This window comes from Manihot esculenta, chromosome 8, assembly GCF_001659605.2.
Source record: "Manihot esculenta cultivar AM560-2 chromosome 8, M.esculenta_v8, whole genome shotgun sequence".
NCBI lineage: Eukaryota > Viridiplantae > Streptophyta > Magnoliopsida > Malpighiales > Euphorbiaceae > Manihot > Manihot esculenta.
The window spans coordinates 4,799,089-4,871,177 of record NC_035168.2 but is presented as its reverse complement, the minus strand read 5'-3'; the positions used below and the strand labels follow the sequence as shown (position 1 = coordinate 4,871,177).

The 72,089-nt window shown below is 29.7% G+C and overlaps 5 protein-coding genes across 6 annotated transcripts in view; 2 read left to right on the top strand and 3 right to left on the bottom strand.

Moving 5' to 3' along the window:
* The first annotated feature begins 13,309 nt into the window (after window positions 1–13,309).
* LOC110620943 (zinc finger protein WIP2) lies at window positions 13,310–16,048 on the top strand. The gene is made up of 2 exons (XM_043958809.1): window positions 13,310–14,129; window positions 15,256–16,048. The coding sequence occupies exons 1-2, from the start codon at window positions 13,476–13,478 to the stop codon at window positions 15,691–15,693; spliced, it is 1,092 nt and encodes a 363-aa protein (XP_043814744.1). The 5' UTR covers window positions 13,310–13,475; the 3' UTR covers window positions 15,694–16,048.
* Window positions 16,049–35,667: 19,619 nt separating this feature from the next.
* Window positions 35,668–40,736, bottom strand: LOC110620979 (serine/threonine-protein kinase Nek6). Of its 2 annotated transcripts, none has more exons than XM_021764940.2 (14): window positions 40,713–40,736; window positions 40,139–40,264; window positions 39,710–39,776; window positions 38,898–38,963; window positions 38,725–38,771; window positions 38,317–38,362; window positions 38,152–38,232; window positions 38,027–38,069; window positions 37,875–37,924; window positions 37,596–37,677; window positions 37,472–37,521; window positions 37,285–37,358; window positions 37,066–37,117; window positions 35,668–36,982 (listed from the first exon to the last, which is right to left on the bottom strand). In XM_021764940.2, the coding sequence occupies exons 2-14, from the start codon at window positions 40,255–40,257 to the stop codon at window positions 35,804–35,806; spliced, it is 1,956 nt and encodes a 651-aa protein (XP_021620632.1). In that variant the 5' UTR covers window positions 40,258–40,264; window positions 40,713–40,736; the 3' UTR covers window positions 35,668–35,803. The 2 variants fall into 2 exon arrangements, with proteins under 2 accessions (XP_021620632.1, XP_021620631.1); XM_021764939.2 differs by lacking the exon at window positions 40,713–40,736 and adding an exon at window positions 40,421–40,689.
* A 10,926-nt stretch (window positions 40,737–51,662) lies between these two features.
* Window positions 51,663–55,748, top strand: LOC110621099 (pentatricopeptide repeat-containing protein At4g31850, chloroplastic). Its single transcript, XM_021765161.2, has one exon. The coding sequence runs from the start codon at window positions 52,081–52,083 to the stop codon at window positions 55,426–55,428; it is 3,348 nt and encodes a 1,115-aa protein (XP_021620853.1). The 5' UTR covers window positions 51,663–52,080; the 3' UTR covers window positions 55,429–55,748.
* Window positions 55,749–61,673: 5,925 nt separating this feature from the next.
* Window positions 61,674–64,436, bottom strand: LOC110620308. Its single transcript, XM_021763996.2, has 2 exons — window positions 64,011–64,436; window positions 61,674–62,101 (listed from the first exon to the last, which is right to left on the bottom strand). The coding sequence occupies exon 1, from the start codon at window positions 64,376–64,378 to the stop codon at window positions 64,025–64,027; it is 354 nt and encodes a 117-aa protein (XP_021619688.1). The 5' UTR covers window positions 64,379–64,436; the 3' UTR covers window positions 61,674–62,101; window positions 64,011–64,024.
* A 3,136-nt stretch (window positions 64,437–67,572) lies between these two features.
* Window positions 67,573–72,089, bottom strand: part of LOC110621204 (exo-poly-alpha-D-galacturonosidase) — a 6,534-nt gene continuing 2,017 nt past the window's right edge. Inside the window, exons 2-3 of the mRNA XM_021765371.2 lie at window positions 71,222–71,553; window positions 67,573–68,252 (exon numbers count right to left, since the gene is read on the bottom strand). Of these exons, the coding sequence (XP_021621063.1) occupies window positions 67,765–68,252; window positions 71,222–71,553 (820 nt within the window). The 3' untranslated portion in view covers window positions 67,573–67,764. The remainder of the gene's footprint in view (window positions 68,253–71,221; window positions 71,554–72,089) is intronic.

Below are 72,089 nucleotides of genomic sequence, written 5' to 3'. Positions count from 1 at the left end.
AGGTGATCTAACAAACAGATTAACTCAGGCATCTCTAGCTAGCTATGATTCTTACAGTGTTCATTGTCCTTAACCACTTAAATTGTGTTCTTGTTCAGAACATGCATATTGAAAATTGATGGCATACCTGCATCTGCAGGGAGTTCATTATTAGATAAGCCATTATAAGTAGGACCAGCTCTTGTATGACTTGATGAAGCTGAAAATTAATAAGGTCTGATACTGATCATGTCATTTCTTTATGTGAATAGTGCTTCTCAATTATTCTCTTCTTGCAATGTTCTTTTCTTGGTCCCTTGTTTTTTTGCACAATAGGGAAGTGTTCCCCATTATGCAATAGAGTGTAGCCCAAGCTCCTGCTGAAATTTTATATCACAGTATCTGGTTCTCGCCATGGCTGTCAATTTAGTTGGAGTTTGACTTGGACTGAAATTAATAGTTCTGGTTTAAGGGAAGAGACTGGAACTACACCAGCGAGATTTGTTTCTTAATAGTTTTGATTTCGACCGTTTCAATTCTTATTTTGGCTGGATTCCTTTAAAATTTTAAATAACTTTGATTTTTTCAAATTCGATTTATTTCAATCCTCTTTTATGAATGAATAATAAAATTTATATATATTTTCACATGAAAAAATTATAATATTTAATTTATTAAAATTATTTAATATTTTGTTAATATCTTTTAATAAATTGAATGATATTCTTAATTATTTTTAATAAATAAGATCATTATTTGAAATTTTATAAATTTTATTTAAAATTATTAATATTAATTGAGAAGTAAAGTAAATAACTTATTATTACATCATAAAAAATAATAAATTTTTTTGTTGTAGAAAGTTTATTTTATTTTTTAAAACTGAAATTATTATCTAATAATTTAATATTGTCAAAATTAAAATTTATTTTAATAAATTATGTCAAAATTTTAATTTTTAATATATATATATAAATAAAAATACAGATATATATATATATATATATATCTCAAAATTCAAATAATTTTTATTTTAAATTTATTTAAATAAAAAATTATTTCATTTTTTAAAATTATAAAATATCATCAACCTTCAAATTTAAATAAACTTAAAATTAATTTAAATAATAAAATCATCATCTATTTCTTTTTTTTTAATCGAAAATCTGATATCTTTTAAATTTATTTAGATACACTTATCACTAAACTACGTCTGCGAGTGCAATCATAATATTTTATATATATATACTTAAATAATTAATATAATTACTCAATGAATTAATTTTAAAATATTTCGTGGGGCACATGGAGTCATGGTGAATTATTCCATTCTTTTTCATAATTTCATTCTTTTCTATAAAGATAAATTTTATTAATGTGTTTTTTTTTTTTGAAATGGGAATCAGAGATTACGGGAGTAAAATCTGAGACCTCATTTATTCAGATGCACTTACCAGCAGACTATGCCTGTGAATGCAATTCTATTAATGTGTTTATTTAGTTATTCTGACTTATTCAAAATAATAGATATAATTCTTTTTTTTTTAAGCAAATCTACTGATTGTATTAATAAAATTCCATCAAATAAAGAGGGATATCATTCCAAACAGAGAGACAATTATGTCTAATAAATTCTCTAACCAAAGTATGAGCAGCTAAAGTAGCATTACGACGAATCCATCTAATAGTTCTAGAGTCTAACAAAGATTTATCATCATTCAAAATCAAACCCTGCATAAGATAATTTGACAAAAATACTCATCAAGTGTCTATCTAAACTCTTGCATAAGATAATTTAGCAAAGATGATCCTCCTTCTTTTTCATCTCTCGAGCATAAATCATTAAAGTCTCCCGAACAAAGTCACGGAAGAGAGTTTCTATGAGGTAAAACTCGAATAAAGTTCCAAGACTGACGTCGTCGTTGCGATTTCGGAAACCCATAATAACTAGTAAACCTCCATCCTAAGAGAACAGGAAAAATGTGTATTATTATGAATAACAGATGAATTTAAATACATACATATAACCCGTTTACATCCTACAAATAAGGGAGTTATACATATCTAAATACAACAGAAAGCTATTTCAAAACACTCGAAGAAGGTTTAGAATTATCCTTATCTATTATGCCTCCGCAAGATGGTGGTCGAGCTCCGACAACAATCTTGTTCTTGAATTTTATAAACTCTGTAATTGGCAATGGCTTAGTTAATAAATCAGCAATTTGTTCTTTAGAAGAAACATGGGTAACTCGTAGATGGCCAGCTTGAACCTTCTGTTTGACAAAGTGATAATCTAGTGCTATGTGTGGAGTGGAAAACCGGGTTGGCAGCCACATATGTCGCCCTCAGATTATCACAGTAGATCACTGGGTTATCCGGAATTCGAACTTTCAATTCAAGAAGCAGATTTTGTACCCAAATCAAGTTAGCTGTAGTTGTAGCTACTGACCTGTATTCAGCTTCCGTTGAAGATCTAGCAACGGATTTCTGTTTCTTCTATGACCAAGCGATGGGATTTCTCCCCAGAAAAATGACGTGAGCTCCTGTTGATGTTCGATCATCTCGGTCACCAGCCCAATCCGCATCTGAAAATGCATGTAGACTCAATGTGGATTGTTTACGCAAGATCAAACCATGATCAATTGTTCCAACTAAATAGTGAAGTAACCTCTTCACTGCTGCCCAGTGAGAGAGTTTATTGACAACAAAAGCAACATCCAGTCTAGTTAACAACAAGTATTGCAAACTTCCAATGATCGCCCTGTATTTGGAGACATCATCCAAAGCATTTGAATCATATTTACTTAATACCATAGATACGGATAATGGAGTGGCAGCAGATTTTGCTTCATGCATGTTTACTTTTTCCAAAAGCTCTCTAACATAATTCTATTGAGACAAAAACAGACCAGACTCAGTTCTTGTAACTTCCACTTCTAAGAAGTAATGCAAAGTGCCCAAGTCTTTGATAGAGAATTTTCCACCAAGTAACTATATAAGCTGCTCAATCAAAACAAAGTTTCTGCCAGTGACGATGATATTGTTGACATAAACAAGAATGTAGACACAGTGACCATTCTTGAATGACATAAACAAACAATTGTCGGATTTCGACTGTTCAAAACCAGCACTAATAAGAAATGATGTTAATTCAGAGTAACACACCCTTGGTGCCTGCTTAAGACCATACAATGACTTTTTCAATTGACAAATATAATGAGGAGCATCAGTGTCGACAAACCCAGGGGGTTGCTCTATAAAAACCTCTTCAGTCAATACACCATGCAGAAAAGCATTATTAACGTCAACTTGTCTCAAAGACCACCCATGAATAACAGCAAGAGATAGAATTATTCTTACAGTAGGATGTTTAGCAACCGGCGAAAAAGTTTGATCAAAATCGAAACTAGGGCGTTGAGTGAACCCTCTGGCTACTAAACGAGCTTTGTACCTCATCGGATTTCCTTGGGCATCAGTCTTGATTCGAAATAGCCACTTGCAACTCACAACATTTGCTACTTTATTTGGAGAAACCAACTTCCAAGTCTTCTGCTTCATTAATGTATTATATTCAGCCTCCATCGCCAATCTCCATTTGGGATCTTTTAGTGCCTGTGCCACTGTTTTAGGAACAAATAACATAGTTGGAGATTGAGAAATCATTGCCAAACACAACTTCTGAATAGGCTTTCGAATATTATTTTTTACTCCTGGTAATCATCAGGTGAATAGACTGATTTTGCACTTGAGAAACCAAATCCAACTGAGAGACATCCACAGTATCAGTATTATCAGATATTAAACCAGCAGAAAAATCCATACCCGTATCCGTTCTTGATCTGGATTCCGATGTGGCTCCTGGATTTGGCGTTGGTTGCAACTGAACCAGAGAAGGGGAAGCCATAGCAGCCACCGTCGATTCAGGCTCTCTGAGACTGTCAATTCCTACAATTGGTAAAACAAAATGGATGAGAGACTAAGTATTTGTGGTAGAAGAATTTGGGCGTTCTAGGTTTTGAGCAAGAGTACAAAAGGGGAACTCTGTTTCTACAAACTCCACATGACGAGAAAGATATAGTTTCGAAGTGAGTGGATCATAGCACTTATATGCACTCTGCGTGATTGAGTATCCTAAGAAAACACAAGGAACAGAGCATTTTTCAAGCTTATGGGAATGAAAGGGTCTAACCCAAGGGTAGCACAAACACCTGAAGACTTTTAATTTTACATAATTTGGTTCTTTCTTATGAAGACACCAGAAAGGAGAATTATTTTCAAGAATAGGAGTAGGCATCCTATTAATTAAGTAGACTGCCGTTTGAAAAGCATAGGACCAAAATGAAAGTGGCAAATTAGCTGAATGAAATAAGGTGAGTCCAGTCTCAACAATATGTCGGTGCCTACGTTCAGCAATTGCATTGTGTTCAGGGGTATAAGGCGGAGTGAGAAAATGCGAAATCTCATTATCTTGTAAAAAACTCTTTAAATGATGAAATTCCCCCCCCCCCATTGTCTGAATAGATTGAAATAATTTTCATGTCAAAATAATTCTCAATCATTTTCTTATAAACAGGAAAAATAGAAGGCACATCCGACTTTCATTTCAAGGGAAAGAACCAGACATATTTAGTATCGACAAAAATCAGGTAGTAACAGAACTCATCAACAGAAGTAATCGGGGAAGGACCCCAGACATCAGTGTAAATTAATTCCAATGGTTTTGAACTGGTCATTGTGGATTGAGAAAATGGAAGTTTGTGCATTTTGTTGCACTTACAGGAATCACAGAAAAAATTATTATTGACAACTGAAAATTGAAACTGCTTCAAAAGAAGTCGCAAAACAGGGGTGGAGGGATGGCCAAGCCGACGATGCCAGAGAGACTGTGAATGGGCAACAATATGATTCACACTTGGATTTCGCAGAACTGACAGATCAGGTGGCCATTCATAAATTCCATTAACGGGCTTCCCTTCTGCCAGCAGTGCTCCCGTGCTCAAATCCTTCACATTAAATAAGAATGGATTAAATGTAACTTCAACATTGTTAGCAGCACATAACTGATAAACAGAAACCAAATTATTATTTAAAGCAGGGACACATAACACATTATTCAGATGCAAAGGCTTTGAGTGTGACAAAAGTTGAACAGAACCAATATGTGTTATAGGGTAAGAACTACCATCACTAAGAAGAACATCGTCATTGCCATCATATTCAGAATGGATTGCCAAATTCTATAAGTCTTGAACAACATGTTGATTGGCGCCAGAATCCATGATCCACTTAGAATCAGTAGACTGCCCAGTTTGTGTCACATAATTAACCTGAGTTTTGTTTGCAACCTGCGATGCATCATTGTTAAACATCTAGGGCAGCAACTTTTTAAGTTTAAAGCACTACTTGGTGGTATGACCCGGTCGATCACAAAATTGACATTTGACTTTTGCTTTCGAAGTTGATCCTCCTCCAGAATTACCAGGCAATGAAACCGCAGTAGACATATTTGATCGAGTCCTAGTTGATTGAGACTGAGGCCGAGCAGATCCTGATTTGGCAGTATAGTTAACTGTAGTCGGCACAGCAACAAAACCTGATTCGTGAGCCAACTGACTTTCAAAATCAGTAAGTTTATCATGCAAAATATCAAAAGATACCTCTGTATCTCGAGCACGAATTGCAGCAGCAACTTCCTTATACTCGGGGGGTAACCCATGAAGAACATGAAGGACGACTTCATTCATAGAAATCAGGACACCGGCGGCAGCAAGAGTGGTGGTGATAGCTTTAACTTTCTGTAAAAACTCAGTGATAGTCATGGATCCCTTTTTAGTGGTGAACAGAGATTCCCTAAGACTCATAATCCGAGCCTGTGAAGTTTTTGCATACGTCTTTGCCAAGGTAAGCCAGACATCAGATGCAGATTTCTCACCAACTATAAAGGGAACAATATCCGAGGAAAGAGATGCTATTAGAGCACTTCGAATTAATTGGTCTTGACGAAACCAGATTGGATCTGATTCAATGGTTACATCACTTGGATTCTCAATATATTTAAGAAAATCATACCCCACCAACAGCGAATACCACTGTGTATGCCAGGATTAGTAATTCGTGGAGGTGAGTTTGATAGGTACTTGCGCTGCGGCATTAATAGAAATAAGTTGAGAACCAGAGGACACAGTAGGGGATTGCACAACCGAAACATACACATGACTCTTCCACATTAACGAAAGGCCTCCTTCTAATATTTGTCTATTGACTAAGAAGCAACCATCAAAATGTAAAAAATTACGAAAAAATTTCATACGAAAACTGAGAGCTTTTGTTTTCAACAAAAATAAAATGTCCGGCTTGTAACTAGTAACCAAATCCTTCAATGCATTAACTGTCCGAGAATTATCGAGTCCTCAACAGTTCCAACACAGGACGACCATTACTTCCGGCTATTCCGACCTTTGACGGGATGAGCCGCTTCATTGTTACCTTGTATTTCCTTCCAAACGAGCAGAAATCGATTGTATAACCAAGGGCCCCTATTTCTTATATTTTCAAAGTCAACATTATTAAAAAACCGAAACAGATATCTTTTTGCCTCTAATTCTATAATAGATATCCCTCTAAAAGATGTCATAAATCTGCCAAAAATGTCTACATATTTTGAAAATTGATTGGATTGTATGTGAGAAACATCCCCACCATACAGAAATCATAAGTAACGATCGGAATATCTCTGGAACTCTTAATAGGGACAACAACATTTTCTTTTTCATCGATAGTCAATTGACGCAGATTGTTTTTCATAGGAAAGGGGAAAGAAGAAATTAGATTTAAGAAAGAGAAGAAGACGAGAGTATCGAGTCACAAAAAAATCATAGAGGAAAACTTGGATCGAAAGTAACAACTTTTATAATAGATATAATTCTAAATTGCTTTTTACAATAAACTCTTTTTTTTCTAGGTTAGAAATAAATTTATGGGAAAATTACTTTGTAGTCCCTGAGGTTTAACGTAATTAACACTTCTGTCCCTCTATTTTGGTGACCCAACACTTAAGTCCCTCACTTTCTTTTCTGTCCAATTTCGTAGTCCTTCCGTCCAAAATAGCCGTTTGCGACACGTAAATTGACAAAATTAACCCTCTTCTTCTTCTTCTTCTTCTTCTTCCTCTTTCTGCAACTTCTTCTTCTTCTTTCTTCTTCTTCTTCTTCTTTTTTCTTCTTCTTCTTCTTCTTCTTCTTCTTTCTTCTTTCTTCTTTCTTCTTTCTTCTTTCTTCTTCTTCTGCAACTTCTTCTTCTTCCTTCTTCTGCAAGTTCTTCCTCTTCTTCTTCTTCTTCTTCTTCTTTCTTCTTTCTTTTTTCTTCTTTCTTCTTCTTCTTCTTCTTCTTCTTCTTCTTCTTCTTCTTCTTCTTCTTCTTCTTCTTCTTCTTTCTTCTTCTTCTTTCTTCTTCTTCTTCTTCTTTCTTCTTCTTTCTTCTTCTTCTTCTTCTTCTGGGATTTCACATGGAGAGAAGGGCATTTTTGGAAAAAATTATCACATCTCACCTTTGACTCTTTGACCAAACGGTTTAAATGGACGGAAGGACTACGAATTTGGACGGAAGAGAAAGTGAGGGACTTAAGTGTTGGGTCGCCAAAATAGAGGGACAGAAGTGTTAATTACGTTAAAACTCAGGGACTAAAAAGTAAATTTCCCTAAATTTATTGATATAGAGTTTGTATGAGCAAAAAATTATATCTCTTGATCTTTTCGGTGCTGCATGAATTTTTTTATTATATATTCATTTCTAGGATATAAAAAAAATAAAACATATAACTTTAAATAGAAAAGCTCAAAAACTCATAGTGAGACTGAACTAAGCAATGAAGTTCATCTTATATATATCAATATTTTATACAAAATTTTAAATTAAAACCTAAAATTATATAAGATTTTAAGCACAAAAAAGAAAAATCAATTTCAAACTATTTTATTCTAAAAGTGATCAAGAAACAGTAAAACACAAATAGAAAATAATACTTCTTGTCGGTTTGAAATAAACAGAAAAAATTAAAAAATAGAAATAAAACCACAAGTTTTGAAAATTCAATTATGTTTTATTTAAGTAGTATGAACAAATGGCTGAATTTAAGACATATAAAAAGAAAAAGAGAAAATATAATTGTAATTAAAAATAATATAAAAATATTATATTAAATTTACATTTTTATTTATATAATAATTTGAGTTAAATTTAGCGGTAATTATTATATCTTATATGATATAATAATGATATGCTATTATAAAAAATCTACATTATAAATATTATTAATTAATTAATTAATTAATTATTAATAAATAAATCATTTTTATATATTTACAAAAATATTTTGCAAATATTCAAAAATTTATTTTTATATTTATTTTATATTAATTTTATTATACAAATATAATTTTATAATAAACATATTAAAACATAATATTAAATAATTTATACTAATTTATATTACATATAAAAATGGACAAAAACTCGTAGAACAAAATCATCTAAAAATTTGTAATATAATATAATATATATCCATCTAATTTATATTCTTATTTTTAAAAATTTAATTTTATTATATCTTGTATATCCTTTAAAAAATTTTCTTACCTAACTAAAATTAATATAAAGAATAAATTATAACTATTTTAAAAAATAAAATTATCAACTGTTTACATAATAAAATATTATTATAAATAATTTAAAGATTTTAAAAAAATTAATCTTATTATTTCTTATATATCTTGTTGAAATTTTCTTTAACTAACTAAAATTAATATAAAAAATAAAATTATCATCTATTTTTAAAATTAAATTTAAAAAATAAAATTATCAACTATTTAAATAGTTAAATATTATTGTAAAATTTAAGTACTTAAAAGCATTATGGTAATCCTATTATTCCTCTCTTTTCACTTTTATATATAGCATAGATATGTATAGCAATTATTTAATATTATTTAAGTATTTTATATTTTATTAGATATTATTTCACTTAATTTGTAAAAAATGTTTATAAATTATTTAAAATTTATAAAAATTTAGAATTAACTAATTAATTACATGTTGATTAAATGTTTATACACGTCTAATAAATAGTTGATACTTTTGGCAAATAATGTATAAGTTCATTATTTAAATTTTATAAAAATTCCATAATTTAATGAAGATATTTATTTTATAAAAAAAATCCCATAATTTAAATTTTCTAATCCAACACAAGGTAAAGGGAAAAAGAAAGGAAAATATAAGAAAATAACGCATCAATTTCTTTGCTTGACTTTTGAGTGATGGATAAAGACAATTGATTCTATGATAGATGTGGGGATTTTGTTATAGAGAAACTTTTCAGGCATAGGGATAAGAAGAACATGATTCTGAACATGCATATATTGAACACCAATCAAATTGCATCAATATGGTTGATTTGGTCATGCCCATGAAAAAAAAATGCATGAGCTATTACATAGGAGTCTCTTAAGAGACAATTTAATTAATTATTCTTTGGCCTGAACTTGGGGATTTGTAATAACAAGGCAGATATGTTTGGAAATCTCAATACAAGACATAGACATTGAAACTCAAAACTGATGTTTTTGTAATATCTTACAATGTAAGCACACTCGTGCCATCTTGGAAATATAACCTAATTAAAAGTAGGAAGCATGGGATCTCTGGTCAACACAACCCACTCTTTTTTATTCTAAGTATTATTCATATATTCTGAATTATTATATATAATCCATTTTCCTTTGAAGATCTTCACACTGTGTTTGGGATGTAAGAAAATCCTGAAATTATAAAAGTTTTACATATATCTAGATGCTTATAGTGCTTCCCCCTCTGCATGTTCTCCTAGTACTGAATTTATGCATACATGTTGGATTTGCTTAGAGATTGGTGAGTCTCTTCTTCTTATTAATAAACAGTTGTATGTCGACAGTGATTGTGAATAGGTCTATGGTTAAAAACAGGTCTATAATTAAAAATTGACTTGTAAATCTAAAATTTTAGTTAGAACAATAAAGAGAAGAGTTGCTCAAGTGCATCATACCATGTGGGGACAAATCTTGGGATTCAACCTTCAAACAATTAATAGACATTGCACATGCATCTATCCTTTTCTTTGCTTTAAGAAAAAGGAGAGAAATTGATTTTTTTTTTTTTTAAAAAAAAAAAGAAATTTCTGTAAGTAGAGTACACAAGTGAATCAGAATGATGGGCAAAGCCTTGAATTAAGGTGAAGCCATTTGTTTCCTATGGCCACAAATTGCAGAGAGAATAACAATTCTGAGGCTGATTGTCCCTTTAGCCCACATTGTCATAAACCCTAACTCTATACCCAAAAATCAACTGACAAAATTGGGTCCACAATTTAGGGGTATAAAATTATATATGTACTTTGTTTCTTCTGTTAAATCTTACACTAGAGATTTGCTTCTTTCACATGCAAACCTTTGGATATGATATATATCTCTTGCCATTACAATTCATCATTAGGTTTACTTCTTTTTTCTTAGACTTTGCTTCACCAATATTATAATTTACACTTCAATTTTTCCTTCAGTTAATAACTGGATTTTTTTTTTAAAAAAAAAAAAAAGGAAAAGAAAATCCCTGGAAAGTGGAGAAGTAGCAGTGGAAATTAGAATGGGGATTGAGACAATTTCTTGGGCTCAACCCTAAGGCCGAGGCCGACCAGCGTACGCACACCAATGGAAATGTTGGGTTACCTTGAAACTAGTTTGCTTCTTGCTTCCAACTGTCTCTGCTTCTGTCTCTCTATTATCTCTTCAATTTGCTTGGGATGGGAGCCAATCTCTCTATTCCCATTTCTTTTGCTTTCTTTTCTATTTTTCTTCATTATTGATATTTATTTAATTTTTAATGCAACCCTACAACAAATTAATAACATCAATATAACATAATATATGTGAAAATTTTATTATTTAATTTCTAAAAAAATTTATTAATTAATTTTTTTTTATTTTAAAAAACATATTAAAATATCTCTATATTTTAAAAATTTATTAATTGATCTTTCAATTATTTTTTAAAATTAAATATTATAAAAAAATGTAAAATATTTTTAGTATAAAAAATAATTAATAGATTTTTTAAAAATTTAAGAAATTAATTAATAAATTTTTTTAAATTATAAGAACTAAATAGTAAAATAATCAAAATTAACCAACTAATAAACTTTTAAAAATGTTTGAGATATTTTAGTGTATTTGATGAATTTTTTATATTTTAAAAACTAAATAATAATCTTTTATATAATGTTTAACTTTATGCATTATAACGTTGCTAATTTATAAATTAATTATGCACGATATTAAACATTATATATGATACATTGATATTATTATAATATAATATTTAATATTATGCATAATAATATTGTAAATTAGTATTAAATTAAAATATTACTATAAATTTTGCTTAATAACACTCATAAACTTAATATGACGGTAAGTGTATCTGAATAAGTAAATCTGAGAGATTTCAAGTTCTACTCCTAATTCTCGATTTCTGTTTCTGTTTTGCTTAATAGTGCAATAAATTAGTTATTATGAAATTATTATTAAAAACTTTTAAATTATTGATTTTTATATATCATAAATATTTGCTGATATTTCTTATAATTTTAACTAAAAAAATTACTATTAATTATTATGTTTTTTAATTTTAAAAATGTATTAAAGTATTTTTAATATTTTGAAAAGTCTACTAATGTATTTTTTTGTTAATTTTTTTATTAAATATTTTACTATTTAATTTTTATAATTTTAAAAAATTTATTAATTAATTTTTTAAATTTTAAAAAAATTAAAATTTACTAATTAACTTCAATATCAGAAATATTTTAAATTTTTTTTATAATACTTAACAATGAAAAATAATGGATAAATTAATTAATAAATTTTTTAAAATATTATAAATATTTTAATGTACTTTTTAAAATTAAAAAATTATTAAAATTAAAAAATTATTAAATGAGAATAGTAATTTATATATATATATATATATATAGAAAAAGCATAGGTATAGGTGAGAAGAAAAGCAGTTAATAATGAGGAGATGAAAAACATGAGGTGGTTATTATTAGGTATAATTATGTAATATAGTTAATAGGAGTAATGATGATGGATCTTTCTTTACGTAGTTAATTGTCTGTCTGTGTTTAAATAGGGAGGAGAAGGTGGTGGTGGTGGCGGCATTGGTGGTGGAGGACGAAAGCCTCATGCAACGCACGCCCACCGACACGGCACATGTCCTATGACTAGGAGAGGAGAGGTGCCCGTGGTGTGGTGGTGGTCTGTCGTTTTTGTCTGTGATTTTGCTAGAGTATCCAACTTTAATAGCAGTCAATGAAGGTAGGCAAATTATCCCATTTCAATCATTGATTTTATATATACAAATAATTAATAAAAACTAAATCTTGTAAAAGTTTTCTAAATTTATTAAAATTGACAGATATTTTATTTTAATATTTGAAATTCTAAAACTAATAAAAATCTTAATATATTTTATAATTATTCCTATATAATATATAGCTTATTCGTTTAATTACAAAAAAAAAAAAAAAAAAAAAAGCATAGGGTGAAACATTATAAAAGCAGAATCCACCAAAGTGTTCAAATATGGTAAGCAGGAAGAATGAAATTTGAGGATGCAAGGGCATTTTGGTCACTGCATTCTATAAAGAATTAATGAAGGCAAAATTATTTTAATAATAGTTTTTTTTTTCAAGGGAAATCGTAGAATTAAAAGAAAATAACGTAAAATTTATTAGATTTATTCATATATATTCACCATCCGAATACTAGTAAATATTATTTTAAAAGTGACGGATGAATAAAATTTTTATATATAAAAATTATTTATTTAAATATAATATATGTAAAATTTTAAATTATTAAATTTATCTAATTTTAATTTAAAATCTTATTATTTAAAAAAAGGTACTTTTAAATTCATTTTCTGAATCCTTTTACGTTCTAAAATTATACTTGAGTTGAGATAGATTTAGTTGATGATTTATTTTGTACATAGATTCTGAAAATTTTTAAAAAGAAAAATTATTAAATTTCATTATTTGATATCACCCCATTTAAGGAAAATATATTTGAAAATTTTTTGGTATATATATTATATTTTCTTTTTTAATTTTATAAATTTCAATTTGTATTTTAAAAATAATTTTTTTTAATAAATATAAAGAGAACCTACACTATTCTCTTATACCCTTTTATTTGTTTGACAAGGTTTTTCTACAATTTTTCTTTCTTCCGGTCTCTTGCTTTTCTCTGCGTACTACCACTGATCTCTCTCTCTCTCTCTCTCCACTCTCCACAATCTCAACTCTCTTCAGTCATCTTGTACTCTCTCTCTCTCTCTCTCTCTCTATAAAAGCAAATCCACCAAGCTCAACTATTCCTCTAGCACAACTTTAATTTTCAACCATGGCTGACCCTTACTCAAATTTCTTCACTGGTTGGTTCAAGTTCAGTAATAATCCTCTTTATCACCAATACCCATCTCTGAATCCAACCCCAGCAACTGCTGCTGCTCAAGTTTCTTATTCTCCTCACCACTTGTACACAAATCCATTTAACCAGACTCAGGCTCCTTATTATAACTATCAAAACCCACCTCCTTCTCCTCCTCTCAGAGAAGCCCTACCCCTTTTGAGGTTGAGTCCAGAAAGGGATGGTGAGAGATACCAAGTACAAGAAGATGATGATGAAGATCAAGAACAAATGAGTTTCATGGCTGTGGATGTGGACAAAATCAACAATAATAAGGCCAAAGTAGATCATGAGAGCTTTCTTTCTTCTAGTGCTGCTGCTGGTGGTGACAATGAAGATGATGATACTGTTACTGTTGCACTGCATATAGGCTTGCCAAGCCCTAGTGCTGCAGAGATGGCATCTGTGTTGTCTTCTTCCTCGGAGGCTACTGACAAAGATGGTGATGGTGATGATTCCGGGTTCCCTTTTAGCAGGCTTAATAAGGGTCAGTATTGGATCCCTACTCCTACCCAGATTCTGATTGGTCCTACTCAGTTCTCATGTCCTGTTTGCTGCAAAACTTTCAACAGATACAACAACATGCAGGTGAGTTTCTTTGCAATCCACTGGTCCTTGCTCTAATATCTCCTTTCTGGCCTTTTTTTCCCTACCTTAATTTAAAGGAAGAAAAAAGAAGCCCATGATTTTCTTTCCAGATTTTAATCTTTTAGTACTGCTTCCATATGCTTGGATTCAAAGAGGGAAAATTTAGATTTTAGATGACTCTATGGCCATCAATTTCTGTTCTCTTCCTGTTCTTTCTCAAAACCATTATTTATATATATATATATATATATATATATATATATATATATATATATATATATATATATTTTTGTTTCTAGTTTCTTGAAATATTTTCTTTTGCATGGTTATGGGATTTGGAGTTCCAATGAATCTTTCTGATCAAACTGAGACTGAGATCAGTACCTTTGCTTTATGTGATTGAACAACTCAGGCAATGTTCCTTATGCCTTTAGTACTTAGAAGTTTGTGCTCTCAACATTGACAGGTGCATAGAACTGAAAATTTTGCAGTTCTATCAGGACCTTAGATCATCTCATCACTTAAATAACAAAATTTCTACATGTGAATCCTTCAGACCACAACAAAGATTTAGCAGACATGGAAACCCCACCAGAAGGAAAATTTTTCTCTTTCTCTATCTATTGAATCTATAAAAATTGTACACAAGATCCAACTCATTGGTCTTTTTCTTCTTCCCCTCTTTAAATAAACTAGCTGGAAAAAGCTTCCTCTCTTCTCTACTATATAATTATGATGATCTCATGGGCATTAATATCCAAAAACTCAGCCAGTGATCCAGCAATTTGGGTAGTTTTCACCAAAGAAAATCCACTGAAACAGTTCTTTACAAAAAGAAAGTAAAGGCTTTGCTCTCTAATTCCAAAATCTAGAGTAAAGGGAACATGTTCCGTACTTTGATAAAATCATATGAAGCTTTATGCACAGAGAAAACAAAACACGATTCTTTCTTTAAACGCGGTTTTACAGAGGATTAAGATTTGAAATGCACCACTAAATCCTGCTTTTCTTATATGAGGTTGAAATTGCTTTGGTTTTAGTGTGTGATTAGATAGCACTTAATATATTTTTTGCTCTTTTGATTTTTGTTTTGTTGGGTTTTTCAAGTGATTGAATTGTTGTGCAGATGCATATGTGGGGGCATGGATCTCAGTACAGAAAAGGGCCTGAATCTCTAAGAGGAACTCAACCCACAGGAATGCTTAGGCTTCCTTGCTATTGCTGTGCACCAGGTTGCAGGAACAATATTGACCACCCTAGAGCTAGGCCATTGAAAGATTTTAGAACCCTTCAAACACATTACAGGAGAAAACATGGAATCAAGCCTTTCATGTGTAGGAAATGTGGTAAAGCTTTTGCAGTGAGGGGAGATTGGAGAACCCATGAGAAGAACTGTGGGAAGCTTTGGTATTGTATTTGTGGGTCTGATTTTAAACACAAGAGATCACTTAAAGATCACATTAAAGCTTTTGGAAATGGCCATGCGGCTTATGGAATTGATGGATTTGAAGAAGATGACGAACCAGCTTCTGAAGTAGAACAAGATAACGAATCCATGCAGTGAAGTGGAAGATCATCATTTTTAATTATCTTAATATATAATTTAATGAGCTTATTTGGTTTGAAGTAAAAGAACTGTATAAGCATCCACAATTACCGGGAAAGCCACTTTTTTTTTTTCTGCCTTTCTATGTTATTTCCCCTTTTTTTTTTCTTTTAGCGCTGTAGGATCCTATAAACAAATCCATCATCAGGTTAAGGTAAGTTCTGTAAATTCATTTTGTTTCCAACTTTTTTTTTGTTTGTTTTCTTTTCTTGTTAATTATTATTTTAAGATCTTGATGAATCTTTACTGTAGGTCAAATTTCAGCTCCTTGCAAAAGCATCAGAAAATTATGAAATCATTCTTAGCTTTATGTGAAAACCACTGATTACAATCAGCAACTGTACTGCACATGTTGAGACAGAACAGTAAGATCATATTTTATCATGAGATTAGAATTAAAAACTATAATATGAACAATAGTTTCACAAACAGTTAAGTATTATCATTGAATCAATACAATGGGACGATTGTATGATAAAATTTCTGAATACTAAAGACGTAAGAGAAGTTTACGTTTAGCAAGAACACCTCTTTTGGTCTTTAGCGATGATGATGATATATATATACACACATCTCTATTCATCATGCATGCATGATGAATTCAAAGGATATTCATATATGTGTAAATATAATTTTCTTTTTCCATGTGATTTATGCAAAAATTACATGAAAAGACAGAGATGAATGGATAATAGTTTAATAAAAGAGAGGTGAATAAGTAAGTTTGTATATTTTGTTGGAAATCTAGTTGAGATAGGCTTTTCATCCTGCAAATGCATCAGCTTTTTTAAGAGGTTGATATGATGTTCTTTTGCTTTGGTTAGTGGAGAGATGTGTCTATTGATGGATTGAACATATACCATTTAAGATTCACTATTGCTTGGAAATTTCAAAACAAATGATTAGCTTTATAAAGAGGGGAGAGAGAGAGAAACAAAGAAATTAAAGAAAGTGTAATTATTTAATTATAGTTTTTTTTCTTTAGTAATAAATTTTGAATTTAAATTTTAAATATAAAATACTCTTAAGATTAGAAAGGTGGGATGTATTTTTTTTTATTAGATTTATCTAGTGTAAATTTAAATTATTCGAGTCGACAATTATAAATATTGAATAATATATTAAAAAATAACGATTGATACGGCTAATAAGATTAAAATCTTAGAAATATAAATTGATATTCTGAAATTCAGAAAAAATAAGGTTTAGAGTGAGTTTGGTATGAGAGAAGGGTGCTCCTCTCCTTTTATTCTTTTTCTTCTATCTGCTAGTACGTTTAACGGTCTTGCAGCTACTGAGTCACATGTCTCTGTCACACAGATCTATATGTACGAAGCCAAACGACTATTTAATTTCCTTCTGACACGCATGTAAACAAGACTGCTAGGTGGCTAGACCTGTTGTCCCCTCTCCTGTTAAGTCTCATGGCCGAATTTGGAGTGGAGAGACTGAACCTCAAGGAAAGTTCAATCCGTTTAGTAAGACTGAGTCAAGACCGAATAGACTGAACCGGCCTACTTCTGAGATTTCGTAAATCTTGAATTAGTGCTGCCATTATGAACTCAGCCTCATATTAGGATGGTGAAATCCAGCGTTCATCATAAATTTTAATATTTGACAAGTTGGACTAATGATAATTGCATGCATTTGATGAAAACATAAATTAGAATTTCTGTTTTCTTTACTGTGTTGTTTCTTTATTTGAAAATATGGATCCTGTTGGCAGCTTTGTGTATGAATGTGTCTGAGAGAGAGAGAGCGGATGGGCAAAATCAGGCTAAAAACCGCAACAGTGTGGAGAGGAAGTTCCATTGGTTGGGCAAATTGGCAACAGAAACTGATACATTGAACAGTAGATGCAGGGTTGAACTGTAGATTGAAACGACATATCAATGCCTCAGTTTGACCATCTCTCTCTCTATTAATTCACCCTGCTATTAATAAATACACATATCTCTACATTGTTTCACAACATGCAATAATAATTACTGAGAGGAAAAAAAGAAAAAACAAATTTCCTTTTATGTGCAGTGATTGACTATCTTAAAGATTATGACATTACATATGCCTAGCAACTACAATGGTTTCTTCAATGACACTGTCTGTTGATGCCCATGTGGCCTTTTCTAATCCGACTATTCTTCAATGTTAATATGCAAATGCTGATTTCAATTAATGAGAATATTTTTTTATAAAATAAATATTTAAAAAATAATAATTCTTAATAAATGATATGCATATGTAGTTGCAAGAGTACGTGTACTTTATTTCAAGCTTTTGCTTAATTTTAAAAAATGAGATGATTATTAAGGAAAAAGGGTTTGGCATCTCTTTTAATAAAAGTTGGAGAATGGCATGCAATTACCAGAGAGACATCCTCAAATGTATTTCCTTGTCAACAGTCGATTGAACATAACCTATTCCATTGCTTAAAATCCCAAGAACCAATCTTTTTCAGTTTTGCTTTTTCCATTAAATATATCATAATTAATTTAGAATTTTGGTTCCATAATTCCTGTATACTATTGGCTAGCTTTACTTGAGAGAGATAGAGAGAATTTTTTTATTATTTTTTTCTCTATCCTTTGTATTCATGTTCTAATGTGAAGGGGACAGCCTTGTCTCCTTTGGCTCCATTCTCTAACATTTTATTAATTTATATATTGATGAACAATGTTGTCTGTCTGGACTTTTTATGTATTTTTTTTAATATATTGATGAATAATTTTTAATAGATTTAAACCGCAAGTTAATTTTAATTTTGATGGTAAGGATTGAATTTTAGGTTTTTCAAATGTTAGAGGCTCAATAATAGAATTTTAAGACTAAAAGGACTAAACCTTACATTTCATTAAAGTACAGGAATTAAACTGTAGTTTTTCCAAAGAAAATTCAAAAAGCATAGTAAACATCCATGCCAATTAATCGTAGTGGGTTGCAAAAGGTGAAGCATGTCACCATTATAAAAGCTCGAGAGACTACCATTTCAGTGAGAATATCTAAACTTTTTTTCTTTTTTCTGGTCATAGAATTCTTTAATTACCATTCCCTATTTAATGAACTCATCTTAAAGCCGAAAAAAAAATAATATTAAAGATCTGGAGTATAAATTCATAAGATTTCATATGAATTTTATTTTTATTTATCGTACGAGTTTATGTAAATCTGATTTAAATAAAAATTTATATATATGGATCAAGAGGGAGGAAGGAGAAATAAATGGAGGGTGGCCTGATTCTCAAAAGTATATGAGACAACTTTGTTTAGAGAGGACCCAATGAACCAAAGAAAAAGAGAAAAAAGGCAAAAATAATCTTGACCCATAATCACGTAACTTTGAAAAGGAAAGAATATATGTATATATATTAAATAAAAGAAAATAAAATGATCCAAAAATTCTTCTTTTGGACTATATCTAGAGTGAGTTTTTTTTTTTTTTTCTAAGGTATAATTATCCATGAATTATATGCTGCCTTTAATGATTATATCCATTTTTCTTCTGCTAAAGTTAGGCTGCTTTGGGGCCTGGAGATTCTCCAAGTTGTAGGTATTGGGTATTCTTTGTTGTTATAGGGAATATAGAAGAGAGAAACTTCATAGGGAAGATAGAGAGAGAGACAGGCATATGTAGGTTTTTCTCTCTGCTAAAGGTCAGTGAAAAAGTCATGTGTTGATGTTCATGCATGGCTATCAAATCAAATCAAATAGGTATAAACCAATCTTAATTTCAAACAAAAAGTTAAGGAACATATTTATGTAATCAAATTTTGTGCATATGTACTTGTAAAAAGATCTTATAATTTATGGAAATGATGAAAAAAAAAACACACCCATACAGCAATTCAAGGCAACACCCAAGTGCACCCATTATTTCGAACCAAATCTGGACGTGGCTATGGGCCGATTTGATTTGGACTGGTAAGTTATTTTATTTTTCAAATCGAATTAGAATCGATCTGATTTAAAATGATTTGAGATTATTTCAGTTTTTTAACTATTTCAGTCTGATTTTGGTTTGATTTTAAAACAATTTTGATTCTGAGTTTTTAATTAAGTCCAAATGATTTGAAAAAAATTTAAAAGTAAAAAATTCAAATAAAATATAAAAAAATAAATATAAATTTTAAATATTATTGAATATATATTTTATTAAGTATTTCAAGTCCAAAATATATCCATTCACATGATAAAAAATAAAATAATTTTACATATAATATAAAAATAAAATAATATTACATTTAAATATAAAAAGTATTTTTTACCAGTTAAAAATAAATTTTAATTTAATTATTTGATAATTTAATTTACTTATATATCAATTTTAAGTGGCATAATTTTATAAAATATTTTATTTAAAAAAATTTCAATCAGACCGAACTGTCTATTCTAATCAATTAGTTCTAATTCAATTTTGATTCAAATTTAAAAAAAAAGCCATAATCAGCCTCTTAATATAATATTTCAATCTGGTTGTAGAATCAAATCGATTCAGTCTTGAGTTTGACCAGTCTAATTTTAATTTGATTCACAATCCGAACTGAACAGTGATTATGTCTACCTAAATCTACATAGATAATTTCCCATTTATCTGGCAGAAATGTTTTTAATAAAAAAATTTCGTGAAACACTTAAGAAAATTAGTTAATATAAATTTTTTTAATTAAAAATTTAATTTAAAAAAAAAATCATTTTCAAAATCTTATTAATATTACTTAATTTTCTATATGTAAATTTATTAATATCATTTATTGATAATGATGTTATCAAATAATGAGAAATAAGTTTTTTTTTTAGAAAATATTTTTCACATATAAATTACTGTTTGTAAAACAGATTAGATTTATGTATTGGAGATTCCAATTCCCAAGCAATTCCAACTTTGCTGGTTTAAAAAGGTAAAAAGAAAAAGAATAATCATAATACCAAACTTTAAAAAATGCCCACATGTTGCATGCTTATTACCTTGAATTTGAATATCTTTTATTACTCATATTTATCATTATATATCAAAAAAATATAAAAAAAATACGATATTTTCATTATTATAATTATAATAAGAAGTATAAAAATTATAAAAATTTTAATTAAAAAAATTAAATTTTTTATTGTAAATAAAAGAATTAATAAAAAAATTAATTAATCTTGAAATTCTTTATGTTAAATAAGAAGGTTGCATATTCAATTTTCTTATTTTAAAGGTCATAAATTTATCACTCATAGATTTAATTTGATAGTAAGTGCATTTGAGTAAATACGAGAAATATTACTCTTTTCATCCTCAATTTCCAGTTAAAAAAAAAAAATTGTAGATTCAAACTATGACACCTAATTAAATGGTTCACTAAGATAACCTTAATTCTAATTATAATCATAACGAAATGTTTCAATCCCATAAAGGTGATTAGTGATATGACAAAAGTTAAATGCATAAGTGGTTTTCATAAATTTTGCATTAACTTTCAGCCTATCAAAATCTTATATATAAAAATATTTCCTACCTTTACCAAAAGAAGTTTTGGCTCTACATGATTTCGTGTGTAGAGATCATTGCCACACGAGTTCAGTTTGAAAATTGAATCGAATCGATTTTAAATGAAAATCAAATTAATTTAAAATCAATTTGATTTAATTTAATTATTTAGACATTTTAATAGATTTTTTTATTTTTTACACATTATTTTTAGTATTTAAAATTTAATTAAAATATTTTAATTTTAATTATAATCTAATTTTCTTATATTATTATAAATAATATAATATTATCACTAATCAATTTAATTTTATTAATTTTTTTATCAAATTAAAATAATCAAAATTTGTAAAAATAAAATTAAATAAAAAAATCAAAATTTAAAATTTAAAATTAATTTAATTAGATTGATTTTTTTAATTTAAATCGAAGAATTCTCATAAACTAATTAGGAATAGTCTGATTTTAAAAAAATTGAATAAAGAGTGAAATTTGAGTTTTTACGTCTATTTATTATATATTATTTACGTGTATATTGAAAAAGAAAGGATTGCCTATCAATTATTGCCTGGTAAAGCAAGGAAACTGCAATTTATTTAGTTATTTTGTTTATATAAGAGTGATGATTCAAATTTAAATAAAAAATATTAAAAATTAATTTTCTTTACAAATTTAAATTTTTAATTTTTTGAAGTTTAAGTGTGCTTCTATTTTTGCAAGTAATTTGTATATAAAGTGACATATGAAATGAACATATTTGGATAATGATTAATAAAACTTAATTTTGATATTATAAATTTGGATGGTTAATTAAATTTAAAATCAGTGGTATTTGATTTAAATCAAAACAATTAATCGAATTGAATTAATTTAAAATTTTAATTTTATTTTTTATTCAATTCAGTTCTCTCCCTTTTTTATTATTTTAATTCGGTTCAATTTTAATAAAAAAATTTAAAAAAATGAAACTGAATCAATTAGTTAATGATAATAATATATTATTTTTAATAATATAGTGAGATTAAACTATAATTAATATTGAAATATTTTAATTAAATTTTAAAATATTAAAAATAAAATATAAAAATAAAATTAAATAAAATTAATTTGATTCGGTTCGATTTTTATTTAAAATTTATTTAATTTAATTTTTATAAATATTAAAATTTTAACTTTTTATTTATTCAATTTAATTTAATTTTAAATGGAATTATAACAGGCAAAACTGCATCATTTTTAGATGAATTATTAATTTTGGTGGTCCATTTTTTAAATTAATCAAACTGTAGGGCCAATTTGAATATGATAGTTTTTACTTTTTAAGATGAACTTTATAGCTTTTTTGCACAATTAATCAAAGAAAATTTACTGAAAAATGTTGTTTTTTTTTTTTTTTTTCTTTTAAAAAAGCCAACTTTTACCAGCTTCCTAGAAGGATCCTCCTATCTATCCCCTTTTACTCAATGTATTCAAACTGCTCCCCTTTGAACTGAATTCTATGGAGTTCGTTTCATACTCTTTCTATTTTGATTTGAAAATGGTTTTTAAATATTTTTATTTTACTTTTAGTTTATTTTCAATTTTTAATTTTAAAAATTTAATAATTAAAAGAATAAACTTGATCGAAATAGAGTATTGTGTCTAATTTATTTATTTTTAAATATTAAAATCTGATGATAATCAAAAGCAGGCACCGATTATATTTTTTAAAAAATAAAATTAATTAATTAATTTAGAAATTTTCTTTTTATAAAATAAATCATGTAGGAAGGAATAATGCTAAATTTTATATAAATTTTTTTTTATTTTAGGGTAATTGCTAATAGGGCTTTAAAAGCATTAAAGTTAAAAAAACAAAAATTAATGTAATAGTATTCCGTCTAAATTAAAAAAATTAATCGAATTAAATTAATTTAAAATTTTAATTTAATTTTTTATTTATTTAAATTTAATTTATTTTTAATTTTAAAATTTTTAATTATTTCAATTCAGTTTAATTTTGATAAAAAATTAAAAAAATTAAATCAAATCGTAATAATATTTTTTTTTAATAATACAGAAATTAGATCATATTAAAATTAAATTATTCTAATTAAATTTTAAAATATTAAAAATAAAATATAAAAAATAAAAAATTTATTAAAAAATCAAATCGATCAAATCGAATTGAATCAAATTAAATTAGTTCAGTTTGATTTGATTTATAATTAAAATTAATTTAATTTAATTTTTATAAATATTAAAATTTTAATTTTTAATTTATTCATTAAATTTTATTTTAAATTAAATCGATCAAAGAAAGTTTCAAAATCACTCGAAAAGAAAAAATTTTTTGTGTAGATAATCCTTTCATCCCCTAAATTAAGGGATAAGGCACCAACAAATTTTTTAATAGCAGGAAAAAAAAAAAAGTGAAAAAGAAAAAAGCCCCTAAAGCTGTAATTAATTAGGGAAGGACCCTACAACTAACTTATTTTGTCCAGTTCACATGCCTATAAAGCCCCTATATGCAGCTACCAATAGGATCATAAATGGGCATATGCATCCCCAACAAAACAGAAACAAGAACAAGAAGAGAATAATTACTTACGATAAAAAAAAAAAAAAAAAATTGTATGTTGCTATAAAATTATAATTTTATATATTTTTTAATAAAATTATAATTATTATTAAAAAATTATATTTTTTAAAATTATTTATTTTTTCTTTAATTAAAAAAATATTTTCAAATAATTAAATTTTCTAAATGGTTTAAATGTTAAAAAGTAATTTATTATTTTATTAATTTTTTATTTTAAAATTTATAATTTAATTTACGTAATAATTATAATATTATAGTGGTAATATGTGATATTAAATTTTTTAATAATATTAAAAAATTATCATTATTTATTAACGGTATATATATATATATATTATTTTAATATAAATTAATTTTTTTTATTTTTATTTAATAATTATAAGTGATAATTGACGTATGATTAAATTATAATTGGTATCCATGTGTAAAAGATTAACTCATAATTATCAATCCCTAACATTTAAAAAAAAGCTTTTTAATCATTAATCTTAATTATAATACCTAAGATGTTGATCATGGATAGGGCTTTTCTTGGATTTTGAATGATTTTTCTTTTTTTTATGGTCTACATATTCCAGCAATCAAGCAAAGTAAAATGATGTGTTGGTTTCACCTTTTTCATCTTTTTTCTATAAAATAATTTTAGCCTGTATTATTGAAAATGTTTAATTATTTCATTTCTGATTTTTATTTAAATTAACTAGAAAATTTTAATTTAAGTTTAATTCAAGTAAAAATCAAATTTCCTGAATTAAATATCTTTATTTTTTATTTAACATCAAATTAAGAAGTTCTTTTTTACTTAATTTTATGCTAAATTTTTAATTAAAAATTAAAATTTTCAATTTCCTTTTCATGAGCTTTTCATTGGAAATGCTAACTCTCCCTCTCAAATTTTTTGGAATAAAAAAATTATTTTATATTATAATGTTATTTTTTTAATAAAATTTTATAATTTAATTTATAATAAAAAGACTCAAATAACTTTAATAAAATCAGTCTTTTATTCTACTAGTAAATTATAATTTAATTATTAATTTTTAATAAATCCTTTATTTTTTTATTTTTATTATTAAATATAAAATAACTAAAATCTAAAAAATATGAGCCATTTTGTTTGTAAAAAATATAAATATTTTTTTATTAATAAATATAATATTTAAAAATTAATTTATAAAAAATATTAAAAATATCATATAATTTTATTTATTTTTACTTCAAAATCTATAATTTAATTTAGATCAAAGTAATACTTTATATAGTATTATACTATTATCTCTAAAAATTATTAAAAAATATTTAATTTAATTTATATTTTTTTTATAATAAGAAAAGATTTATGTAGCAAGCAATTTCTCTTCCCAATAAAGCATAGACTCATGTAGATATTTTGGTTCCTTCATGTTATAAAATGATTCCAAACCCTAAAAAGGACTTTTCCAACAACAGGCATGAAAATTTGTATAAAGCAAGCAATAAAATAAGGTCAAAATTGTCTTTTCATAACTTTTCATCATCATCCACTTGAATTTCTCAATCTCTCTTTTCTTTTTTCAGCTTTTGAGTGAAGGTGTGTGTCTTTATATCTCCTTTTTCCCATACCCTTTTTCTCAAGTTTTTAACTTTGTGACATCCCATCAAAATCCTCTCTTTTATTTATGTGCAAAACATGACTCAATAAAAAAAACACAATTCTAAAATATATTATTATATATAATAAAAATTAAATATTTTTCATAATAATTTCCTAATAGCTGTCAAAATACTGATTTTTAAAATCTAAAATTTTGTAATCTTACTATTTATATCATTAATAATAGTTCATACTTTGGACTAAATATAAAAATTATTTTATGATTTCACTTATTTTAATTCTAAATTTAAAGTTTAACTTGTATTAAAATAGTACATATAATATCATATTATTAAAAAATAATAATAAATTTCTAACAGTGTCAAAAAATTACTAACATAATGTTAAATTAATATTTTATGATATGGTTTTTATATTAATATTTTTTTCATAACGTCTAAAATTTATTCGCATTTACTAACAACGTAATATCATATATTTTATTTTGTGTAAAATTAAATTATACACTCTGAAATAGAAAATCGATAAAATTAAATATTACTTTTTATGTTTTTTTTTTACCCATATGCTAATAAGCTTCTTTCAATCACAATCATAAGATAGAAATAAGTTTGGGAATGTAACCATCACAATTAATGTGACATTAATTCTTCATTCATAAATTCAAGATCCAGACTTTGATGCATCTCTTGCCTCATATGAGCAGTCAATTAGTAATGTAGCTTCTTTTTTTTTTTTTTGTTATTATTTTTTTTTCTTAAAGGAATAATAAAATTCCTTTTGTAGACAAAATCATCCTTCCCTAGATTTCAGTATGATTTTTAGATTGCCATCACATGGAATGTGGGATGACATTAATTCATGTGTGAAAATGACTTGTGACAATACAAAGAACAAATTCAATTCCCCTTCAACATGCTTCCTTATTAATAAATAAATTACACTAATTTATTTAAATTCCATTTATTTTATAAAAAATATTTTTTTAAAAAAAATATATTCTATATTTTTTGACATTTGAGACACTTAAAAAATTTAATCAACAGAAAATATTTTTCTAATCGAGAAAAAAATAAGTTATTTTCTATATTTTAATATCTTTATTAAGTTCTTTACATATAAATTTTTTAATAAATTTTATTTTTTAAATTAAATTAAATAATGAAAAATAAATTAACTCATTAAAAAATATTTTTTAAATACAAATTATTTTTTTAAAACAAATAAAATCATAGTCTAATCACAATAAGAGAGATGTGGGTAGTCTAAAATTCAAACTTTGTTGTGCATAATTTTCATAAAAATATAAATTACAATTAAAAGAAAACTATTTAAAAATCTCTACTCACCCCTTTGAATCACTCAACAATTTCTTTAATTTTACCATGATTTAAACCCTCAATTTCTTACACTATAAAACAACTTTTCATACTTTGACTATTATTTATTGAAAATATATTTAATTCATGTAATATAAAAAATTTTAATTTTAAAAAATAAATTATTTTTTTAATTTTAAAAAAATATATTTATTACTCTCTTCATATTGAAAATATTTTAGTAAGACTTGACAACTAAAAAGTACTTAATAGACTTTTTAAAATCTCAGCTACGTTTTAATTGACTTTTTAAAATTAAAAAACTAATTAATAAAATTTTTCATATCATACCGACTAAATAATTATTTTTTTAATATTTAGTCTTAATATTATAAAAAAAATTACTAATTAATATTTTAATTTTAAAAAATATATTAAAATGTATCTAAATTTTAAAAAAATTACTAATTAGTCGCTCCGTTTATTTTAATCATTAAATATTATAAAAAAATTTCAAATACGTTCAATCGAAAAAATTAATTAATAAATTTTTTTATAAAATTAAAAATTCAATTAATAAATTTTTGATAAAAATTAAATAGTAAAATAATTAACGATAATATATTTTTTAATAATTTAAAGCCATTATAACTAATGAATTTTTTTTATTATAAAAATTAAGTAATAAATTTTTCTATTTATTTTCTATCTTATATCGCTTTTATTTAAAAGAAATTTAATTGATGAAAATATTAAGGTATTAAATTTGAGATTTTATAAACCATTAATTTAAAACAATTTGATTTGTATAAAATGATGTAAGCCCAGTTGAGAAATGTAGTCCATAATTGAAAATATGGGCCTTAAATTTTCAAGAATTTGGTAAAATGACTTAAAACTTGTAAATGTAATGCTAAGTTTAATGAGGGATTTGCACCTTAAATTAATATCCCCATTTGATAGATTAAGCTTAATTTTAACATTCAAACAAAACAACCTTCCAATGATAATAATAATAATAATAATTATTATTATTATTTAAACGTGTCTCTATATTTTTCTTTTCAATTTAATTTCCCCTGCTTTCTCAAATGAGGAAGACTAAAATTCATTTTTATTATGGTCCTATTATTATTTTTTCATCTAAATATTAAAGTAAAATTAGTAGCTTTTTACTAGAATAAAAGATAAGTTAATATATTTTTTGTAATTTTAAAAATTAAAAATTATCCACGATTTTACTATAAAAATAAAATTTTATTAAATCAGAATTTCTTTGAATCTAAATACAAAGTTTAAGATTTTGTTTAATTTAAGATACTGGCAGCTTGAAGATTTGATGTCAGCGGTGCAACACTCCTTCTATCTGTAGTCTCGGTTTGGGTCATGCACCCTTTTGTCCTAGGGCTGCATTTGTATGGGCCTCGGCTCTTTTTTTTTAACAGGATCTCTTTTCTTCTAGATGACGGCCACTTTGTAAAAATTAGGTTTAAAAAGAATTTTTTTTTTTGAAATTTAGATTTTTAGTAATAAGGAAAAATTACCATCAGGGACAGGTCTCATATTAAAATAAGAATTTCCATTGATTATTTAGAGTAGATTTCTTTTTTTAAAAAATAGTTAAAACCCTAAATATGTCGTTTTAACTTAAGATTAATGAATTAGATTCTCTTTTAATTGGGAAAATTATTAAACTTGAGTGAAATTCATACTTGTATATTCAATTTTTAATAATTAATTATTATTAATTTAAAAATTAAAGCTTAATCCTTAATTATCCTTTGGGTTGAATAACATTTTATTATCTACTTTTTTTTTATAGATAAAATAGCATTTTATATCTTATTTTTTATTCTTCTTAGAAATTAAAAATAGTGTTATTTAAAGCAAAATTTTAGAGATTCAACTATATAATATTCTGATAATAGAATTATTATAAATTAAAAATTGAGTTGTATATTATGTTTAGAATAACAGTAAAAGTAAAAATAACAATACTTAATTGTGAATTTCATTAAATATCAAGGTCTTATTGTAAATTACATTTTATATTCTCTTACTTTTGTAAAAAAAAAAAAAATTTCTAGGCAATTAAGCATAAATTCCAGGGCCTATTGTCGAAATTATACAAAATCTCAAATAGGTTTAGCAAGGAACAAATTAGACACACAAATGAATTATTTTCCATTATGTATTTTTATTTTAGCTCTGTATATAATCAACATCAAAGAATGAATACAATGCAAACATCAGCCACTCACCACAAAATCAAGAAAATTAAAATTCCAAAGCAACAAAAGCCCAAATTACTGTTATATATATATATATAGAGAGAGAGAGAGATGATCAATTAATGCCTCAAGAGAGCAAACAGTGATAGAAGAAGAGAAGATGCGACAACGGCACCAGACATTGGTAGAGAGAAGCCGGCTCCGGTATCCATTGAAGGAGCTGGCGCAAGTGCAGTTTGCGCAGATACATTAGCAGCTGCCAGGAAAACGGAGGCGAAGCATGCAACCACAACGGCGGTAAAACTGGTGAATTGTGCCATTTCTAGTGAAGGGAGCACTTGAGATGTGTTGTGAAGAATTGCAGAGATTAATAGAATGAGAAGTGTAATTAAGATGCAGCGCACGAAGATGAAGATGGATCGTCGGCAAGGGGGATATATATAGGTGGATGTAGGAGTGGAGCCCACAAAATGAGCTGTGTAGAAAGCTGAGTGGTCCAATCCAGTGCGCGTAGCTTGAAAGGGTTGATGAGCAGCTGGTTCGATGTTGTGAAGGGCGGCCTATAGGATGTCGACACGTGGCAGTCATGGTTGTTGGCTTGGCTTTCCCATGTGTTTGTTGGGATGTTTCCTTTCCAGTACAGTCCAGAAGGGAAATGGAAGAACAGGTCAGGTCAGGCCGTTTTACATTATTTGTATTAAACGTTGTTAAGCAGCGACAAGATAGGGCTGGCGCACAGAGGAATCATTATTAATTCACATTGGCTCTCACCCTCCCAGAATTATTGTATGCCATTGCTGACGCTCTGTTTGGATTCGCAAGGGGGAAGAATGGAAAAAATCAATCTTTTAAAAAAACTTTCGTTGTATTTGAATTGATAGAAAATTTCTTTTAAAAAACAATTTCATTAAGTCATGTTATTGTAGTATCAAAAACTAAAAAACAATTTCAACAACTCTCAATAGTGATACAACACAAATTGAAGAAATTCTGCAGCAATCTTGAAAACAAGTTGAAGGTTTCAGGTGAGAAAATTTTGAAAGCCCTCTCTTTTATCTCAAGCTTTGTCGAACAATGCAAAATTAGAATAAAAATTGAAATCTCTGGAAGAGCTTCACAATGAATTTGGAGTTTGGAGTTATTGTTGCATCTGATCTTCAAAAGAATATGGAGCTTGAAGATCGATCCGAACTTCAAACGAGGTAGCATAAATTGTAAAATCTTAATTGGAAGAGCTTGAGACCCAATTTATCACAATAGGAGAGAAATTTCTTTTCATCCTACTCTTTAGACTCCAATTATACTCTACTTTTCACATACTCTGAAAATCTATCGATTTTCTAGTCCTAATCATCACAATTCTTCTCACATTCTTTCCTCTATATATTTTTTTAATTGAAAATTGGAGATTAAGAGAATAGAATCTTAGACATCTTAGATTTATTCAAATATATTTACCATCGAATTAAATTTATAAGTATCTGAAAAATATAATATTAAAAAAAGTACAAATGGATTGTATTCCAAAATGAAAAATTTTTAATTTGAATACTAAAATTTGAAGTTTTTCATTTATTAAATGAGATGTGAGGGTAGCATGTAATATATTATTTTAAAAATATTAAAATATAATTTTATAAAAATTCATTTAAATTATTCTCTATGAAAATAAATTATACTAAATAAAAGTAAAAAAACTCCTATTTATAAATTTACATTACTGTGAATGGAAAAATAATTAAATTTTATAATTAGGGTATGATATTTTGGTGTTGCTACGTTATAATTATTAAATTATTTAATAATTAAAAATTAAAAAAGTAATATATACAAACTCTCACATTAATTATAAAAATTAAATTATTCACTATTTGAAAGTTGAAAAGATAAATAAAATAAAAATAAAATTAAAAGAGTAAATTAACTTTTGTGTAATAGTAAAGAAAAAATACAAAAATTATATATTTGGTGTAAATTTAATTTGACTAAATTATATATAATTCTTACATAAAGTAAATAGTTTTTTTAAAATAAATAAATCAAACAATCAAACAAATATTTCATTCATTATAAAAAACTAATTATTCATTCCTATTATATTTAATACTACCTAATACTATGATCTTGTTGGTCAATATTATAATATAATTAGCTAAAAACTAAAAATAAATAATTTCTCAAAATTCACTCTATTAACATCTAAATTAATACACTAAAAACTAATTTACAAATTAGTGAATTAGATTTTTTTATTAATTATTATAAATTTCACTTATAGTACAAGGGTAGAAGTCTTAGTTAGTCAATGGCTATTTATTATTTTATGTTAAACCTAACATATAATTTAAATTTTTTACACGTAATAATTTAATATATATATTTTAAAAAAAATACAAAATTTAATTCAATGTAACTTAAATGGTAAGTAACTAAATGAAATTACTGATAGTGATTGTAATGGTTGTGATATTGACATATAATTATAAAGAGAATGAAAGGTTAGGTAGAAAATGGTCCAAATTGTAAGATTTAGTTTCATTTTCTTTGGTAATATTGGAAGTACACAACAATGGGAGATTTCTATAATGGTGAGTCCACCAAAATCATTATGCCCAAATAAAAATGTGGGTGTAATTAGGTGTGAGTATTCGATTGATTCAATTTAAAATCGAATTAAATCAAATAAAATAAAATTTAAAATTTTAATATTTATAAAAATCAAATCGAATTGATTTTACGGAAAAATCAAATTGAATACTCACCGTTATAAATGTGGGTGTAGTGTTTTGTCTAACAGCTTTCAAGTGGCTGTGATTAGCCTGAAATTCACAAATCATGACCTTATTTGTAATTTTTATAATTTACCTTAGTTTCATTTTAGTGATATTGTTTAAGAATGTTTTCTATAATTTACCTGTTAAAAAAAAAAGCATTAATTTTCATTTATAAGATTAAACAAAATTTCTCGCTTTATTAATAATAGAATATTCAAGCACACCAAAATACATTACAATGATAATCATACATCTCTAAAATAACAGAAACCAAATTTTTTTTTTTTTAAAAAAAAAAAAGAAAAAGCAAACCACATAACCCATTAATTTCCAAAACTCTACAATGAGTTTGTATTTCAGTGCAAGAAATTAAAGGGCAAAAAGAGAAACCAACACAGCAAAACATGTCAGAGCCACAGAAACTGGCAAAGCCGAAGCAACTCCGGTGTCCATCGCCGGCGTAGGAGCAATATCCTGTGCTATTGCTCCACCAGTGAACACTAATAATGCAAAGACCACCATTGCAATGTGAGGAAATGAAGCCCCAGACTGTGCCATTCTCTTTCTGAAGTTTCTGGTGATCTGCAAATTAGAGAATTAAGAAGAGAGAAAGGGGGAAACGAGATTGCTCTAATCTATAATGTTCGCACAGAGGTGACTGTGAAATTGTCAATTTATAGGCAGTCATATTTACATCAATCCAATATAAATAAAATCTAATTATTTTTCTTATAATTTATAGCTCATTAAATCTAAATACTAAGCTAAATTCAACTACTCAAGCCAAATTCAAAATCCGAGTATACGTGTTGCATGTAGAATACTGACACGTATGTTAGTTAACTTGGCATTAGTGAGTTGGAATGTGGAAGTAGCAACTTGGTAATCATATTTGGTTTTGGTATTCGGTTAATGACTCGCTTTCGCCAGCTTGACCCGTGTGGCGTAATTGATTAGATGATCTCTGGACGGATACAGACGCACGACTGACCATTTTTATTTATTTTGTTGCTTATCCTTTTTGTTGATATATTATTTTTACTAAAATATTTTCCATACTATACTAAAAACAAAATATTTGTAAAAAAAAATAAATTATAAAAATGTGCATTGAAGTCAAAATAAGAAATGAATATCCATATTAAAAAAAATTATATTTAATAATAAGATCCATATAAGAAAAAGATGGTAATTGATGGAATTTTCACAAGGAAATTAAGGTGGTATGTCAAAAAAGGAAAGGTGAGAGGTCTGCTTTAGTAGTTCTAATAATTAGTAACAAGAAGGTAAATTGCTTGCCATTGTAAAACAGCGACCAAACCAAAATGATATAAAACTATAACCACTCCTTGTATTATTATTTATTATTATTATTTTGTTCTTTTTGAAACTTTTTTGTAATATAAAATCAAATTAAATTATATAAATTAAAAATTAAAATTTTATTTATATTTAAAACTGAATCAAATTAAATTAAATAAATCAATTTAATTTAATTTAAAATTAATTTTTTATTTCTTTTCTTTCTCTCGATTTCTTTTTTTGTGATCAAAATTTTTAATAAAATAAATCTTAAAACTAAATTTATATTCAATATGAACTCAACTATAATTTCAGTCATACATTTTATATTAAATAAAGCAAGATTACAATTGAAAAAAGAAATTCAAAGAAATTAAAATTTAAAAATGGTAGAAGTTGAGAGACGAAGGTATGGTACTTCGACGCTGGAATGTGGTGTTGCAACGCAGGAGACAGGGCTGCGGCGCTTGAGTGAGGGGCTGCGGTGTTGGAGAGGAGCTGCATGGCAGCAACGCAAGAGACCAATTGTTGTACGCTGGAGGTTAGGCGCTAAGGTGCTGGAATGCGGGGCTGCAACGCTGGAGAGTGCGGCTGCGACGATGGAGAGTGAGGTTGCAGGCTTGCAACGGAAGATCTGCGTTACTGCACACTACAGGTGAGGTGTTGCGATGGTGATAGAGGTTTGGCGACATTGCGGGATTGGAGCAGTCGTGCTATGTGCTGCAACTATAAATCGATTAGATTGAAAAATTTTAAAATTTAAAATTGAATTCAACCATTTTATTATATATATCAAATCGAATTATTAAATTAAATCAGATTGATTAATTTTTTTAATCTGAATTAAACAGTGCTCACTCCAAATTATAACTTACTAATTTGAATTTGAATTTTTTAATATTTTTTATAATTAAGACAAATGTTTGATATAAGTTTTTTCTTCTGATTTTTTTAAAATTTTTTTTATTTATGATGTTTTGATATCTTAAGCTCAATGAAAGAACTTCAAATAGACTTTGATTGATTGATTCAAGTTGAATCTTTTTGCACCATAAATCTCTTGCAAATTCCTCCCCACCATTCAAAATTAGCAACCTTTGAATAACTCAAATCAACCCTTTTTTTATAATATTCTAAATTTAGCCATAAAATGATCTTTTATAAATTCCCATTACCATTTCTTCTTCATACCTAAAAAAAAAAATATTATTTTATTTTTTAAATTTCAAAATTTTTTAAAAAATAAAATAAATAAAACTTTCCTTCATCTCCAAGGCACGCCTAGGCCTCCATTTTCATCATGGACATGAAGAAGATCTCCTTTGCTGTCCTCCTTGTTGCTATCTCCATGACCGCAGCCTTGACAGCACACGCCGAGAGCCCTACACCAACCCCCGCTGAGGGCCCTACAGCAACCGCCGCTGAGGGCCCTTCAGGTTCCGCTTCTGCTCCATCCCCGGCCAGCGGAGCTGCTGATATCTACCCAGTTATCGGATCTTTGATCGGAGCTTCCCTTTTGTCTTTCTTTGCCTTTTATATGCAATAAGCTGACTAACAGTGAAGGAGATGACAGGATAATCGTATATACATATATGTACATATTAATTATTGTATTGTATTTGTAAGATAGAAATGAATGTGGAAATTGAAAGAGAATAACAGTTGATGATTATGTATCTGTCTGACTGCTGGGAAAATTTTCAGTTTCTTCCAGAATTTTTCTTCCTCATTTGTTTCTTTAATTTCTGTTGCAGTAGATTAACATCATGGAAAAACTTTTCTGATATGCACTCTCCTGCTTCTTCTGATAAAGAAAGAAAACCTTCCCATAACCAGAATTTACTCATTTAGTTATTATCATTATTCATTCGGAGTATTTTTTTTGTCCGTTCAATATGGTTTCTGGTTCAAGATAGGTATCCTATGTTACAGGATCTGGTGTCTAATGGGGGTGCATCCTATGTACAATGGAAGAATCTGACATCAAATGCTGAAGGGTCAGGACATGACATGACATATTACTGCAAATGAATAATGAGAACTCACTTGTCTAACAAAAAAAAAAAATATATTGCCCCATTATGCTGTTCTTATCACAGTAGTAGTCCATTTTCCTGTTTTTTTCTGAATCATACCTTTTCTATCATTAGTGCAGATGGAAATGCTGAGAAGTGTTTGTGGCTCAGAATAATCACATTTTCATTGTCTTTGATAAAATCAAGTCCACCATAAAGACATTCATAAATTGCCTTACCATAAGTCTCAGCAGATAGCCCCAACCATAAGTTTAATAAGATAACCTAATAGAAGGCAACCATACTTGTTTAATTTATCTCTCTTAACTAGGATGCCACGAGGAAGATCTAGGAAAGTTTTAAAATATGCAGGAGGGATTTATGAATCTTCAGATGCAGGGTGCGTAGGGCTTTAAACCCAAATATATTACTCACAAATGCAAGTTTTGGGAAAAATAATCAAATGATTAAGTGCGGATGGTCCAAAGTTTGATCCTCTGCAACCTTCTTTCATACAGAAATTTCCAATGTTACCAAGAAAAAAGAATTTTGACATATACCCTGTTGGCCACATATTTCCCACATTCATACAAATGATTTGAGAAAAGAAAGGGCAAGTTTATTCAGCATCAAAGCAAGTAGAGAATAAAACAATCAGAAAAATATGTTTATAAGTTATGCCCTTCAATCAAACAACACTCTCTAAGAAATCATTTTTATGCCAACAAAATTTATACATACATATTTTTACTAACAATAAATTAGCAGCAATCACCTGAAGTTTAGGTCCCTCCATTAAATTTATGTTGTGACATGAGACTTTTTGTTAACCAGATTGCTGTTTCTCTAGATGAGACCACTTCTTCTCCAAATGGCTTTAACACACTGGCAAGCTCATCGATTTTGTCCTGTTTAAGTAGTCGTGCACATAGCTCAAGCAAAGACTCGAGAGCATCTGCTCTTTGCTGACCAGGATTCTCCCAATCATTCTTGGTTTCGTCACCATGCATTGCAGCAATCGTATTAAGCAATGAAATTTCACTTGGTGTTGGTACCCTCATCCCATAAGCATCATCTTTCTCCATTTGCAAGGAGCAATTATTCTCATCTGGTTTTGCTTGAATTTCATCTTTACAAGGAAGGACATCGTTACTTTCAGATGATAAGTATTCCATTTGAGTTTCTTCTGTATACACATCAGGGCTTTCTGGTTTCTTTAAACACAATTCTGGCTCTACATAAGGCTTAGTTATAGGTGATGGCGAGCTTTTATCATCAGCAGGAGCATCTTTTTCGATGCAGCTTAGACTAGTCAACGCCAATTCCCTGCTCTCCCCTGTTGTTGCACCCTCTCCCTCTGTTTCAGCTTCTTCAACAACTTTCTGCTTGCAAAATGTCGGTTGATCCTTTGCTGGAACATGATTGACATTAACCTCTTGAAGTTGTTGAAAGTGCTCCGAGGTAGTCTCGTCTTCATGTTGTGCATTCAGGGTGCTCTTCAATGTAAACTCAATGTCAGTGCCATCTTTTTGAGCTGGACTGCTAGAATCAGCTTGCTTGTCTTCAATGCAAATACTAGTTTCAGAATCAGTGGAACTGTCTTTTGGACCAGTCATAGAATCTGATACTTCCGCAGTATAACTCGTAGGATCAACCCTTTTGGTCTCAAGGCTGTCTTCTGCACTGGATGTTGACGTTGGGATGTTAATATGAGGTTGATTGCTTTGTTGTGCAACACCATTTCTCTCAAATGGATTACCACTTTCTGGCTGGTGGACTGGCCCGGCGTCCCTGTCCTTATTGGCTTTGTCACTGCCACCACTAGGCTTACCAGATAATGATTTTCTCCTTGTTTTCTCCTTTGTACTGTTTATGGGCTTTATTGGAAGAAACACAGAAGATGCATTGCGGCAACGAAGTAAATATGGTTGCAAATGAGGATGTCTTAACAGTTCTGCAGCCTAAATGTTAAAGGCATTAAGGTATTAGAATGTTTTACAGGGTTGAAATCAATAGATCCAAACTATAGGTCATTCGAACTCACTGTCGGTCTGTGTTCCGGGTTCTTCCTCAGCATGCTCTTAATAATTTGTTTCCTGTGACACACAACTCATCACACATATTTTAGGCCATTAAAGTGAATCATATATCCATTATTCATGAGAAAGAAAACTCGTGGAACAGCTTTATATGTTACAAGAGTAGACAAATGATATGTTCCAAGAAGCAATTAGCAACAGTAATTTGAGAAGAAATTACTTACAGTGAGGAGGAATACATAATTGGGAGAGGCGAAATGGAAGATCTGTTTATTTTGTTGATTAGCGCAGCCATATCCTGTTCAAGTTATGCATTTAATTGTGATGCTTGAAATTCATATTGAAAGTTCAGATTCTCTATGGTAGCTATAAGATATGATGCTTTAGTATACAAGACAGGCTTGTACTTACAGGAGCTCTAAATGCTGGTTGGTGTGCAGCCATTTCAAACATACAGCAGCCTGAAACAGCAAGAAGATGTTACTCCTAACGAAGGAAATTTGATAATTTACACCCTTGCTTCCAGATTACTTACCAAGCGACCATATGTCGGATTTGTAGCCATAAGGTATATCTGCTAGGAGCTCAGGACACATGTAATTAGGAGTGCCAACAACCTAGGTGAATCACGAGGCATAAATAACATAGATACGTGAACTAAATAAACTATTGGGGATAAGCAGTTCAATTGTTAGCTCTAAAGTCTTGAATCCAACATAGTATCACAAAATAGTTTTCTTCAAGAATGAAAATACACTAGAAATTTAGGCAGGAAGTAAGATGTAGCATGCAGAAAATACATTCAAGTCCATACCGAAGAAGCAAGGCCTTCTGTGCTAAGCAGCTTTGCAAGTCCAAAGTCACCTGTTCAGTCCAAAGAAAATATAAAATTCTTAGAAGACATCAAGACAAGGAATCCAAACCTGATCAAAATCCTTATAGTTAGCAGTTCTTTTGCCTTCATACCAAGACGGATATCATTGTCCTTCGTAAGGAATATGTTGGAGCACTGGAATTGAACAAGATTACATAAGAAACAAAACCATTTCAAAAGGTTTCCTTCATTGCATAAATCAATGCATATCACGAACCTTAAGATCTCTGTGAAGCACACGGTTAGAGTGTAGGTAGTCCACAGCTAGCAATAACTGAGCCAACCATTTGCAGAGCTTCTGAGAAGCAAAACATGGTAACTATGTTGATAAAATGAAAGAATAAATAAAGAATTCCAATTATATAAATGTCTTACAGGTTACCTCTTCCGGGAAAAAAATGCCTCTAGCCTTCTTTATAATCTCAGCCCTGATTGAGGAGAGGAAGAAAAAAGGTCATATAAATTTTCATGTCTGAGATACTTTTTTTTTTACCTTATTTAAGTTTTATGATATTTTCATTAAGAAGACATTTTTAAATGTCTATTTTCTAGATGAAAAGTTTATTTACTTGAATGTCTGATGAGACGTAATATAAAGTTTTTCAGTTGTTCTTTTATTATACAAAGGAAATAAATATCAGGAAGAGGAAGGTTCCTCACTACAGGGAAAGAAATGTCCCATGTAATTTACAAGCAGATGGATATATATTTTGGTTTTCTAAAGCATTTAACATTTTTAACATTAGCTTGGCCAAAATCATCAAAGACTAATATATTAAGGATAACTTACATGTCTCCACCTTCACAATAGGCCGTAACTATGCATATACAATTTCCCTGAACAGTGAAAGAAATGCATGAAGATTTTTCATAGGCACCACATGCGTATTAGCTCAGTGTCAATTGGAGTCTCAAAGCCATTCATTATTTCATTGTAAAGAAATTATAATTTCAACTGTTTACCTTTTCCACCCAAGAATTTTTATACTCCACAATGTATGGGTTGTTCAGGTTTGCAATCAAGTCCATCTGTGGCACAAATCATGAAATCAACCATGTTTTCTTCGCAACAAGTTATGAACATACTTTGAGCCAATTACATTCTTAACAGAAACATAAAGCGAAATTGTTGGCTTGGTTGGGGGGAGAAACCCCATTTTCAGTTCTTTTTTCCATTCATCATGTCTGAAAGCAAAGCTTTCAGATATTTGATGGCAAAGCTAGAAAACACAAAACAGAATGTTCATATTCTAGCTATCAACTAAATACGAAAATTGCTGAACATGATCATTAATAATGAAAAATTCAGAATTTTCAAGTTTCAACAGCAGAAATTATTTATATTTCTACAGCAGCAACTAGACCAAAGGAAAAGCAGTAGTGTATTAAATTTTTCTATACAATAACATTGAAACTGATTAGCAGTAAACTAGAATATTTCTGTACCATGGTAATGTAGCATAAGATTTCATGGTTCAAACTTCAAAGGTCAGATTAAGGAATTGGATATAAGATTACAAGAGGAAAGCTCTGCATACATGCACACATGACAAATGCCATAGTTGGTTTTCTAGCAAATGCAGATTTAAAATTAAAAAAAAAAAATTAATTACATGAGAATATATCCTATAAACAATCGCATGGAAGTATCTAAAACTCAATTGCTTTTCTTATTTTAAGAAAATAGAGAAATGAACTACCACTAATTCACAAGCATAAAGAATAATTTATAAATAAAAAAAATAAAGATTCTAAAGATAATAGGTGAAAGTGACCTCCTGGTGAGCTGTTCGCTTGAACTTCTCAGTCTGCTTGGCCAGGCGAATCTTCTTCAACACATACCTAACAGGAGGAGGGGAAAAAAATCAATAAGCTGAATAAGGCAGAATCTTGCCGACACTACAACTACCTCACATCCCAAAATCACAATTTTGGTCCACAGTACTTCGTGGTTGGAATTGAAATCATTTAACACAATCAACAAGTATCCTTACAATTCCCTTCTGGGAAAACTTGATTTCATATCTGTCCACATCAACAAAACCCAGAAATTGCCAACTTCTGGAGATTGATATACAACCCATGTATTGGATATATAGATAAAAATGATAATTCTCAAGGAAGAATTCAAGAAAATCCACAAGAGATAATGAAAAAAGAAAGAAAATGAAGAAACAAAGCTTTCCAAGAAATCAATTTCTTACTTCTTATTCTCAGTTCTATTAAGAACAAGAAAAGCAGAACCAAATGCTCCTCTCCCAATCTGCTCAATGACTTCATAGTCTTCCATCTTGGACTTCACTTCACTGTTATCTATCTCCATTGAAAACCTTCAAGACCCAAAACCCACAAAGTATTAGAAACTCACAGCTTCACATCACGCTTAAATCGAATCAAATTTACAAATCTCAGCTGAATAAAATACAAAAACAATTTATGGGTCTTGTTTCATGGGCAGAGTAAGTTGTTGGGTTTTGGACATTTACCTCCCAAAGAAAAGGAGAGAAGAGGAAAAAGGTAACACCAACAGCTGGTGGAGCAATAGTTAATTACTGGGTAAGTGAGTGAAATTGATGAGAGATGAATCTAGAGAAGAGACCACTGAAGTAACCCTGACCCAGTGAGAAGTGGCCTTATAAGGTGAAAGACAGAAAGTTGAGTAAAGCTACATTTCATAATTATGAGTTTCTTACTCGGGTGAGAGAGAGAGAGGGGTGGAAGGACAAAATCAAGTAAAGTGACACTGCACTAATATGATAAGAGTAATTAAAACCTTACTTTGCAGAGAGAGAGAGAGAGAGAGGAATGGACAGAGTGAAGAAATGTGAGTGAGCAATGAGTAGCACACATAAATATACTTTCTAGATTGGTAGTTGATAATTCACCAAACAGAAAATGAAAGAAAATGAGAAGGGCATGATGACAGATATGGAAGACCAAATAAAAAGGCAAAGGATTGCTTGCATTTACAGATTCAAGAGATCAGATTACTCAATGCTCCAGGGGAATGTTTCAGCATGTAGCTGTGAAGTCACCATCCGTCAAAACTTAAATTAAAAACAACTAGAATTGAGACAAATAAAAATTCCCCATCAGAATTTGGGTTTTCTTTTAACATAATCAGAAGATGTATTTGATTATTATTATGAAAAAATTATCATTTATTCCTTATATTATAATAAAACTCAACCGTTAATTTATCAATTTTAAAAAATATCTTAAAATATTTAGATATTTTAAAAAAGTCCATTAATTAAATCCCCATTAATTTTAATAATTAATATTTTATTATTTTATTCATATAATTTGAAAAAATTTATTAATTAGTCCTCAATTTTATAAAAAATTTATTAATTAATTTAGAAAGTACTGTGAATATTTAAAATTTTTTTGTATATTTAACAGTTAAATTTAATAAAAATATTAATTAGTAGATTTTTTAAAATATTTAAAAAATTTTAATTTATTTTTTAAAATTAAAAGATTAATTAATAAATTTTCTATAATATATAGACTAAATAGCAAATTTACCTATTATTATTATTATTATTATTATTATCATTATCATTATTAGGTAAGCAACTTTCAAAAATGTTTGTGCTGTTATCAAATTGGGTTTTGGCTTTAAGGACATCATTGATGTCGTTTTTTTAATTTTATTTTAACACCAAAAGTACTTTATGATATCATCTTTTGCATCTTTGGGTATAATCATGGGTTTTCAATTGCTTTTTTTTGGTGGCCATAATCAAAACTAATCAGTAACTAGACTCTTTTTTGGCTGCTAATTTTTTTTTTTTCTCTTTTTCTAACCAAAACCAAAGTTTCTTGCTGTGATGCTGCTGTGGCTAGGCTGGTGGTCCGACACCAGGTACTATACTGGATAGCTTGAACTGTTGCTTGCTTAGTTTAAGAGATAACTTGATCCACCTTCAATTGAAAAGAGGGAAAGAAAGAAAAAAAAATGGAAAAATAGTGTTAATCATGTGACTTGAATTCTGAATATATATTTGACTTGAAAAGTTTTGCATCGCCATTTAGATTCATGAAAAGATGGAAATCTGTGTTGGAAGGAGAGAGTAAGAAGGTATATAAATAATTTCTTTTTTGTCCGTATTACGTGATATTTTAGAAAAGTCGGTTAGAAATTGAAAACTCTAGAGATTGTATTACAATTTTTATCATACGTAACTTTATTTCTGTCTTACTTGTGGATATATATCGTACAGTTAAACTACATTAAATTTTCCGTATTTATTTTTTTTTCTCATGCTCTAATATGCAATTGACGAGTGTATGTATGCTTAATATTATGCATTTGTTTCAACAAAAGCAAATGATCCCCTAGAGATTTTGTAATGAACGAGTATATAGTCATTATAGCGTGTGGGATACAAATCCAATATGGAAAATTTTCAACAATGGTGTAGACCTACCTTATATCATTCAAATGAGAGTTCAAAATCATATTCCTATGATCTAAATACACTTGGTGCATACTTTAATTCATATGAGACAGATTTGATACAACACTTGCAATTATGGATTTAGAGAGTCTAATCAAACCTATGAACCAAAACTACATAAAAAGAAGTTTAAAGTGAAAATCAAGAAAGACTTTTGTGAAGATTTAGCTTTGTTATGATGGGGCTGCTATGTTTTATTATTTAAACACTTACTTTATTTTGGTTTTGTTTGAACTTGTATTCTGCTTATAATTTATCTTCTCAGTTTTAGAGTGTTTGGCCATGTTTTGGGTTTATGTTTTGTCACTCGTGAGTTTGATATGTTATTTTAGTGTGCGATTGGGTTTAGACCTTGTGTGTGGTTTAACCAAGCACAAGAAAAGCATAAAAAGAGTGTCTTAGTATTTTAATTTTTTCTCCTTACTATATAAGGATAAGAATGCTTGTAAGAGGGGACTTTGAATTAAATTTTCAGAATTTTTTTCATGCCATTGGCGTGTATTGCATTGAGTGAGAGTGAGGATTTGCTTTTATTAATTGTATCAAGAATCTTAACTAACTTATCAACTATTCGTTGTGACGTTTGTCGGATTCTCATCTAAATCCTTCTATCATTGGTGTTTCAGCTTCTCTTAGTGTGGGATGTCATAGGAGATGGGTTTATCAAATCTTTGAATTTCATATCGACTTATACGTGTGGATTTGAGACTTGTGTCATAGGGTTCTATGTCAGTTGATATCAAAGTCAAAGTAAGGTAGGTTCTAGGATTTTTGAGTTTTCTTATTTCCTCTTCCTTGGAGAATTTAGAATTTGGTTGGGATTTTCTTTGTGACCATTGCTGCTTCTTTTGATTAATTTAAGTTTTACCTAAATATATTCTATTTTATTTCTTAGTTTGGCAAAAAATCTTCTCAATTGATATAATTTTTTGTTTAGCCAAAAATTATATCTGTTTGGCCGAAATTTTCATTGACTTAATTCTTGATATTTGGCTGAAATTTGTGAGATATTCTTCCTGATTTTCTCTTGGACGAAATTTAAGATCTTGATTTGCTACCTTAAATCTTTTCCTTATTGGCCGAAATTATGAAAATTAATTTTAAAATTTGAATTGCTTTGAATTCAGATTGGAAAATAAAAGAAATTTTGCATATTTTCCTAAAATGCAAATTTAAGACAATTGCACCTAAATTTGATTTGATATCAAATCCTCATTTTAAGACTAAAAAATTCGGCCATAATGCTGAAGTTGAGTGAAATTTAATTTTTATTTTCTGATTCTATTTGTGGAGTTTTGATACTTGCCTTTTAAGGTAGATTTAAATAGATCCATATTTAATTTGCTTTGTAGTGAATTAAATTCATGTTTTGATCAGATTCATTTCCATTGATCTCTAAGTTTTTGTTTTTGGTTTAAGTTTACTTTTGCTTTCTTGACATAGTTAGAGTATTGTTTACTTGTGTTATATTTTAGGTGATAATTTTTCAATTAGCACAAAACCTTGTCCCTGTGTTACTTTTCAAATTGTCAGTGTCTTCTTTCTACTTTTTGCGTGCTTACTTCTTTCTTTAGGCTTTCTTCTTTGTTTCTTTAAATGCACCTTGTAGTTGATTGGTTGGTTGACCTTAGTTTCTGAAATGCAATTGAAGAATCAACAAAAGAGTGGTAAGAGTGCAAACACTTGAGTACTTTTATTTCTAACACTATATTTGCTAGTTCTCTTTGTTTTTTGTTGATTTAAGACAGGATGAGTAAAGACAAAAATGTGGTGGACAGCGATAATGAAAGTGAACCGGACATGACTAGTGATTATAAACTCTTCAAAAAGTCAGTTGGTGATGAGTTTGGAAGGCGCTATAGGACTCTTGAGAGAATGACCGAAACTATAGAGAGTTTGAAAGTCGCACAGGCTTCCACTTCTACAAGAATGCCTCAAAGAGCTCTTAATTACAATAGGCCTCAAGTTCGAAATGAAGAGTTGATGTGCCAGAGATTCATCCTTTCATACTATTATAGGGATTTGAACAACAAGTTGACAAGACTAGTATAAGGAGGAAAGATGGAGAAAGAAAAGGAAAAAAAAAAGGCTAAAGTTTAAATCTCAACTTCCATAGAGATTGAAATTGAAGAGGAAACTGTAATGCATAAAGTTAATATAATTGTTGCTGAAAATTCCATCAATGAACTTATAGAAGAGGTTGTAAATGATGATGTACATAGAGAGGATATGATTAATGATATGGAGAAGGCGAATGGGGCTGTTTTGAAAGTTGTAGAGGAGAATGGGTCATATCCACCAAATCTTTCTATGACTAACATTATTATGCCTAATTCATTTGTTCTTGATATGCAGATTGTTAATAAAAACATCCATGATGAAAGTTTCATACTATTTCCACATATTCAATGTAACGACCCGAAAATCAGACCGCTACCGGCGCTAGGATCCAGATCGGCTTAAGGCCGCCGGGACCCGTAGCAAGCCTGACATATAACCTGTAAACCTGTATAATCCCATACATGATCCACAACATACATAAAAATTAAAACTTTTCTTTACATGAACATCAACCAAACTCAACCTGTGCATAAACATTAACATAACATTGATCCCTCTGTGGGATCTCATCAGTGCCCCCAAGGGGTGACATAACATACGTTGAGTTGGTTTACATAAACATCATAAAAAAATCTCTAAGATCATGTATTAGAAGGGATACAACAATCTATGGTCAAGCACACACTAACATCCATAAACCTCATTACATAACTATACTGTACTTTTACATTACAATTTGATCATGTCCATTGCTAGCTATTACATAAGCATGACTTCTTTACTCTATCCGGACTCCCGCACTATACTGTACCTGCAAGCCTGGGGGTGAAGGGAGAGGGGTGAGCTAAAAACCCAGTGAGCTGAACTATAAAACATTTTAACACTATGCTTTAATGAAATGCATCATAACACAGACAATTCACATAAGGGTTGGGTGAACTTGTCACCAATTAGTCCAAGCTAACATTGTGCCAGGCCGTAGCATGGGGTCCTGGTCTTCCTGTCATACATACATTACTTACCATTATTCCAGGGCCTCCTCTGGGCTCCTGGTCTTCGAGTCCACAATCGTGCCAGGCCGTAGAATGGGGTCCTGGTCTTTCATTTCCGTGCCAGGCCGTAGAATGGGGTCCTGGTCTTCCTGTCATGGACTAATTGGGTCATCCAACATTCACCCACATCAACAACAATAGATGCAATGCGGCATATTCGTGAAGCTAATGCAATCATCCTATAGCATAATCATGATGCATGAAACATGATAAAACATTTAATTTAAAAGATTAAGTTTAGTTCCACTCACCTCTGACTGACTCTGACAACACCGAAGCAGCTGACCTCACTGCTGGGGTCCTCGGTTCCTCGGGTCCGAACCTACACAAGGTGACTCAAATGAGGGACCAAACATACTTGAACATAACTCTAAAATACTCCCAAAAAACCCCCTAAAACATCATGAACCAATCATACAAAAACATGCAAAGAAGGCCTGGACAGGGCACTTTCGGCGGCAGGTTCGGCGGCCGAAAGTCTCTCCAGAGCCGAAAGTCAGGCAGGTTCGGCGGCACCTTCGGCGGCCGAACCTCCCAGACAGATCCGAAAGTCTTCTTTCGGGGGCAAGCTTCGGCAGCCGAATGCTGCCTCCACAAGGGGGTTCGGCGGCCGAAACTCCCTTCGGCGGCCGAACCTGGTTTCTGCCAGAAGGGCAGAAACTTGGTTCACATGAACCCCTTGCCTCCCAAAACCTCAAATCATGCATAAATCTCAACCAAAACATGCATACAAGTTCCTAGGGGTCTCAAACAATCATATACCCCAACTACAACACTTCAAACACACACAATCAACACACATTGTTCAAAACATCAATATTAACCCATAACTCAACATATAACCTAACATGCATTTCTACCCATAGATCTTGCATAAAACTTATTTAAAAACACATAAAGAGCTTAAGATCGGCTCTTACCTCTTGAAGATCGAGAGGGAGACGACCTAAACTTGGAGATCCACGAAAATGAGCTCCTAAGTTCCCAAAACTCCAAAACTTGGTTTAAATGCTCAAAACTTGCAATGTGAGTTTAAAACTCAAGAAAAATGGAAGAGATTTGGAGGAAGAACACAAGAGTTGCAAAGGGAAGGTCGGAAGCTTGCTGTGGCCGAGAATGGAAGAAAACTCGCCCATTTCGGCTAAGTGCCCCTTTTATAGGTGGCTGGCCAGGCCACGTTCGGGGGCCGAATGTGCCTCCGCATCCATGCAATGTTCGGCGGCCGAACTTGACTTTCGGCGGCCGAAACTGGACTTCCCTAACTCATGCTTTCGGGGGCCTAACGTGCCTCCAAAACGCATGCATGTTCGGCGGCCGAACTTGACTTTCGGCGGCCGAACCTGGGTTTTCCTCCAAGGACTTTTTATGCAAAAACTCATTTAATTTCATACTTAAAATCATAAAACACATTAAAACATTTTTATAAAACATGATTCTACCCTTCTAGAGGTCTCCGGCATCCGAGATTCCACCGGACGGTAGGAATTCCGATACCGGAGTCTAGCCGGGTATTACATTCAAGATGAGATCTTTAAAGATGCTTTAGTTCTTAAAGCTTCCATTCATGATATAAACATGAGCAAGATTCGAGGATGAATCTTTTGTAAAGGAGGAAATGATACGGGTCCAATATGATAAATTTTCAATAATGGTGTGGAGCAACCTTATATCATTCAAATGGGAGTTCAAAATTATATTCATATGATCCAAATATACTTAGAGCGTGCTTCAATTTATATAGGATTGATTTAGTGCAACACTTGAAATTATGGGTTTAGTGAGTCTAATCAAGTCTATGGGCCAAAACTCAAAACTACACAAAGAGAAGTTTAAAGTGAAGATCAAGAAAGGTTTTTGTGAAGATTCAGTTTTGTTATGATAGGCTTGCTATATTTTATTATTTAAACATTTGCTTTATTTTGACCGTATTTGAACTTGTATTTTTAGTATAATTTATCTTCTAAGTTTTAGAGTGCTAGACCATATTTTGAGCTTATAGTTTATCACTTATAAGTTTGATGTATTATTTCAATATACGATTGGGTTTGAGTCTTGTGTGTAGTTTGGCCAAGTCTAAGAATAATATTTTAGGATTTTATTTTTGTCTTTTGAATCAAAATTTCAAAATTTTTCTTCATGCTTTTGTCGTGGATTGCATTGAGAGTGAGTAAAGATTTGTTTTAATCAATTGTATCAAGAATCTTGATTAACTTATCAACTATTCATTGTGGTATTTGTCAGATTCTCATTTAAATTCTTTTACCATTGGTTTTTCAGCTTCTCTAAATGTGGGGTGATATAAGAGGTGGATTTATAAAATCTTTAGATTGCATATCTACTTATACGTGTAGATTTGAGACTTATATCATAGAGTTCCGCGTCAGTGTGCTGTGATTTTAGTTGGTTAAGAGTGAAACTTGTCGATTCCTTCTTGTGCAAAGAATCAGAAAGGAAAGGGCACCCACTGAATCAAACAAAGATCTAAAACAAGCCTAATACATATTTGAGATTGGGTTTGGACCCTACAACTTCAGCTGCTGTAAAAGCAAAATGGGTCCAAATTTTTAGCCCAACCCCACAAGCATTTATGCTGCATCCACTTCACAAATCAAGTAAAAAATTTAAAAGAAGACTGTCTACTTGGCCAATACCTACACCTTTGTGGCTTGGTAAGTTGGGAAATTTCTCCAGCCAGCATGTAAGCATGACTTGGTTAAAGTTTGTCACAACATGCATCACATTTTTACCATGATCTAATAATAATTGGCATCACCTTTTGCAATTGCTGAAAATTTACTTTTACATCCTAATAGAAGACCAAATAAAAGGACATAAACAAATAAAAAAATAACATACAAATTAGAAACATCTTATTTCCTTTCATAAGGGCAAATCACCTCATCCCAGGATTTTTGTCCAGGTGTACTCTCAAGGCCAACTTATGATGTGTTTTCTTTATTTTCAGTTGAGATATTTTCGGTTTGAAAAAATTTATTACGCAATCAGTGTATTATAAACATTGATTATGATAAATTTCATATCAGTTACAGAATGACTTTATTCATCAAGTAAATTTAAAAATTAAAAATTAGAAATTTAAAAATCATATTTAAAAGTTAGAATATGAAATTCATAAATTTAAAAATATATTGTTTGGCTAAATTAAAAAAAAAATCAAAATTTGAACTTAAGATGAGTGTGAATATTTAATAAAACAGTTTTTTGTTAAGTTGTATTTACATTAAAATAGATTTAAATTAATCCATGAATCCAAGCACAAAATATAAAAGAAAAAAATAAGAGTGTGTTTGATAACATTGGAAAATCTCTGTTTTTTTATTTCTTTTTAAATTATTTTTTAATATTTTTATTATTTATTTTTTAAAAATTATTCTTATAAAAATAAATTTATAAATTTTATATAAAAATAAATAATAAAATATTTTTTAAAATGCTATATTTAATAATAAAATATAGTTTGCATAAAAATAAATAATAAATTATTTTTATAAAGTATATGATAATATAATAAGAAAAACTTATTATTTAGTCTATATGATATATAAAAAGAGATTAATTAATTTTTAATTTTAAAAATTATATTAAAATATTTTTAAAATTTTAAAAATTTATTAATTAATTATACCGTCAATTTTAATGATTAAGTGTTGCAAAAATAAAACATTAGTATTGAAAAATTCACTAATTGTTCGGTTGATTTTGAAAAATATATTAAAATATTTTTAAAATTTTAAAAATATACTAATTAATATCTCTATTAATTTTAATTATTAAGTATTGTAAAAAATTTTAAAGTAATTTTAATATAAAAGGAGTAATCAATAGATATTTTAATAAAACTTAAGAACCAACTAATAGTTTTTTCTACCATGTAGACTAAATAATAAAACACGTAATGACTAAACTAATAGAATGATTAATTAATATATTTTTTAATATATTAGAAATATTTTAATGTATTTTTTAAAATTAGAAGATTGGCTAATAATTTTTTTAAAAAAATTAAAATATATTTTTAAAAATTATGTAGCAATTTGATAGTTTAAATAATATGCTACACCTAATTTTATTATTATTTCTCTATATAAAAAAGTTTAATATTTATATTATTTTATATTTTAATTCAAATATTTAAATTTTGGGTGAATTACTTCAATATTTACATTTAAAATTAATTTTAATTAATTTTTAAAAATTAAAATATAAGAATTTAAATAAAATGCGGAATATAATATTTTATTTTTAAACATAAACTATAGTAATTTAACTGTTAAATATACATATGACAGTTTGTTTTGAAATAAAAATAAAAAATGAGTAAATATTTATTAGATTTACTCATATGTACTTACCACCAAATTAAACCCACACGAATAACGGTTTAAACAATAAATAAATTTTGTTTTGTATTAATAATTATGAACATTTTATAATAAATATTATTCTTAATTATTTTATATATTACTATTTTAAATTAAATAATATTTATACTATAAAATATTTATAATTATTATTATAAAATAAAGTTTATTATGGTGAATTACATATTTAATAATTAAATTATTTATTTTTAATTTTAATTTTAAAAATTAATCAAAATTATACTAAATATAATATTAAATCAATTTATCTAAAATTTAAATATTTAAATTAAAATATAAAATAACACAAATATTAAGTATTTCACTGTCATCTAAATTATCAAATTATCCTATAGATTATAAATTTAATAATTTATAAATTGATTAAATTATATTAAAATATAAAAATTAAATCAACTAAATTAAAATTAAAAAAAATAAATCAAAATATAAATATTTCAATTTTTTTTAATCAATCGACTTAAAAAATTAATAGTTTGATAATATATGCAACAAGAAAAATCAATATTTATAATTTATAATTTTTTTATCTTAAAAATGTTTTTTTAACGAATAGTAAAAAAATAAAAATGTAACATTAAAAACTGAAAATTTTTTTATTAAATAAAAAATAAAAAACAGAAAAATACGAACGAAACAAACACACCCTAAGTAATTAAGTTAGACAAAATAATGAACCTCATGATAATTTTATTTAAAAAAAATTTACTCAGTTATAAAAGTTCTGTAAATTGATAATTAGATAAATTTATGCTAAAGCAATTATCTCAAAACTTAAAATTTAATTTAAAATTAAAATTTTTAGAAGAATTCAATTCAATTTAATTTAATTTTTTATTAATTTCTTTATTTAAAATAAAAAATTTATTTATTTTTAATTAATAAAATTTTATTTTTTTATGCATAATTTTATAAAAATTTATTAATTTTTTTTTTCAAATCATGCTAAATAGAGGAAATGTGTATTTAAGAATATCTTTAAATAATTAAAGTTTTTAATGTAATAATACTTATTTCACATTTTAATAAAATATCTTAAAAAGAATTCAATATATATATATATATATATATATATATATATATATATATATATATATATATATATATATATATATATATATATATATATTCCATTTAAAAAATACTAAAAATCAAAATTAGAGTTCCAAATAAAAAATCTCAATTACGGAAATACGAAATTATAATCAAAATGAAAGTGTTTATTATAAGTAGTAAAAAAATTTTGTGGATGTTATTGTTAAAAGGTAAAATATCATTAATTTTTATTTTTTTTGAAATGTAGGTCGGGAGAATAACATTTGAGATTTCACCAGATGTAATTCTCATTATATTAAATTTTTAAATACTCATTAATTATTTTTTAATTTTAATTATATATTAATTATTTAATATTTTATTTTAAAATATATATTCATTAACTTTTATAACGTCCTCTTCGACTTTTAACCTGTTAATTCAATTTAAATTAATTTTTTTATTAGTCAATATATTTAAAAAATATTATTTTTAGTGTTAAATAGTTAAATCCTCAAAAAATAAATGGACGACAGAATTGTTTTTTCATGAAATTTAAATTAATGACTAAAATTATATTTAAAATAAAAAAAATCAAATATTTATTTTATTGGAATAGAAATATTAATTAATAGTTTTCTCTTATTATATTTTATTTTATTTATTCCGACTGAAAATAAGAGATATTTTACTCACTCTTTATCTATACTACAAATTTCGTTTGAAAGCTCTTCCCCGTCCTCCAAAAGCCTTTCACAGAAATATCTCAACCCAGCAACCTCAAGTTTCTCATTTTCCTTACAAGAACAGAGCCATGCCATGAAATCTATCTAAAGAAAGATAGAATTTTTCCTTTTCCTCTTAGGAGAAACAAAATGGTTGAAAGAGAAAGCACCTCACTTGTGCCAGAATCAGCTGTGTCAATCGCCATAGCCAATTACTTCTTCGAACTGTCGTGTATCTCCATGAGGAAAATGTTTGGGCGACTGTAAGCCCCATTTGTTCACCTTCAAGCTTGTTTCTTTCCTGATTGGAAATTAAACAAGCAATTGTCGTGCATAAAAACCAATCTCTCTCCGATTTATTGAGGTATTGTTATGCTTGTTCTTCAGTTCTTTATGAACCTTTAATGGCTGTGTTCGTTATTTGCTCTTCAAGTATGTGTTGCAGCACTGTCAATTATAGCTATGCGTTCATTCAAGATAATTGGTTACCCGCTTTAGTTGATAATAATGTGTCATTCGGAGGTAAGGAAGTTGGAAATTTTAAAGTCTTGACATCTGGTTCTAATGGAAATTGGAAGAAATCCAGGAGAAAGAAAGTGGGTTTTTGTGGGGTTGTTATGAAAGGTAATCATGAGCTTGTGGTGGTAAAGAGGAAGCCAAAAAATGCCTTATCATCTGAGGATGTTATGGCTGTGCTTAACTCGATTTCAGACCCAAGTGATGCTTTTTCATACTTTAAATCAGTTGCTAAGTTGCCCTTTGCTGTTCACACCACTGAAACATGTAATCACATGCTTGAAGTCTTGAGGATTCATAAGAGGGTAGAAGATATGGCTGTTGTGTTCCAGTTGATGCAAAAGCAAATTATAAGGAGAGATTTGAATACCTATTTGACTCTCTTTAAGGGGCTTTATATTAGAGGTGGGCTTAGGCAAGCACCATTGGCACTTGAAAAGATGAGGGAGACGGGGTTTATTTTGAATGCTTATTCATATAATGGGTTGATCTACTTGTTACTGGATTCTGGGTTTTGTAGGCAGGCTTTGGAGGTTTATAGAATAATGGTATCAGAAGGTCTTAAGCCAAGTCTGAAGACTTACTCTGCCTTAATGGTAGCAACAGGGAAAAGAAGGGATATCCAAACTGTTATGGGATTGTTGGAAGAGATGGAGAGTTTGGGGTTGAGGCCAAATATCTACACGTACACCATATGCATTAGAGTACTTGGAAGAGCAGGGAAAATTGATGATGCATTTAGGATTATGAAGAGAATGGAAGATGACGGATGTGGTCCTGATGTAGTTACTTATACAGTTCTTCTTGATGCCCTTTGTAGTGCAGGAAAACTCGACAGTGCCATGGAATTGTTTGTAAAGATGAAAGCTAGCAATCACAAACCTGATAGGGTAACATATATTACCCTGTTGGACAAATTCAGTGATTTTGGTGACTTGGACACAGTGAAAAAATTTTGGAGTGAAATGGAAACTGATGGCTATGTCCCTGATGTGGTTGCTTTTACTATACTTATCAATGCATTATGCAAAGTTGGGAAAATTGATGAAGCATTTGATCTGTTGGATGTCATGAGAAAGCAAGGGGTGTTGCCAAACCTTCATACGTACAATACATTGATTTGTGGACTTTTGAAGGTAAGAAAGTTGGACGATGCTTTAGACCTTTTCAATAACATGGAATCTCTGGGTGTTGAGCCTACTGCTTATACTTATATCCTTTTCATTGACTACTATGGAAAGTCTGGGCTATCTGACAAAGCTCTTGAGACCTTTGAAATGATGAGAACTAGGGGAATTGTTCCTAATATTGTTGCTTGCAATGCATCTTTGTATAGTCTTGCTGAAATGGGTAGACTTGGGGAAGCAAAAGCTATTTTTAATGGTCTTAAAAGTAATGGGCTAGCTCCAGATTCAGTGACCTATAACATGATGATGAAGTGCTATAGCAAGGCAGGGAAAGTGGATGAAGCAATTAAGTTACTATCTGATATGTCAAAAAGTCATTGTGAACCGGATGTAATGGTAATTAATTCTTTGATCGATACACTTTACAAGGCTGGCCGAATGGATGAGGCATGGCAAATGTTTTGCAGACTGAATGACATGAAGCTTGCTCCTACAGTTGTGACCTACAACACATTAATTGCTGGATTAGGGAAAGAGGGCCAGGTACAAAGAGCCATTGAATTATTTGAAAGTATGACTATGAATGGGTGTCCTCCAAACACAATAACTTTCAATACACTCCTGGATTGCCTTTGCAAGAACGATGAGGTTGAGTTGGCTTTGAAGATGCTTTACAAAATGCCAACAATGAATTGTACACCTGATGTTCTGACTTTCAACACTGTCATTCATGGGTTCATTAAAGAAAAACGGGTTACTATTGCAATCTGGCTCTTCCATCAGATGAAGAAAATGCTTACCCCTGATTGTGTAACTTTGTACACCCTCCTTCCTGGTGTTGTAAAGAATGAGTTGATAGATGAAGCTTTCAAGATTGTTGAGGAATTTGTTCATCGGGTTGAATTTTATATAAGCAGGCAATTTTGGGAAGAGCTAATGGGTGGAATTTTGACACAAGCTGGAACAGAAAAAGCCATTTTATTTGGTGAAAGATTGGTATGCAGCAGGATTTGCCAGGATGACTCTGTGTTGTTGCCTATAATTAAGGTTTTGTGTAAGCATAAAAAAGCCTTGCTCGCACATCATGTATTTATGAAGTTTACCAAGGAACTGGGAGTTAATCCAACTCTTGAAGCATACAACTGTTTGATTGATGGGCTTCTTCAAATCCACAATGCTGAAATGGCTTGGGATCTTTTCAAGGAGATGAAGAATGCTGGTTGTGCTCCAGATGTTTTCACCTACAACTTGTTACTTGATACTCATGGGAAGTCTAGGAAGATCAATGAACTTTTTGAACTGTATGAAGAGATGCTTTGTAGTGGATGCAAACCCAACATCATAACTCACAACATAGTTATTGCCAATCTTGTGAAATCTAATAGCTTGGACAAGGCTTTGGATTTATATTATGATATTGTTAGCGGCGATTTCTCTCCCACCCCTTGTACCTATGGTCCTCTTTTAGATGGACTTCTCAAGTCAGGTAGACTGGAGAAAGCAAAAGAGTTGTTTGAGGAAATGGAAGACTATGGATGCAGGCCTAATACTGCTATCTACAATATCCTTATAAATGGATACGGAAAAACTGGTGATGTGGATGCTGCTTGTGAACTGTTTAAAAGGATGGTTAGAGAAGGAATAAGACCAGACTTGAAGTCTTACACTAGTCTTGTTGGTTGCCTATGTACGGTGGGGAGAGTAGATGATGCTTTACATTACTTTGAGGATCTAAAGCAAACTGGGTTAGATCTTGATTCAGTTGCTTATAACCTCATGATTGATGGGCTTGGAAGATCACATAGGCTAGAAGAAGCTCTCTTTCTTTTTGGTGAAATGCAGAGTAGAGGTATCAGCCCTGACCTTTTCACTTACAATTCCTTAATATTCAATCTTGGGATTGTTGGGATGGTCGAGCAAGCCGGAAAGCTATATGGAGAGCTACAATATATGGGTCTTCAACCTAATGTGTTCACCTACAATGCTCTCATTCGTGGATACAGCATGTCAGGTAATTCTGATCTTGCTTATGCAGTCTACAAGAGGATGATGGTTGGGGGCTGCAATCCTAACACGGGTACATTTGCTCAGTTACCTAATCAATCCTGACACTATGGTGATACTGATCTAGTTACTAATTATAATTATGTATAGATTCCCCTGCTTGATATTAGCAATGTATAGAAAAATATGAAGTGTTTATAAGTGTTGGCGAACCAAACCAATCTCATGAGCCCATGATTTCAATATAGAGTTTCGAACTTCGATTATTAGAAGAGGGCTCTTAATTTTTTTATTGTTTACTGGTTGCTTTTCACTTCTATGAAGGCCTAGGTATGTACAGGATGAATTAGCAGTTTACTAGTGATGATCATTCCTGAAGATCTAGTGTAGGATTGGTGGCAATCCTATTCTTGTTTCCTTCATTATCTTGAAAGTTTTTACCTTGTTACCTTAATTTCTGTTGAAGGCGAGTAGGATAAGTACATTAAAGGCTAGATTAGAGCTTACATGGTCCTTGTGAGTTTTTGGTAATGTTCTAAATAATTTTTCAAAGCATGTTATAAAAGAGTAGCCTAATCAGTTGAATTTGTTGACATAATTGATGCTGGGAGTTCATCTTGCAGTTTGTATCGAGAACTTTGCATTCTCTGCTGTGTTAAGCTGCTGGTTAGTGGGGCTTATTAACTCATTGACTTAAACGAGTTTAGCTTAACCTAGTTGACTAGAACGAGTTGGCACCATTATTGACAGCATGTCCATTTAAGATTAACTCATTGGTGATAAGATTAATCTTCTGTTTGTGGTTATCGTAGAAGATGAGTGTATAGCTAAAAACCAGCTTGTACTGCTCTATATTCTGTGCGTTATGTGAGTTCAATATTGTGTCGAATGTTTTTTCACATGGTATCAGAGCCATATTGTTTCGCAGCATCCAGGCTACTGAACAAGCTCTTGTTTCCCAGGCTGTTTCGTGGTCTTCCTCCCCTTCTGTTCCTAATTGTCACCCATCTTCTGGTTAACAAATTAACCTCAGCAAATTATCTTCTTTGGCAAGTTTACTGCTGTGATCTTGCTGATCATATTTCTGCTACTCCATCTATACCCACCAAAACACTCTTATGGCACCTTAAACCCTCAGTATGTAACCTGGTTTTGGCATGATCAGTTAATTCGTAACTGATTCTTTTCTTCTATTACTCTCTGTTTGATATCATTTTTTTTTCTAACAATTTTTTATTTGAAATGAAAAAATCTATTTCTTTTTAATTTGAAAAAATCTAGCAAAAACAACCAAGAACTACCATGGCTGAGCTTCATCTAACCCGTGAAGAGTAAGGAAGAGCTCATCGACGTTTTAACCTAAGGATCTACCATCCAGACAAATAGAAGAAGGCGGTCAGTGATCCCTAAGATTCCCTGCCTTGCATCAATCTTAAGAAACAATCCTTCACAACTCAAAAATAGAATAAAAGCTCTAATTGATTGCATGTAGATGAGAAGGGTTCAAAACCGAGGAAGAAGAGGGTTGTCTTTGTCCTTCTCTTCTCTCTCAGCACAAGCATGAATAACAACCTTGAATCCCCACTTACAATCACAGAAAACTAACCATAAAGTCAGAAAAATTAAAAGAAAAACAGATGCAATAAAAACCTTCATTGATAAATTCAGATTTGGATAAAATGAAAGAAAAAATATATCCACAATTTACCCAGACGAGGGAAAGACTTAGTTACTAGCTGGAAGATTATTCTCCTCTATCCAAATAATATTTAAATAATTTAAATTATATATGTTTGTATTTTTTGTCCCTCCAATAAAAATATTATGATGCTTATTGTGAATGGTCAATTTTTTTGCAAAAAAATATGAAATAAATCAGAAATTATCTAAATTGAGAATATAATTAAGTAATTAAATGATAAATGAAAATAAAAAGCATCAAATTTTATTTTCTCTAAATTTGCCCCTAAAAGTAGAAAGTATCAAATTTTATTTTATTTAAATTTGCTCCAAAACTATTATTAAAACACCAAATAAAGTCATCCTTATCAATTACGCTTTACTCAATCTATTTAATATTATTTAGGATATTTTTGAATTGAAAAATAAAATATATTTATTTGTTTATTTTTATTGTATAATTAAATAGTAAATTGACCTTTTTTATTGTTTGAATTAAATTAAAAGGTCCTTAAACTCTATAAGGATAATAAAAAATATCAAATTTTATTTTTTTTCAAATTTACTCTTAAAACTATTATTGAAATACTGAATAAAATCATTACTTAACATTAAATAAGGCCATCATTATCAAAATATAAAAACTTGAATTATACTCTATTTGATCTATTATCTTGTAATGATAATTAAAAAATTTTTAATAAAAAATTAAAATTTAGCATTTTTAATAATTATTTTATAATTTAAAAGTAAATTTAACTGCAACATTTAACCTTGTTGCGGTTTGTGTTACGTTACCATAAAGGGAAAAGTTTTGACGGAAAGCATTGCATTCCGGTAACAACCGAATACCAAAGGTTGAGAAAAGCTTTACATTTTAAATTGATCACTTAAAAAATTGCATTCTGTTCAATTCTGACAAAATTGAACTCTTTGTTTTCTCCAACAATATTTCAAGTATCTCTTTCATACCTGAATTTCACAGTAATCCTTTCTCAACTGAGTTTGAAGCAGTTTTTATCTGTCGTGGATTGGCTCTAGCTTGGAGTTTCTCATGGCGCAAAAACACGGGCAAGATTCATATCAAACCCACTGAAAGAAGAACAAAGGAAAAACCTGCCCGTCTGCCCAGCAGTAGCAGCAGTGGTGATGAGAGACATTTTACATGTGGAAGTTTGAAAACTCACCAAGTTTCATGATGCTTTTTATGAAAAATTTTTATTTTACCTTCAGGAGATGGATAAAGAGAAGGATTTTGAAAGACTCGAGGATTTGGCATTACAACGTGCAGTTGGATGCAAAAGGCGCTGCCTACTTGCAGCTTTTATGTAAATTAGAGCACTACCTAAAACCAGCTGAGGGTGTTTCTGCTCAGCTGAAGAATTCCACGGTTGAGACAGATGTCTACTTAGAAGAATGTACAGAAGCAACATTTCGGATCGATGAACTTGAGGCCAAGATGAAGGAACTGGGTGATCAACTGGAGCAACTTTCACATGTTTTAGGTGAACTGAAGGCTGTGCAAGGAGAGTTGCTTAGTGTGGAAAAGAACTTGCTTCTGCCACAGAAGCAAAGCTCAAGGCCTTGACGCAAGCAGACCTGATGGAAACAATGTTCAAAGGCGTGTAATCAACCTCAATAAAGCTGTTTCTCTATCAAAACAAGCTTCTCTTGAAGCCAAAAAAGATAAGCGCACAGCTTTATCTAAGATAAAGGAAGCAGCACAAACAGATGCTCAAGTACAAAGACAGGTTGATGACATGAAAACACAACTGGGTATTATGCATCAATTGGAAAATCAGCTAAAGGCCAAGTCTGTATTCATTAATACGCTGCAGGTGAAACTTGATCAAGCAAATGGACTTATTTCATCAGACAGATGTTAAAAATGATTTGAACCAACTAAAGGCAGATATGGAAGGCTCTAAAGAGAACTCTGCTCAAACAATTTATATCAGGGAATTGGAAACTGAAATGAATCAGTTAAAACAAGAGCTGAAAATGAAAACTCGCTTGAACTGTAATGTTGAAATGCTCACATATGAATTGGCAAAGGTAAAAACTGAAATTGGGGGAAATAAAGGAAAGAGAGAATGATGAACAGATTGTGTTATGGCAGTGGATAGCATCCTTTTCTTTTTAGGCGCGAAGAATCACAAATCCACTATCTTTAAGATATTAATTGTCCTTACTATGTTGCTGCAGGGTTAAGGCAATATACTTCTAGGATACAATAAAGACTATGTATAGCCTTCAATCAGCAATCACTGTAGACTACACAAAAGATGAAATAGCGCCATTATACATGAAAGCTTCTCATTGTGCTAACTAATCGACACTAATCTACTTCCCTCTCAAGTGTCACTTCATAGTTCATACATGTACAGTTCCTGTACTAATCCCATCTAGAAAGACACCAAAGTTCATCTTGGACAAAGAAAAAAAAAAAGAATGATAAATGATTGCGTAAAACTTGAATAAAGTGCAAATAGCAGCACATAAATTAATGTCATCACATATGAGAAACTTGAATGCCAATAACCAATAAAAATTAATCCATCTTCAGTTGTTACCTTTGTTTTAATGAAAACATTTGAATGCATACCAAAATAGACATTGTCAAACTAGATATTCAAAGCTCTAGAGCAAGCATGTAGACTATAGTAACTAAAGACAAAGTAAACTAAATAACTGATGATTAAAATCAAGGGGGACAATATTAAACTGTTGACTTATTTGCTAATTCTAGGGATACGATTAGGGCATTCATCATGTTTTATTTTAGAAAAACTTTATCCTAGTTTGTTTGCTAGAACTCAATTTGGTGCTTTATTTTGTGATAACTTATGAGTATGCTAAGTACACTAGAAACTCCTATCCTTTGAATCATAATAAAAGCCGAATTCCTTTTGTGACTATTCATTCTTACGTTTGAGGGCCTACTCAAATTGTCTTCTTATCTAGTAATCGATGGTTTGTCACCTTTATTGATTGTTGCACTCAAATGACTTGAGTCTATTTGATTAAAGCTAAAAGTGATGTCTTTTCTAGTTTTCAATCCTTTCATAAGATGATTTGTACTCAATTTGATACTAAAGTGAAAATTTTGAGAACTGACAATGGAAGAGAATACATAGATAGTAGTTTTTCTGCTTATTTGGAGAATAATGAGATAGTACACTAGACCGGTTGTCCTCATACTAGTGCTCGAAATAGTGTTGCTGAAAGGAAAAATAGGCATCTATTTGAGGTAGCTCGATCTCTTATATTCACCGTGAATCTAACAAAAGCATATTTGGGAGATGCAATTCTTGTATCTGCTTATCTTATCAATAAAATGCCCCTCAAGACCCTTGACTTTATGAGTCCTTTGCAGGTTCTACAAGAAAGAATTTGATACATTGTTTCACCAAAAGTATTTAGCTGTATTTGATTTGTTCATACTAGGACGACGAAAAAGTTGAACCTCAAGGCCCTTAAATGTATGTTTGCTGGGTATTCTCCGACACAAAAGGGATATAGGTATTATCACCCTCCATCTAGAAAATATTGTCAATATGAATATTACCTTCCGAGAAACTAAACTTTACTTCAGTGCTACCCACTCACCTCTTTAGAGGGAGAATAATAAGCAAGAAGAGGTGATCCCGAATTTTGTGATTCTGAATGATATGGTTCAACTAAAAAGTTCGAATTCTAACAAACGGGGAGATGCCCAATCAGGGAAAGATAATTGGACGTTTGGACAAGTCAGATTTAAGGAAGTGTTCGAGGAGAGACAAGATAGAAGAAGCTATTATGCAATCTACTCAGAGTCAAGAATCTTCTTCTGGTAAGTTACCCACGACTCTTAAATGCTCAAATGACCTAGATAAACCTATTGCACAAAGAAAAATGATAAGATCTTGTACTAAACACCCTATTTCTAACTTTGTTTCTTATGAATCCTTGTCTCCCTCTTATAGAGCCTTTTGCCTTATCTATTTCCTCTGTATCTATTCCACAGGATTAGAAAAATCTCTTGCAGATCCTAAATAGAAAGGAGCAAAACATTGACAAAAAATGAGACCTAGAAGCTTGTCACTTACCACCTAGGAAGAAACTTATTGGCTATAAGTGGGTGTTCATAGTGAAATACAAAACTAATGGCACAATTAAACGGTTTAAAGCCAGATTGATTGCTAAAGGATTCACCCAAACCTATGGAGTGGATTATCAAAGACATTTGCCCCAGTTGCAAAAATGAACTCAATCAGAGTCCTATTATCTTGTGCAGCCAACTTGGACTGGGACTTATAGCAGTTTAATGTGAAGAATGCTTTCCTCCATTGAGATTTAGAGAAAAAAGTGTTCATGGAGATCTTTCCTGGGTTCGCCGATGAGAAGACACAAGGAAAGTTAAAAAAGACTTTGTATGGGCTAAACCAATCTCCCAGAGTTTAGTTTGACAGATTTAGCAGAGCTATGATGTCCTTTGGTTACCAACAGAGTAATGTTGATCACATTCTTTTTATTAAACATTACAAAGGTAAGATCACCCTTCTTATTATGTATGTTGATGATATAGCGATGACAGGTAATGACAAATAGGAAATGACTCAACTAAAAAGGTTATTGGCTCAAGAATTTAAAATCAAAGATTTAGGGAAACTGCAATATTTCCTAGGTATTGAGGTGGCTAAATCATAAAAAGGGATCTTTATCTCCCAAAGAAAGTACATTTTGAATCTTTTGGAAGAAACTGATATGTTACAATGTAAATCAAGGTAATCACAAGATGCAAGCAGAAATTGATGAGTCCATAGATATTGAAAAGAGATTGGTAGGGAGGTTGATTTATCTCTTACAAACTCGACCGGATATAGCCTATGTTATTAACTTAGTCAGGCAATTCATGCATGACCCTCGCGAGATTCATATGCAGGTTGTACTTCGCGTCTTGAGATACCTAAAGTTTGCGTCAGGAAAAAGACTTCTTTACTCCAAACATAATCACCTCCGAGTTGAAGCTTTTACAGATGCAGATTGGGCAGAATCTCTCAGATGACAGGAGATCCATCTTTGGCTACTGCACAGTTGTGGGAAGGAACTTTGTCACCTATAAGAGCAAAAAATAAAGTGTTGTTACTCGATCAAATGCTGAAGTAGAAAACAGAGTAATGACCCAAGGTGTGTGTGAACTTTTATGGTTGCAGAAGTTATTAGAGGAGCTAAGGTTGCCCGAGAGGGACAAGATAACTTTGTATTGTGACAACAAAATTGCCATCAATATAGACCAAATGAAGCACATTGAGATTGATCGGCACTTCATTAAAGAAAAATTAACAGACGATAGTTTGAGCTTAGTTCATATGACTTCTACTGCAACTTGTGGATGTGTTTACTAAAGGGCTCAATAATAAGATCTACCATAATCTAATTTGCAAATTGGGTATGTGCGATATCTTTGCACTAACTTGAGGGGGAGTGTTGACTTATTTGTTGATTCTAGAGATATGATTTGATTTGATTAGGATCCTTAATTATCTCTGTAATTATTATTTGATTATTTGTTTCCTATTTAGTTTTAATTCTTTGTATATAAATAGTCATGTAAACTAATCGTAAAGATTAAGATTGAAATAGAAGAATACTCTAAAATTCTCCAAAATTCTTCATAGACAATGGCACACAAAAAAGCAAGAGGCAATATGTTCTACGAAGAGGAAACTGGAAAGGAGTGGTTTGAGAATATGCTTATATGTATCCAGGGGGTAAAACCTCTGAATATATGTGCATTTGAAATGAAAATGGACTTGAATTTGTGCCATCATAAGCTTGAAGTGAAAAATCTTAAAGGATGCTAATATATATATATATATCATCTACTATCCTTGCATAATTTCCATGATATTACGTACTCTTCTAGCTATATTTAGAAAGGTTTCACTATATCTAATGACAAAACCAGTAAACCTTATCACTAATGTATACTATAATCAAAATATTGTAATAGACAATTTCTGAAAATATTACATGCATCATGACCAAGTTGGAAAGATGACTTAAAATCACATAAGAAATGCCAGGACCCAAGAGGATTACAATTCATGGCCAAATGTTTTACATATGATTAAATCATATTGAAAGTAACTATACAAATTTAGGTTTATCCAATTAAGGAGACTAACAATCATGAAGTAGGGAAAAAAAAAATCATAAGATTGTTATTGAACACCAAAAAAAGGGTATAAACATCCAATTTAAACTTGCTAAAAGTTATTCCGTGCAAAACAATAATCAGGCTCCACAAAAAAAAAAAAAAAGTAACACAAGTTCAGGATACAGGAAACCTTATTTAGCCACACAGCATCAATAACACAATCACTATCCAAGCCACACAGAATAGCCCAAACATGCAGCTTCCCAGATTACAATTACAAAGAAATTGATCTGACCAAATCTCAAATAAAACGAGTTCAGGTCAATAAAACAACAAAAAAGACTTGAGGATCACCACAATCACTATGTTGACTCAATGTGGTTGAGATAAGCAACATCTATTGGAATAATTTCTATGTCAAAATTGAAATTAATAAATATCAACAAAGCTTCAAAACACAATGACTTACATATTCACATAGAAAAGCCCCAGTTAAATTGCAGAAGAAAAAAAGATATATCTGAAAGATTATTATTTATGACAAACATAATTTAACAATAAAATTAGGCAGACAATCAGAAGCAGTTCACACTCTCTTAATAACTGATCAAAGCTCAACAATCATCCAATTAAAATCCATCCAATTAATTAGACAATCCGTAAAATTGCTACTTAAATGAAACTCATTAAAGCTTATAACATCAATAATATCAAAATAAAATTTACGGTCATTAAGCTCCATATGAGAAAGGGAATGCCAACAGTCAAAAAAACCTTTTATTGAACTACACATTATCAACAACAGGTGAAAAGTTCACCACCCAAAAGAACCCACAAAAGTTTGTATAAGAGTCGTATGTCATACCCCAGATCATGATTCTACTCCGATTCTCCAGAACCAGAGAGACCAAGTTTCTCCATCTCAAGGCGTTCAAGGGCCTTCTGGTGCGCCCAGGTCTCGATGGACAGATCGGGCTTAGCATTCAACCCAACACCGAGAATCACAATGGTCAGGAAGCTGGTGATGTAGCAGGGGAGCTCCCAGTCCTCCCACTTGCGGGACTGCCCAGCTGGCAGTGGAGTCCGGTTAAATAGGTAACCCTTGGGCCTCTCCTCGTGGCCAGGAGATGTCCACCGACTGTGACTCGCCGCGGCGCCTCCGCGTGTCCTGAGAGAGGATGCTAATCGCTGGCGGAGCATGGTAGACGCCGTCGTGAATTGTGGTGGGGGCATGGTTATTGGCTGCAGATTGACAAGTAGACCAGAAAGGGAAGGCGAGGTTTGGCTTATAAAATTAAGAAAAATTTACTATTTAATCCGATAATGAACCTTATTAATTGATTTTCAGTTTTATAAAAAAATTTATTAATTAATTTTTTTATTAAAAATATTTTAAAATTATTTAATTAAATATTTTATTATTTAATTTTTATAAAATAATAAATTTTATTTGATTTTTTAATTTTATAAAAATATTTAATAAATAATTTTTTATATTAATATTATTTTAATTTTTTAACCACACTCCGTAAAGAAATTAAGGATAATTTTTACTTATAATTATTAAACTTTGGTCACTGAATTATAGTTATTAAACTTTAGTTACTGAATGATTACAGTTTTTAATTTTAATTTATTTTAAAAAATTTATTAATATTTAAATATTTATATAAAATAATCACTCAAATAGATTTTAATATATTTTTTAATAAAATATATATAGTTTATTTTGACTTAAATAATAATAAAAAAATGTATTTATCATATAAAATAAAAAAAAATTTAGCCATTTAGATAAATTTATAAAAAAAATTCTCTCTTATTTTTTTCATTAAAAATTATAGAAAATTTATTGAAATAAAAATATTTTTAAAAAAATCCAGAGAAGTATAAAAAAGTGAAAAATGAATTTTTTTTTTATTTTTTAAAACTATTTAATCTAAATATTTTTATTTGTTTTCAATCATTTATTTGTTTTTAATAAAAAATTTAAAAAATTATTTATTTTTTATTATTTTTTTGAAAGCAATTTATTTTTTATTAATTAAAATTTAATTTATTAAGAATATTATAAAATTAATTATTTTTAAAAAATATTTTAATATTATTTTTTATTATAGAGTTATAACAACTATCGTGGTTCAACCCTCCTTAAACCTATATATTTTTTATTTTTTAATTACATTAAATCTTAAAAAATATATATTAATGCAAATTATCTTTATATAGTTCTTGTTATCAATTTTCACATAAAAATAATATTTATGAATTTTTCTATATTTATTTTACATATTTAAATAATTAGGTTGTAAGTATTTTTTTTATAAAATTAATTAAATATTTTTTAATTAAAAATATATAAATAAATTTATTAAAAAATATAATTTAATAATTAATATATAATTATTATTTTTTAATAAAATAATTATATAATTAAAAATAATAAATATATATTATTAATATTTTGTATCATTATATATAAATTATAAAATAAAAATATATTTAAATTTTAGATGGTGTTCCAATTAATAAAATTTAAATATTTAAAAATCAAAAGATTGTAGTAATTAAAAAAGAAAAAAAAAATTATTATTATTTTACGTCATATAAAATAGACTACATGTATACCTGAATCGAAAATTTATTTTATTTAAATGATTATTTTAAAAAATATTTAAATATTAATAATTTTTTAAAAATAAATTAAAATTTAATACATGTAATAAATAATAACTAAAGTACACTTACTATGGATCAAAATTACCCACAGAATTGTAGTGCTAGGAAAGCACACCTCTCAAACTTTAAGAAATACATACATATATATATATTTCAATTATTCATAATAGCAGCTAAAATTATTGATAATATTTAAATTATAAAAATATATATTTTATAGATATTATCATTAATATATGTTTCAAAGGTTAATAAAAAATAATTAATTAAAATTTTATTTTTAAAAAAAATATTAATTAAAAACAACTGATAAAAAAGTATGGTACTCAATTATTTATTAAAATGAATTGCTAATATTTAAATGTTAAATATTATTTCTTTCATTTATATTACTATAATTAATTATGAAAAGAAATATATTCAATTATTATAATATATGTATTTTTCAAAACTATGTGTTGTGTATTCAATTGTGTATTTTTCAAAACTATGTGTTGTGAAACTTTGGATTGTGACAATCAACACTTTGGAGGTCTTCTATCAACCAGATTGAGACTCTCTCAAGGGCAATAATGAGTCCAAAAACCAAAGCCAGTTTTCACCCAAGGGCTACAAATATTCTCTTTTGTCAAGCTCAATATCTTCGAGCCATCTGCTGTGTGCCAGCTTCAGTATCTTCAAACCATCAAATGGTGGTGTGCAGGGTTTGGTCAAGTTCAATGCAGCTTCTTCTGGGCTCCTGAAAATTATTGCCATTTCCATCGTAATCTGTACTTCACTTTATTTACTTTCATTATCTCATCAAAGATGTCCAATTCTTTATCTTCCCATCTTCCATAGCTGTAGATATATAGAACAGTAAGAAAAGGTTGCATTGTCAAGCTTAAATTTGTCTTCTTTTCTCAAGTTGAAGCGCTCAACCATCTGTCTGCCCGTTCCATGTTAACTACACCCCACAAGCATTGAATTTCATGAAACAACAGTTCTCTCAGGCATAATATCAAATATCATTCTTGAGGTAATTAAGGTTTCCACATTTTGAGTACATATCAATCAAAAACTTCTGAAGAACTAAATGAAAGGGCAATTCACATCTGAGAACATGTGAACTTGTTTGCCTGATCTACTGCAGCAAGCCTAGCAATGCATTTACACACTAGCACAAGTAACATAATTTGATCTCATTCCTTCTATCTGCAACGTTTCAGAGTAATTCTAATGACTCTTCATCAAGTCCTAACTGGGCACAACCTGAAAATATTTCTATACGAGAAATAAATATATGGAATTCGTAATTGTCAATGTCAGTAAACAAAACGTATCACAGCATCATATAGCATGAACCAGAAATTTGCAATGGAACTTGCTCATCTAACTGCCATTCATAAAAAAAGACGGATCTAGGGAGAGAGATAAAATCCCATAAGCCATTCAAAGCATCACACATTCATCATTAACAGCGAGCTATTGAACTCATCACATAAAGACGGACTGATATGCCTTGGGATGATGCAGAAAGAAGCATGAAGCTTAACGGGGACAAAGAGTGGGTAGATTAATGGATAATAACAATTTAATGGTCAAGTCCTTATTTTGTGACCAAAGAGATATCACAAACATGGAGGGCGCCACAGACATTAAATAGATTACATTTCTCAGGAGTTGAAGTTCCATTCCTATCAATGCAGTAAATGCTAGCATCAAGAATAACAAAGCTAAATTAAATTTAAAAAATTAATAGTAAATATAAAAGAAGAATCAGATCCTTTATTACACATGAAAAGACCTTTTTTTTTCAATGTCATACAACAAATCTTCAAACAATCTTGCTGACTTGTGCGTCCCAAATTTTGTGGAAAAGAATCAGGAATTAAAATCCAGGATTTTATCCAAGAATAACATCAATGATGGAAGTTCCTCCCATGGTTTCTCAGACCAATTCATTCTTTATATAAACCAGAATGGAAATTGAAAAATGAAATGTTATTTACAGTTGAGGGCCTGAAATCTAGAGGATTATCCCACTGCTCCTTTTTATTATCCGACCATCTCATAGATACATTCTCAACCTCCAAACCTTCTAAGTGTTCCATGATGATCCCAGCTGCACTGTGATTAACTAAACCCTGGCAACCAGGTCTGTAGTCTACCAATCCGCCTGTATATTTTGTCCACCTTCGGTATGTGAGGTTCATGTTAATGAATCTCAGGTTGCTTAATAAGCCACCTTTAGAACCTGATAAGAAGACACCATTTTCAGAAGTTGCTGTTATATTAATGAAGAGTAAATCAGATATTGAGCCCTCTTTTGCATTTGAGTCCCGCGGACAGGTTGTCACGTAAATGGGCTCTGCTCTCCCCCACCATGATGGATCATAGTATCTAGTAGTAATGTTTATGTTTGAAAAAGTGATGTTGCTCACATTTCCTGCACAAGATAAACAATCAGTGATCAGACAGTTCGGCTGTGCTGATTTATCTTGAAGAAAGTTATAGCTGAGTTTTCAGTTGTTAACAAAAAACTAAATGCCGACTTTGCCATTTACTAAGCATAACTTGTTAGTAAATCAGAAGTGACTGATCATTTCAACCAGTGTGCCAAAATAAACAAAATATGAGAATGAAGACCATGGAAGCATTGCTGTGCTATCTCATTAACTTTATGAAGAACGTCCACACGAACCGAGATACCATCTTTAGCCAAATATTCAAATTTAGAATTAGTGTAAAAATATAGTGATAAACTATAATCCTCTATAGAATAGTTGTCAAATGGAGAATCGAACCTAAAGATTTGATACAAATTCTCAGAATTCATCAAAAAGGCTATATATTCTAGAAAATAAATAAAAAAATATATTACAATTGCATATTTTGATAAAAAAATAAAATTACCATCTTTTAGTTAGAAGTGTGATTTATAAATAGAATAATATATTGTTATTGCATTATAAATTATGAACTCTTTAATGTAGCCATTGATTATTATTGTGCATGTGCTGAAACTCCCATTTAATTTTGATCAAATAATTAAACAACTAAAAAAAGATAGTGAGTTAAATTAAAATTTCAGAATATATTAATATTATAATTCGACAATTACAATTAGAAAAGTAAATTAGCAAAAAAAAAAGAGAGAAAAAAAAAAGAAAGAATAGGGGGAAGCAAAGGACAAGTTATAAGTTTTATTTTCACAGTAAAAATGAAAGTAAAATATTACGTTTTGAAGTTATATAGGTCTAACACTCTAAGAATTGATTTTTCTTCATTGAATTTTAAGAATTGTTTTTATCCATCTCTTTCTTTCTTCTTCCGTGCATCAATTTGGTAAGGGCATGTGATCAGCCAAACCTCCTGCGTCCTACAAAAATTTCCTTTCAAAATTGCCACAGGTTATTGTTTGAAAAAAAAAAAAAGACGTAGACCATTGCAAACAAAGAAGAAAACAATGTCATTGCTTCCCTTTTGCCATCCATCACCATCCCATCTTTAAAAGACCACACTATCACCATAGGTGGACCATTCAACATTAGATGATGCCAGTGATAGAAGTAGCATCCCACACACAACTCAAAAGAATTGCAGCTATTTTCAACACTTGGTCCTCCCTAAATCTTCTTTGGCAACTAATCATCCTTTTCTGCCATTAGAAACTCCTCTCAACAATTCTATAGTTGAAAACCCATATGGTCCGGTTATTGACCCGTTTTCTTAACCAAGCTCATACTGTTGTTGTGCTCCTTGTCGCACTTGATTCTATTATCCTACCTAGCCATGTCAACCATTAGCTCATCACTGTGTCAACATTGCCACATCAGAAACTTTGGCAAAATCCCCTCTTTGCTAATTTTGCTAAGTTGATTCCAATTCTGATACATATTTTGGGTGCAAATAACTCCTTAAAGTCAGTAAAGTAGGCTTGTTTAATTGGAATGACATGTTGTGGATTCACATCGACCGATTAGAAGATTAAATCGTTTAATAGAAAATTGACATTGAAGAACTAAAACGAAATTAATAATTGTAAGAATCAAGTGGTTTATATACACCATTGGATAGATAGCGATTATCGTGACTGGTGCATTATGTTATTACTTATGTGATCAATATTAAAAAAAGAAGCAAAATTTTACTAGATAAGAGAAGCTGATATCAAGATATCCAACAAATTCTATAAGAGACGGAAAGAGAACTTGAAGCATAGAAAAAGAATACATGATTTCAAGCATTGTTAAACTAAATGGAGAGCTAGATGAGTTATCAAGAGTGGTTAAAGAAACAAAGCAAGAACTTAAAGTTCATGTGAAAGAATGCAAGGAAGAACTTGAAGAGGCTACAAAGAAGAGCCATCTTGAAGTTGAAGATGAACAAGGAGAAGAATTCAAAGATCAACTTGAATATGTAACTACAGAACCTGAATCAGAATCATCCGAAACTTTGATTATTGAGCCTTTATATGAGGAAGAACTTATTATGGAAATACACGTTGAAGGATTTCTTCTAGAGTGGATGATAATTAGAACAAGTTTGAAAAATCTATCCAAGCAAACAAAAAAATTAAGCTACAGAAACTTCAATGGAGATTGAAGAAAATCAAGTCATAGAGATGACCTCAGAAATAGAAAATTTTTCAATTTCCCTTTGTCCTAATGATTTAAATTGCCATTCAACTTTAATTGCTAAATTCAGAAGTTTCGAAGATGCAGAGGAAAGTGTAAGTTCTTCATTCCAATCTTGTTACTACCATTCAATAAGAAAAAGTTGCTTGTTCTATGAAGTCACTTCCTTATTCTTCCACATTCCAAAACTTGAGGTCAAGTTTTCTCCAATTATAGGAGATAATGCAATACAGAACATTCTTTTAGGAGTAAGGATACTTAGGAATTATCTTAAATGTCAAATTAGAATATTTAAATTTCTATTGTATACAAAGTATTAGCAGTATTTCCATCGAATTTTGTAACCATTGCTATTACTAAGAGAGTAGTATTTTAATCATTTAGGAAGTTGTTTTGTTTATTATTCCTAACTAAACTTGGAATGAGGATTTTTAATCCTAATGTGATTAGGGTTGTAAAAATCTGTAACAGGATCTAAGATATCCACATATTTAGATTTGATTAGTATGATTATTATTGAGAATTAGATAAAGATTTTGAGAATTATTTTTTTGAGAGAATTTGTTTTTCTTTGAAACTTGAGAATTTGTTTCTCTTAATCCCTTTATTCTTCTTATTCCATCACCTTACTTTTGAAAGTTTCCATTGTACTAACGCATTGAATGTTTCCTATCCCAATCAATAACAACAGAACTTTTGTAGCATTCCTGTCCTTGTCATCCTTCATATGTGAAGAATTTATATAAAAATTAAGTTCCTGTGGGAAAGAGTGTAATACCTCCATCACGTATTTGTAGTGCCAGTCCTCTGTGAGAATCAACTATAGTGATATTGTCAAACACCAGATTCTTGAAATCAAACGAACTAGCACTGCCAAACTTGATTGCTGAAGATTTCGTTCGAATCCAACAGTTTGTTGCAGTCAAGTTATGAAGGGGGGTATTATATGTCTTTGGACAAATGGCATCATCTCCGGTATCAATGTGGCACCTTGTAATGACAGTATTATTTGAATCCTCTATATCCATCCCATCGTTGTTAGGTGTATTAAAGTCACCAAATATGGAAACATCAAAAATGGACGTGTTATGGCAACGGACTATGTGCAAGCTGCAGTAATGCAAACTGTTCGTCAGATATATCTAACAAGAACTTGAATATACACATATAAATTAATATACATGCATACACGTGTATATATATTTGTTGCATGAGTCACAGAAAATTGGGACACAGTGATTGAACAATAATAAAGTGAAGAAATTCAATTCACTTATTCTATCTTCTTAATAGATAAATCTATCAATTGACTCAATAATACTATTTGACTAGTTACATAGGTGATCATGTTTCATAACACAGCGCAGCACTTAAAATTAAATTGTTAAGCACCTTTTTTAAATTTTAAGTTTGTTTGACATACTTGTCTATATATCACTTAAAATTTTCAATCAAGTTAAAATTATCTTAAAATGGTAAGTCAAAATTTTCAACTTATAAGAAGCATGGTTGTCAAACCCGGCCCATCTTAGCTGGTTCAGCCGGAAGTTGAGCTTATGGCCATTCCTTGTTATCAGGTTATCCCTACAAACCGAAAAAATGTAAATCCCAGACAAAGCTCGATGGATTTGGTTGATCCTATCAAG

Bases quoted from the DNA above. Each gene is read 5' to 3' on its own strand.
- LOC110620943 (XM_043958809.1), top strand. From the start codon at position 13,476: ATGGCTGACCCTTACTCAAATTTCTTCACTGGTTGGTTCAAGTTCAGT. The intron at 14,130-15,255 runs GTGAGTTTCTTT...ATTGTTGTGCAG, and splicing joins ACAGATACAACAACATGCAG to ATGCATATGTGGGGGCATGG.
- LOC110620979 (XM_021764940.2), bottom strand. From the start codon at position 40,257: ATGGAGATAGATAACAGTGAAGTGAAGTCCAAGATGGAAGACTATGAA. The intron at 38,363-38,724 runs GTAAGTTATCCT...CTCCTCAATCAG, and splicing joins TATTGTGAAGGTGGAGACAT to GGCTGAGATTATAAAGAAGG. The intron at 37,118-37,284 runs GTAAGTAATTTC...TGTGTGTCACAG, and splicing joins ATTATGTATTCCTCCTCACT to GAAACAAATTATTAAGAGCA.
- LOC110621099 (XM_021765161.2), top strand. From the start codon at position 52,081: ATGGCTGTGTTCGTTATTTGCTCTTCAAGTATGTGTTGCAGCACTGTC.
- LOC110620308 (XM_021763996.2), bottom strand. From the start codon at position 64,378: ATGCCCCCACCACAATTCACGACGGCGTCTACCATGCTCCGCCAGCGA.